Source organism: Peromyscus leucopus, chromosome 2 (assembly GCF_004664715.2).
Source record: "Peromyscus leucopus breed LL Stock chromosome 2, UCI_PerLeu_2.1, whole genome shotgun sequence".
NCBI lineage: Eukaryota > Metazoa > Chordata > Mammalia > Rodentia > Cricetidae > Peromyscus > Peromyscus leucopus.
The window spans coordinates 67,700,000-67,766,218 of NC_051064.1; the positions used below are offsets into that span (position 1 = coordinate 67,700,000).

The window sequence follows — 66,219 nt, forward strand, 5'->3', positions numbered from 1 at the left end:
CTATAATTCATTTTAACTGGTTTTTCTAAAACTTTTATCTTAGCACTTAAATTGATAAACTTTTTTAATAGTAAAATAAGGATAATTAAACTAATATGTATAATTGATGCTACGTATATCCTATCAACATTAATTATCCTCTTATTGTTCCATTTTCAGACTGCCTAATGTTTTATCAAACAAAGACCAAGTTCCTTCTATTGTAAAGATATTTCCCATTTTTTTAATGTGGGAAAATATTTTTGTCTTTTAACTAGTTTTTCTCTTTAAGATATCTGATATCTTAATTGACTTACCAAGTCTGCATAGAACAGCAGAAGTCTGAGGGAATTTCAAAGCAGCTACCTAGCGTGGTTGCAGTCTGAGATGGGAATTCAGAAGAGAGAGAGAGAGAGAGAGAGAGAGAGAGAGAGAGAGAGAGAGAGAGAGAGACTACCACCTACCAGGAGAAGAAAAGAAGCTAAAAGCTGAAGTCTAGCCATGTGCTCCAGCCTGAGCCATTTTGGGCCTGAGCCAGGGGTCTGTAAACCCACAGCAGTCTTGCCACTTATAGCTCTAGCCCCTTTAAGCTCCGGCCATGTGAGTTGGAGATCTGGCCACAAGTAGCTCCAGGTGTGTGTAGCTGGACTGCTTGTAGCTATGGTGGTCAAGTACTGTTCTGGCTGCATGTAGTCTGGATCCCTTGTAGCTCCATCTGGGCCTGGGGCCTGTGAACTCTGGCCTGTAAGGCCACCAATGGTTTTTAATGAATTCTTGCCACGTGGGCACTAACTGTAGATGAATTTCTAAACAGTCTTATTAAATAATAAATGCAGAGCCAAAATACAGGGGTGCAAGCCATAGAGATCAGAGCAATAGCTACCAACTAACCTTAGCTCATCACATCGCTGTAGCTTCCCAAAAGATTCTCTTCCTGTCTAACCTGTGCCTTTATTGCCTTGCTGTTCTGCTCTCTCATTGGCTCTAAACCCAGCCACATCACTTCTTTGTCACTGCCTGTCTATACAGACCTCCAAGTCTCTATGGTTGGTACTAGGATTAAAGGCGTGTGTCACCACACTTGGCTGTGTCCTTGAACACAGAGACTCTGCCTGTCATGTGATCGGATTAAGGGCATGTGCTACCACCATCTGACTTCTACTTATGGCTGGCTATGACCTCTGATCTCCAGGAAAACTTTATTTATTAACAAATAAACAAATAAAATATCACATTTCAGCACAAATAAAATATCACCACAAGAAGCCAATCAACCAGAACAACCACTGACAAAGTTTTTAAAAGTAGTAAAGATCTCTCAATAATAACCAAAAGTGTAAATGGCCTCAACTTCACCAATGAAGACATAATTACTAAATTGGATTTAAAAGCTAGATACAACCACCTATGTTCTGAAACACACCTCACTGGTAAACTCGACTCACTGTACATATTACCTATATCTACAAAATAGCTGCACAGCAACATGCATATTAACATTTGATTAAATAAGTGAATAATCAAGTCTAACCAAGTTAACACATAGGATTGGTCATTGTCACAGCTGAGTTGTGTGAATCCTGAGTTTGAGGATCACTGAACATGTAGTTACTATTACTTAATATAGAACTGAAAGTTTTTGGGGTTTTCTCCCCCTGGTATGGTAAAACAAAAATCCATAAGAAAACAAGGCACACCCCAAGGCCCATCTCCCATGTGATCTAAATTGTATCAGGTTGGCAATTAACACTAACCATCCACTAACCATCTCAATCCAATTCATGTATATAAGGTTTTAAAATTAACAGCTAAGAAAAGGGCTCATGTTTGAACCTGGAACATAAGAGAAAAGTCTGTGAAATGGCTATTACCTCTCATTGTTAGGGAATTACAAATTAAAACAAGTTATCAATACACACCTGTTGGAATGACCTTCATCCAAAACCAGATGATACCAATTGCTACTGAGGATGAAGAGCATCAAGAACCTTCATGTATTGCTGATGTGTTATTTGAATCTATGAGAGTCTGTCAAAGGATCTCAAGAATTTATTAAGATATAAAATGGGGATAATACACTCACAATACAGAATGAAATAAACACCGCCGCTTACCCAGCTGTTGTGGTCCTCTGTTCCGCCCAAGGGTGATAGAACCAACTGCAAGCTGCTCCACACTGCCTGACCCTGTTGTCATGACCCAAGAGAGAGTGAGAGTGACCCCTCCTCAGTTTTTTTTTTTTTAAGATTTTTATTTATTATTTATACAATGTTCTGCCTGCGTGTATGCCTGCAGGCCAGAAGAGGACAGCAGATCTCATTACAGATAGTTGTGAGCCACCATGTGGTTGCTGGGAATTCAACTTAGGACCTCTGGAAGGGCAGTCAGTGCTCTTAATCTCTGAGCCATCTCTCCAGCCCCCCTCCTCAGTTTTAACCAGTCACGTACCTAGAAAGGGCCATGCCCATTGGGCCAGATAGCCCAAAGGTCATTGAGTGAACAGAATAAATTCCCACAACACTGATGGTTTATAAAAATAGTTAAGGGCACTTTAGAAGACTGCTTGGCAGTTTCTCACATTAATCTTGTCATATATTACAGCAGTTAGCAGGTATTCACCCAATGGACCTGGAAATGTGCACCCAATATAAAAACCTACACATAAACATCTATGGCAGTTGTATTCATGATCAACCAAAATGTCTTTCAAGAGGTGAATGGGTATACCAGCTGTGGTATATCTAAACAGTACAACAGTATTGAGAGATAAAATAAGACATTACAACCACAAAAAGGCACAGATTAATGTGAAACAAGTATTGCCTACATGAAAGAAGCCAGCCAAGAAAAGCTACGTATGACAGTTCCAACCACAGGAAAAGCCAAAATCCTAGCAAGGATATAAGAAGGGCCTAGAGGACATCAGGAATTCAGGGTCAAAGGGAGTTGAATAAGTGAAGCTCAGAAGTTTGGGAAGGAGGTGCGATAGAAAAACTATTTTGTAGGATATTGTAATGGCAGACACACAACATTACACATTTGTTAAATCTATGCAACCTCACAGCACAAAGAGTGAAAATGTAAGCAAATTGTATAAAACATAATTGAGGTCAGCAGATCCTGGAGACACTGTCACAAAGATAAAACATTTCGGTAGGAGAGATAAGTGAACCTGGAATTACCATGATTCCTAAAGTTACCCAATGAAAAATATCACCCAAGAAGTTTATGAAAATATGAATCTCTTCGCTCCTCTAAACACACTGATTTCCTAAAACGGGCAAGTATGGAGAAACAACGACATAAAACAGTGAGTTCTGCAGTCTCCGATGATGGAGACATCATCACAGTGGATTTTCTGAAGTTTTGCAGAAAATGCGCACACAGGAGAGAGTGCTTCCAGGAGAGACTGGCTGGCCTAGTTCCCAGTGGGCCTCACAGGTGGTGTTAGGATGATTAATTTATCATGGTCCTAAGCATGCCTCTCAGCCTTACAGGCCTATAAATCTGACTGAATCCATTTACAGTCAGCCTCACACAAACCGAGATGCTTGATAAAACCAGTCAGCAAGTTTACCAATTAAAAATTTAAATTATGATGATTACAATTGACACTATGCAAATTGGCTCGACTAGTTCGCTTTCTTCCTTGAGGCATCTGTATAGAAGGAATAAATTGCTATTCAAAGTTTACTTGGCAAACAATAAATTAAAGAAGATAGCAAGCAAGAAATTAAAGAAGAGTTAACTGGATGACATTTACAAGTTCACTTTGTGTAATATTCCTCAGGGCATTCTTACCCGCCATGGTCACTGCCCAGCCAAAAAACAACAGCATTCAAACTAAGGTGAAACAGCTATCATTCACAACTTACACTCAGATTCTCACTAGAGGTTCTGGTCTACTCTGCTTCAGTGAGTCAAGACAAATATATGAAGCACATAAAAAGGAAGAGACGAAGCTTTACTTGTAAACAATGTAATTATAAATCAGAACATTCTAAAACTCCATTCCTAACCTTCCTTCATGGTGCAGTAAGACGTAACTCAGTGTATCAAACGCTGAAATACAGGAGCTAGAACTGTGACACTCTTCTTCAGAAGGAGGTAGAAGTGAAAGAGCTCATGATTTGGGGTTAAAGAAAGTTGCTCAACAAAATACCCAAAATACACACAATCTAAGGAAAAATAAACTGAGCCTCACCACAATTTTAAAAACTTTGTTCTACAAGTGATATGAAGGGGAGAGATAATGGGAAGGAAGGGCGTTTACATGGGGAGAGGAATGGGAGGGTGAAGCAAGGAAGGGGGCTTGGGGGGGTTAATCAACCCTAGAGGTGTTTGAGACTCATACACATATAGATGAGTTTAATCGGAATTACACTAACAAGAATTATGCTCATCCCAGAAGATATAAATTGACAATAAAACACCCAGCATGGGATACCTCCCCACCTAGCAGTTGGCCAGAGTTGTGCCAGAGACTCCCCAAAACAATACAGGCTAGTGCCATTGCTCTTGCTTTCCCACCAGACTTTGATGGCCAGACCCTCTTGCTGAAGCCACAACACACTTTGGTCCTGGGACATGAAATCAAGTTGGTAGTGACCAGGGAGCTTCCTTCCTGCTGGCTAGCCTTCATACTACTATAGTTAAGCCATCCAAGATGACCACCAAGCCATCTCCCTATCCTGGAAAGACTTCTTAAATAAAACCAAAACATTTTAATCATAAAAGGAATACTGCTACATTAACTACTGTAGGATGCTGGAGGGGAAAGTTTCCAACAGTTTAACCAGCTCGGAAGCCTGTGACTACAGTAACAACCAGTGTGTCTTTGGCAAGACGTGCCCACTGGTCAATCAGGACTTGATACAAATGTTCTGGGAGTAAAACCAACCACATTCTGATTCCAGCACCTACGTAAAAGGCCAGGAATGGCTACACATGCCTGTCACACCAGTGCTGTAAGGGGTTGGGGGTGGTGACAGACTGTCACTGGAGCTTGCTGCTTCCTGCCTAGCTTCAGATACAATGAGTGACTCATTCTCAAGCTGGAGGGATACGGCAGCCAGGCATCCTCCTTCGGCCTCCATGAATGCTCCCATCATGTATACCTCCCAGCATGAACCTAGAAACGCTCGTGTGTACACACACACACACACACACACACACACACACACACACACACACACACCCTTATCTTTATCTGAATGCTGTGATGATATTTGCAAGAGCTCGTATTCACCAAGCCATCTCCCTATCCTGGAAAGACTTCTTAATTAAGACCAAAAATTTTTAATCATAAAAGGAATACTGCTACATTAACTACCTTAAAATGAAGTGTACAAGTTCATAAACACTTGTGCATGGAAACACAAGCCAGTAGACTAGATTATATTTGTGCAACCAAAGTTGCTGACAAATCTACTGAAGCATTCCAGTTCCACTAGTCACCAGGAAAATATAGACAGTATTTTTATGTGTATGTGAGATTTCTAGAAAAATGAGAACTGGAGGAGAAACAAGAGATTAAGAAAAAGTGAGAAAACTCCCACAAGTGGGAGGGATTTCTAAGACAGAGCCCTTGAATTCCCCGTCTTGTGATCCACAGCACAAACAGGAGCAGTGGCAACTTACAAGAAGTGTGCAGAGGCAACAGTGAGAACCAGGGACTTCCTGAGGAACAGAATCCCTGCCACACATAGCAACATAAAGTGCTTATCGTTACTGTTTCTCTAGAACAGTGGTTCTCAATCTTCCCAACACCGCGAACTTTAATACAGTTCCTCACATTGTGGTGACCCCCAGTCATAAAATTATTTCATTGCTACCTCATAACTGTAATTTTGTTACTGTTATGAATTGTAATGTAAACATCTGATGTGCAGGATAATTGACATATGAACCGCACAGGGGTCATGACCCACAAGTTGAGAACCACTGCTCTAGAGACTGTTATTTGGGGTTCTTCAGATTGGCATGTGGCTTCATGACATGAGTCAGAAAGAGCAATTACAATGAAAAGAAAATGCTAAGAAATTAGTTGTCTTTAAAAATATAAAATCTGGCCGGGCGGTGGTGGCGCATGCCTTTAATCCCAGCACTCGGGAGGCAGAGCCAGGTGGATCTCTGTGAGTTCGAGGCCAGCCTGGACTACCGAGTGAGTCCCAGGAAAGGCGCAAAGCTACACAAGAGAAACCCTGTCTCGAAAAACAAAAAAACAACAACAACAACATATATATATATATATATCTATCTATATATATATATATATAGATATATATATAGATATAAAATCTGGATCTGGGCACACACCTTTAATCCCAGCACACAGGAGGCAGAGGCAGGAGGATCTCTGAGTTTGAGGCCAGCCTGCTCTACAGAGTGAGTTCCAGGACAGCCAGAGCTACACAAAGAAACCCTATCAGAAAGAGAGAGGGAGGGAGGGAGGGAGGGAGGGAGGAAGGGAGGGAAAGTGTGGTGATATTTTATTTGTGCTTTAATAAAGTTTGCCTGGAGATCAGAGGAAATAGCAAGCCATTTTAAGTAAACAAGAAGTCAGGCAGCACAGGCCCTTAGTCAGATCACTTAGCAGGCAGGGTCTCTGTGTGTTCAAGGCCACAACAGAGCCAAGCGTGGTGACACAATGCCTTTAATCCTAGTATCAACCATAGAGACCTGGAGGTCTGTACAGACAGACAGAGAGTGACAGAGCTATGTAGGAAGAGGAAGTGAGGTAGCTGGGCTAAGATCACCAATGAGAGGGCAGAAACAGCAAGGCAATAAAGGTGTGGGTAGACAGGAAGTAATGCGCTTTTGGAAACTGCAGAGTTGGTGAGGTAAGGTTGGCCAGTGGCTTTCCCTATTTCCCTGATCTAAGGCGTTCACCCCTATATTTGGCTCTGTGTTTTTTATTTAATAAGACCATTTAGAAATTCATCTACAGGAGAGAGAGGGAGGGAGGGAGGAGGGAGGAAGGAAGGAAGGAGGGAGAAAGACAGAAAGAGAGAAAAAAGACAAAAAGAAAGAAAGGAAGGAAGAAAGGAAGAAAGAAAGATCTGTTCATGAACATATGTAAATATAAATAGGTTAGGTCACAGACCAGAAAGACAGTATATACAGGATTAACCTGAGATATAGAATGAATTTCTACAAGTTAATAGGAAGAAAGTTCTGATTTATATGGGCAGTGATCTGAACAGATAACTGGGAGGAAGGCAGTCAGGGGGTCAACACACACTAAGTGTCCCACAACATTCATCATCGGGGCAAGGAAAGCCCCAAACCCCGACAAGCATCCACTGAAAATGGATAACATTAAGATGTTGACAACACCGATCCTTGCTAAGGGCACAAATCAACTAGAACACCCAGACACTGTTGTGGAGCATTCAATGGTGCAAACACTTTGGAAAAACATGCAGCAAGTTGTTTTAATAAAACCAAACATGACCCACCAAACCTCCTCCTAATTATTTACTAAAAAGAAAATAATATTTAACAAGAGTTATGCAAAAATGTTCATAATTATTTAAAGCATCCTGTTAGAAACAGCCCCAATGTACATCAGTAGGATGACTGTACCACCATACAGAACACTATGAAACTAAAAAGGAATGAACTACTGAAAGACACAAGGTACAAGTATCCAAAAAAAACACACATTGTTTCTAAGAAATCTACATGAAAGGGAACCTAGCACATTTTATTCATGTTATGTCCGGTGGAGGGTGGCATTAACCAGATATTAATTCTCTGGGGTCCTTGTAATATTCATTTTCTGATTAGGAGTACATAGCCATCGGCATTTTTCTAAACTCAGTTTATGAGGCTGGGGAGATGGCTCAGCTGGTACAGTGTTTGCTGCAAGAACCCAAGTTTGGATCCCCAACACCTATGTAAAGAGCTGCAATGTCTGTATAGGGGTCACAGAAGCCCTGGAGCTTACTGGACAGTGTAGTCCCATCATGAGGTCCAGGTTAAGTGAGAGACTCGATCACTAGGGCAGTGGGTCAGCTCAGGGGTAAAGGCACTTACTGCCAAGGCTGAACCTGAGTTAACTCCTGGTCACAGACATGGTAGGAGAGAACAGAGTCCTGGAAGTTGTGCTCTGAGCTCTCTACTCATGCCATGGCACTCACACTGAAAAAAATGTAGCTTAAAATTAGTAAGGTAGAACACAACCGAGGAAGACACCCAACACTGACCTACCCTCCACATGAACACATGCACAACTCAGGGAGAAACCCCACCGTGTATGGGCACCCAATGCTGACTTCTACCCTCCACATGAACACATGCACAATTCAAGGAGAAACGCCACTGTGTATGGGCACTTACATGATATGGAAATATAGGATATAGATATGATAGGATAAAAGGGTGGATTGTTGAAACTACTTTTAAAGAGCAAGTTGTTTTAAATTGCTATAGATTTTGATTTATTGATACAAATTTAAAGTTAATTTTGTTATACTGTATGTATATTTCTACTCTTGTTTAAAGTATTTTGTTTGTGCAACTCATTTAAGATTGTAGTGTATAGTTGAGAAATACAGATTAATAGTTAATCATCTATGATAATCAAACTTGTAGTCATGTTAAGTTTTCTAGGTATACATAGATATAATTCAGCTATGTAGGTAATCTTCAAACACTTCAAAGACCTACAGAATATGGCATTTAAAATGTTTTAAAAACTTAGACTTTCTGGACAATGAGACACATCTGCTCCTGGCAGCACTGATTTACTTCAGAAATATGGGTGTTGAAGACACTCCATATGGAGTTTATCTTTTTCTTGGCAAAAATAGCCATTTGGTCAAGAAACCGTTCTTGCTTGGACTACTTGACAAAATGTTATATCAAATGGACATGCAAGACCCATAGGAAGGCAACCACTGAACTTTGCAAGGAGAGATGGTCCTTTAGGTTCCTGCTTCACAGAAGAAACTGCCAGACATTCTACAGGACACAGAGAGAAGTGACTGCCCCAACATTGCAGAGCTGTCTCTGTCATTCTAGATTTTTGGAAGTTGCTTACAATGTTCTTCCTGTTTACTTAGGTAATATTATATACTTCTGAGGTCTTTGATGTAGTTGAAGACTAGATAGTTATAATCTTCCTTGGATATGATAAAAGATAAATTAGATATGAATAGACTCACAAATATAGGGTAGATGATAAAATATTTTAATTTTGCCAAATACAAATAGACTAGGTAGTGTAACTGTAATTCTTGCTTGATAACTGTTTGGCTCTATGTAATTTTACTATGTTAAAGTTAAAACCTTCCTTTTTGATTAGACTGAAAAGAGGAAATGCTGTGGATAATGCCCTTGTATACTGGTTTAAAAAAAACGCTGATTGACCAGTAGCCAGGCAGGAAGTATAGGCAGGGTGAGCAGATGAGGAGAATTCTGGGAAGAGAAAGGCTGAGTCAGGAGTCACCAGCCAGACACAGAGGAAGCAAGATGTGAAGGCAAAACTGAAAAAAGGTACCAAACCACATGGCTAAACATATATAAGAATTATGGGTTAATTTAAGTGAAAGAGCTAGTCAGTAATAAGCTTGATCTAATGGCCATACAGTTCATAAATAATATAAGCCTCTGTGTGTTTATTTGGGTCCAAGTAGCTGTAGGGGCTGGCAGGTGAGAGAGATTCTGCAGGACTGGACAAAACTTATGGCTACACTTACAAATTGTGCATTTTATTGTATGCAAACTTGGTTTTAAAAATGGACAGTAAGAATAAAGTATATTAGCTGAGCACAGTTGCACATGCCTGCAACTGCAGTGCACTGGAGACAAGGACGGGAAGATCTGGAGTTACGGACAGGCTGCATTACATCCCAATTTCCGGGCCAGCCTGGACTAGTAAATATTTACTTTTTTTTTAAAAAAAAAAAGCATCAGTTATTTTAAATGGCACAGTGGAATTGTCTTATTAAGAAAAATAAATTCAGTAAATCAAGTTACTGAAGAAACAGTATGACTGCTTGCCCTGCTCTGTGGTACCCTCAGATCTGTTATAAAGCAGTTCTAACAATTTTATTTTTAACAGACACTGTCGCTTTCTAAATCCTGCTTAATATCCATTCATTATCTTTTCCCCACGGAAACACACGTTTCCTTCCTCTAGGTGTTTTCCTTGTGCTCTGTATCTTCAGAATCTAGGAGTCTTATCCTAACCTGGCAATTCATATTTGCTAAATGAGCAAACAAACATGCCCAAAATGTGACTTATACCTGGGGCAAACACTGTACAGGGCTTTGTGTTGGGGGAAGGAGAGCATTTTTATTTTTTATTGAAAGTAAGTTTTTTCACATAATAAATTCTGATCAGTTTCCCTTCCCTTCCTATATTACAAAATTCTTCCAACCTGTCTTCTGTCTCTAGAAAACAAATAGGCATAAAAAAGGGAAAAAAGGGAAAAAAGAAAAAGCACAAGAAACACTCACACACACACACACACACACACACACACACACACACCCCTTAAAAACACAAAATCAGAAACCATAATCAACAAGCAAAATACCAGTAAGGTAAGAAAATGACCAAACAAGGCAATATGAGACAAATCTCCCAAAATACCATTGAGTTTGTGTTGGCCATCTACCCTTGGCCTGGGGCCTGCCCTTAATGTGATTTCTATATCCGGTGAGACTCCATGGGCAAACACTAAGTTTTCTTTTGCAAGTGGTTGCCAAACGGAGATAGCCTGAGGTAGTGATGGAGTCTTGTGTCTATTCCCCCCCCCCCCCCCCAAGCGCTAGAGCGTGGCTTAGACCCGTGCAGGCCCCCTGCATGCAAGCTCCCAGTCTCTGGATTCCTATGTGCTTCTGTCCTGTTCTGTCTGGAAGACAGTTTCCTTGGTGTCGTCCATCACCTCCGGCTCTTACACTTCTGCCTCCTCTTCCCCAAACGTTTTTAAATACATGATTCAGTTTCCAACATTCCTCTCAATTGCAATCAACTTGTGACTTGAAGTGGATTATTTTTCCTTTATTTTTTCATAAAGTATAATTTAATTAAAAAGGTGGCTGTGCTGAAACAGACAAAAACTACACACACAAGTGTCTCTCCGCTTCATTTCTCTCACCTCTTTTCAGGTTATGCCCACTGGAAAGACACTGGTCAGAGCTCCACTGAAATCCATCTACCCCACGAACCTGGTCTCTCCCTTACTGGAAACTCTGTCAGCAAGGATGAATAAAGAATCCGGCGGCTCAGTTTGGAACGATTTAGGCACATTCTGCTAGCGGCTGGATCACAGCATTGTAACACGAATTTTAAAAGGTCTTATTAATAAAACAAAAAACAAACCAACAAAACAACCTGGAGCCAGCCATGTTCTTATCTCTACAAAATCCTCAGCCTCCTGAGAGAGACGTCCTGTTTCCTCACGCCTTGTATACCTTTCCGTGCCCTGCCATCTTCCTTCCTTCCTAGTGCTGGGATTAAAGGTGTGTGCCGCCATGCCTGAGTAAGAATGTGGCCAGCTTGTTCTGTTTCTCTGATCTTTAATCTTTCACCCCAATACCTGGCCCAGGTTTTTTGTTTTGTTTTTTTGTTTTGTTTTTTGTTTTTTGTTTTTTTTTTTTAATTAATAAGACCTTTTAAAATTCGTGTTACACAGCAGTCTGGAGCCCATGTTCTTGACTTTCCTATCTCCTCTCTACTTTTTATTTTTTAAGGCCTACCAGGTCCTGCCATCATTTGGGGTCACCTCTGACTGGGCTGTGTGATGTGGGCCTATGAACCACAGCCATGCTTCTTGGTAGTTAAGGAGTAAGGAGCTGGTCTCCAATAGTCACCTGAGCAGATTCCAGGTGGGAAGTTTCAAGCCTAATCCACATTGTCCAGTACAGCTAAGAATTGAGGGATCTAGGATATTTGCATAGCCTGATGAAGTTGGCAGGAAGGTCCCCTTCAGACTGTGGTCACTAAGTGTATCATAGAGTCAAAGCAACACAGGACTCTGAACTCCTTCCTCAAAACAATACAAAAGAAAAACAAGGAATACTCCTCTAGTGCGAAAGTACTATTTTAATGAATTTGTTTTTTTAACACAAATGTAAAACAAGATTCTTACTGTTTAACTACAGCTAAATTTAAACTTCAGAACCGACCAATAATAACATGTTCATTTTGCAAAGTTCCTGACTACAGATTATCAAATATATAATGCAGAATTCAATTCCATGCTTTCTGTCACAATATTAAAAATAAACATTTTCTAATACCAAGGTTATCAAAAGTGCCCCACCCAAAATCTTTTTCTTAAGCAAGTAAAAGTATAGAGCCTGCTAATGTGCATATTTGTTAAAAATTAAAAAGGAAAACTTTACATCTTGAATATCATTTAAGTGTTTCTTAGCCAATCAGAAATACCGAATATAGGTGACAGGTTCCTATTCTTGGTATAAAAAGTCAGACCACAGAACTGTAATGTTATAACAGGACTTTAACACCAAATAAAGCAAATAAATCTATCATATAATACATTTTCTTGTTTTCTTTTTATTTTGTCGATGAGAAACCAGATTTCATGTTGTATTACTTCATTCAAGTAGTCTAGCATGTGAGGTTAGGTTCTGTGGTTGAAATCAAATGTGCACAGGCAGTTCTCATGGGAGCTGAGCATGTTCACATGAAAGTGGCTTTCACTGAAGATAAAACTAGCAATACGTGTCCATGTCGATTCAACAAAAACACCATGTGCAAACCCACAACAGACAGTCAAGTGAACACCCGAAGCAGTGGTCACAGAAGAGAGGGGCAGGAGACATTGTCAGCCATGACAATACTTTTTGTTGAAGTCACTGAGACATGCATATTCAGACCAACTGAGTCAGGAGGAACATACGACATTTGACACCCTGGCCTGGCATGGTGGCCTGTGTTCATAATCCCAGCACTTGGGGGGCCGAGGTAGGAGGAGATTGAGGCCAGTCTAGGCTACAGAGTGAGACTGTTGTTGCAAAAAGAAAAAGATATACACAAATTGTAACCCTGCTTTCCTGAGGAGAAAGTAGTTCTTAAAACAAGAGTATGAAAAAACTTCAAACTGAGACTCAAATTAACAGTGTGGTCTCACTGAAAAATAATACTTTAAAATAAATTAAATTTCAGGTATTTTTAATGTGAGTAAGATATATAAAAACAAATGTATACACCAAATATACACTATCGATTTATTTTCAGTTAAAAATTAGTTAGGAAAAGTTCTCCATGTTCAAATTTAAATAGGAACTGTCCTCTATATACAGGAATTGTACTGGAAATATAAAGTAAAAGTTTAATTCTACAGAATTAAAACACAATTAGAATCATTCAAAAAGTGAAAAAAATACTGAATTTTATAAGTGTGAAAGCCTTAGAATTTTGTAGTAACAAGTGAACAAAAGTTTTCTACCATTTAAAAAAGTATCGTTTTATCTATATAAAACTATTCAAATAATTATGAGAATCTCTTACACCAGAAAAATAAATTCACATGATACACTCGTGACCCCAAGAGTTACTATCGACAGAGCGGTGTACCTGAAGCAAAGCATCTCTTCCTTCCTGTCTCCCCATCCTCCCAGATAAGCCTACATCACGTCATTTACGTAGAAACACGACCACACTCTAACTCAGATAAGTAACTCTTCCCCTTTTGCCTCCTAAGCTCAGGCAAAATCGTCAGTCTTCTTTCTTGGCAAGCCTCTTAGCATCATCCAGATCCTCTATGGTGGGCTTGGATGCTGATGAGGTAGTACCATTGGAAGACGGTTTTGATTCCATTTGCTTTTCACTCATTGAAAACTGCTGCTGCCAGCCAAACAGCATCCGGCTCAAGGTATCCTCAAAGGGAGCAAGAGTCACAGTGGAATCCTTTGTCACCATCATAGTTACCTAGGAAAAAATTTTGAATTTCAGTACAAACACGTTCTGTTTCTCAAAACTGAGACAGAAAAATTAATAATGGGCAAAGGGAGTCAAAAGTAATACCAGGTACATTTTGATGTACCTTGTACATCAAATGAAGTATGGCATTGCTATAAAAAGAAAGAAAGGGAGGAAGGAGGGAGGGAGAGAGGAAGAGAGGAATGGAAGGAGGGAGGGAGAGAGGAAGAGAGGAATGGAGGGAGGAGGAGAGAGGAAGAGAGGAATGAGGAGAGGAGAGAGGAGAGAGGGAGGGAGGGAGGGAGGTGAATGGGTAGATAGACAGACAGAAAAAGAAGTCAAAAGAAATGAGATATAATATACAGTCTATATCAGCAGCCAATACAGCTGTCATTACTATACATCTGGCTTGGGTCAGAACTGTGGTAAATACTTTATACTCATCTCCACTTTCAGTTTAATGCAACAATTACTGCTGCCTTCACCACAGAGAGGAGCAGAGTCACGCACAGCTCTGACAGGTAGTTAATTTGTCCCAAATTAAAAGGATAGTTAAGTGGTAAACAGGGTGCAATACAGATTTTGGGTTCAGTCACTACTTAACCACACACTATTGTCCATGGTTGCAGACTATTTCCCTAACAGAAACTGCAGATGGCTTCTCCCCACCCATCTTTTCCGTTGGAATTAATTGTATGCAGAATGAAGACATCAGAATGTGGACCAAAGAGTGCTTTCAATTCTTTACCTAGCAAATCACACAGCCCAGAAATGCCCAGATGTGACTGAGAAATTAGACTGGCCCCAAAATGTATCTACTGGGAGAACTCTCTGGTATCCAACATAGTTTTAAAGCCCTAAGACTAACAGTCAGTTCTTCCAGATCACAGAAAGGAATCAAACTAGAAACTTTTGGAATTGCATTCCTAAAATAGTCCCCTACACAATCCACTTTCTTGGGATAAATGACACAAAGAATAAAGTCTCATATGTGACATAATCTAGCGGCTGGGAAGTTACAAAAAGAGTTTATGTGCATCTCAAGAACAGACAGGTGAGGACTCCTCCCTGCTCAGGTGCAGGCCACACCAATGAGAACAACAGGCGTGGGTGGCCTGCCTGCCCCCTTGACTGCCCCACTCCCTAGATTCTGCTCCCCAAAACTCATTCCACTCTCTGTCCCTCCCTCCTCACTGCCATTGTCAAGGCCAGGCCTTGCCCAAACCCAGGTGACTCCTGCTGTAGGCCACACCTGTCAGAAGAACAGAGACCCCTCTGCTGCACCAAAGGCCAAGCTAACCTCCAGAAGGCCAATTCCCACCTTGTACAGAGACTCCCTACTAGATCAGAGGTCACACAGGCCACCAGATCCAGGCCACAACGACTAGAAGACCAAAGAGGAAACAGAAACCAAGGAACAAAACACCCATCCAACAAAAACAAATTCAGAAATCAGGACCTACACCTAATCACCCGAAACCCAGAAGCCTAAACTCCAGTGTAAGAATAGAATCAGCAATAGCCAGGGCAATACGGCACCACCAGAGCCTAGCTATCTTACAAAAGCAAGACCTGAATATTCCAATGCAGCACAAGCACAAGATGATAGCAGTCCTGAGGAAATGAAAAAGTCCCTTAAAGAAATCAAGGAAAAGAAAACTAAAAAATTGAAGGAAATCAATAAATCCCTTAAAGAATGCCAAGAAAGCCAAGAAAAAAACAAACATGTGAAAGAAACTATCCAAGACCTGAAAACAGAAATAGAAGCAATAAAGAAAACACAAACTGGGAAAATTTTGGAAAAGGAAAATCTGGGTAAGGGAATAGGAACTACAGACACAAGCATCACCAGAAGAACACAAAATATGGAAGAGAATCTAAGAAACTCCTCACACAAAATATCCAGAAAATCTGGGACACTATGAAAAGATCAAACCCAAGAATAACAGGAATAGAAGAAGAATCCCAGCTTTAAAACACATAAAATATATTCAACAAAATCATAGAAGAAAATTTCCCTAACCTAAAGAAGGACATGCCTATAAAGATAAAAGAAGCTTACAGAACACCAAACACATTGTCTCAGAAAAGCAAATCCCCACATCACATAATAATCAAAACTAAACATACAGAACAAAGGAAGAATATTAAAGGCTGCAAAGGAAAAAGATCAAGTATCATATAAAGGCAGACCTATTAAAATTATATTCAACTTCTTAACTGAGACTCTAAAAGCTGGAAGAACTTGGATAGATGTCTTACAAACTCTAAGAGACCATGGATGCCTGCCCACACAGCTAGCTGTACTACAAAATATAGATAAAAGATTATAAACTTCCAATCACATTAAGATGGAGAAAACACGATATTTCATGACAAAGTCAACTTTAAAATGATATCCTTATCATGGGCCCACAAATCCAGTCCTACAGAAGGTACTAGAAGGAAAATGCCAACCCAAGGAAGTTAACTACAGCTATAAAAACACAGACAATAGATAATCTCATACCAGCAAAATCCCAAGAAGGGAAACACACACACACACACACACACACACACACACACACACACACAAAAACCACCACCACAACAAAATAGCAGAATTAATAATCACTGGTCATTAATATCTCTCAATATCAATGGACTCAATTCACCAATAAAAAAAAAAAGACACAGGCTAACAGAATGGATGTAAAAACAGGATCCATCCTTCTGCTGCATACTAGAAACACACCTCAACATCAAAGACAAACATAACCTGAGAGTAAAGGGTAGGAAAAAGATTTTCCAATCAAATGGACCTAAGAAGCATGCTGGTATAGCTATCCTAATATCTAACAAAATAGACTTCAAACAAAAATTAATCAAAAGAGATGGGAAGGACATTTCAAATGCATTAAAGGAAAAATCCACCAAGATGACATCTCAATTCTGAACATCTATGCCTCATATGCAAGGGCATTTGTAAAAGAAACACCATTATAGATTAAATCACACATTAAACTCCACACATTAATAGTGGGAGACTTCAACACCCCACTCTCACCAATAGACAGGTCACCCAGACACAAACTTAACAGAGAAATAAGGGAACTAACAGATGTTAAGACTCAAATGGACCTAGCAGATGTCTACAGAACATTTCACCTAAACACAACAGAATATATTTTCTTCTTAGCACCTCATGGAACCTTCTCCAAAACTCACAATATACTTGGTCACAAAGCAAGTCTTAACAGACACAAGAGAATTGGAATAACCCCCTGTATCCTATCAGACCACCATCGATTAACGCTAGATTTCAACAACAACAGAAAGCCTACAAACTCATGGAAACTGAACAACTCTCTACTGAGTTGCCACTGGGTCAAGGAAGAAATAAAGAAATTAAAGTTTCTAGGAATTCAATGAAAATGAATGCACAACAAACCCAAACTTATGGGACACTATGAAAATGGTGCTAAAGGAATGTTCATAGCACTTGATGCCTTCATAAAAAAATTTGGAAAGATCTCATGCTAGGGACTTAACAGTACAACTGAAAACTCTAAAAAAAATAGAAGCAAACTCACCTAGGAGGAATAGAAGGAAGGAAATAATCAAACTCAGGGCTGAAATCAATAAAATAGAAACACAGAGAACATTACAAAACATCAGTGAGACAAAGAGTAGATTCTTTCAGGAAATCAGCAAGTAGACAAACCTTTATCCAAACTAACTAAAAGGCAGAGAGAGAATATCCAAATTAACAAAATCAGAAACAAAAAGGGGGACATAACAACAGACACTAAGAAAATCCAAAGACTCATTAGGTCATACTTCAAAAACTTGTACTTCACAAAATTGGAAAATATAAAAGAAATGAACAATTTTCTCAATAGATACCACTTACCATAGCTAAATCAAGACCAAATAAACAATTTAAATAGACCTATAACTCCCAAGGAAATAGAAGCAGTCATTAAAAGTCTCCCAACCAAAAAAAGCCCAGGGCCAGATGGTTTTAGTACAGAAATCTACCAGACTTTGAAAGAAGAGATAACACCAATACTCCCCAAATTATTCCCACAAAATAGAAATAGAAGGAACATTACCAAATTCATTTCATGAGGCCAGTCACCCTAATACCTAAAACCACACAAAGACTCAACAAAGAAAGAGAATTACAGACCAATTTCTCTCATAAACATTGACAGAAGAAGAAAAAAAAACTTGCAAACTGAATTCAAGAACACATCAAAAATATCATCCACCATGACCAAGTGGGCTTCATCCCAGAGATGCAGGGATGGTTCAACATACAAAAATCTGTCAATGTAATCCATAATATAAAGAAACTAAAAGAAAGAAAAAAAAAACACATGATCATCTCATTAGATGCTGAAAAAGCCTTTGACAAAATCCAACACCCCTTCATGATAAAAGTATTGGAGAAATCAGGAATACAAGGGACATAGTTAACATAATAAAGGCAATTTACAGCAAACCAATAGCCATCATCAAATTAAATGTAGAGAAACTTAAAGCAATTCCACTAAAATCAGGGACAAGACAAGGCTGTCCACTCTCTCCTTATCTATTCAATATAGTACTCAAAGTTCTAGCTAGAGCAATAAGACAACTGAAGGGGATCAAAAGAATACAAATTGGAAAGGAAGAAGTCAAAATATCTTTATTTGCAGATGATATGATAGTATACATAAATGACCCCAAAAATTCTGCCAGGAAATCCTACAGCTGAAAAACACCTTCAGCAAAGTGTCTGGATATAAAATTAACTCAAAAAGCATCAGTAGCCCTCCTATATACAAACAATAAATGAGCTGAGAAAGAAATCACGGAAACAACATCCTTCACAATAGCCACAGATAATATAAAATACTTTGGTGTAACTCTAACCAAGCAAATGAAATACCTATATGATAAGAACTTCATTAGCCGTTCGCACCTTTAATACATCAAGAGACGATCTCTTGAGTCAAGCACGTCTACAAGGAAGTCAAGAGCTTTTAAAGAAAGAAATTGGAGAAGATATCAGAAGATGGAATGATCTCCCATGCTCATGGACAGATAGGATTGACATAGTAAAAATGGCAGTCTTACTAAAAGCAATCTACAGATTCACTGCAAATACACAACTTCATATGGAAAAAAACAGCATAGCAAAAACAATCCTGTACAATAAAAAAAAATTCCAGAGATATCATTGTCCTTGATTTTAAGCACTACTACAGGGCTAAAGTAATAAAAGCCACATGGTATTAGCATAAACACAGACAAGTGGATCAATGGAATCAAATTGAAGACCCAGAAGTAAATCCACACACTAATGGACACTTGATTTTTTATAAAGAAGCCAAAATTATACAATGGAAAAAAGAAAGCAGCTTCAACAAATGGTGCTAGCATAACTGGATATCAACATATAGAAGACTGCAAATAGATCCAAGTCTATCACCCTGCACAAAACACAAGTCCAAGTAGATCAAAGACCTCAACATAAAACCAGATACACTGAACCTGACAGAAGAGAAAGTGGGGAATAGCTTGAATAACTTCCTGAACAGATCACCAATCATGCAGGCACTAAGATCAACAACTAATAAGTGGTATCTCCTGAAACTGAAAAGCTTCTGTAAGGCAAAGGACACTGTCAATAAGACAAAATGGCAGCCTACAAAATGGGAAAAGATCTTCACCAACTCCACATCTGACAGGGACTGATATCCAAAATATATAAAGAACTCAAAAAAAAATAGACATCAACAAACCAAATAATCCAATTAAAAATGGGGTATATATCTAAACAGAAAATTCTCAATAGAGGAAACATAAATGGCTGAGAATCATTAAATAAATGTTCAACATCGTTAGCCATCAAAGAAATGCAAATTAGCGGCGGTGGCGCACCTTAATCCAGCATCGGAGCAGAGGCAGCGGATCTCTGTGAGTTCGAGGCAGCTGGGCTACTGAGTTCAGGAAAGCTACAAGAGAAAGCCTGTCTCGAAAAAAAAAAAAAAAAAAAAAAAAAAAATGCAAATCTAAAATGATTCTAAGATTTCATCTTACACCTTTCAAAATGGCTAAGAGCAAAAACACAAGTGACAGCCTATGTTGGAGAGGATGTGGAGCAAGGGGAACACCTTCCATTGCTGGTGGGAGTGCAAACTTGTACAGCCACTTTGGAAATCATTACGGCAGTTTCTCAGAAAAATGGGAATTGATCTATTTCAAGACCCAGCTATACCACTCTTGGGCACATTACTCAAGGAATGCCCAATCATACCACAATGACACTTACTCAACTATGTTCCTAGCAGCTTTATTCATAATAACAAGAATGTGGAAACAACCTAGATGTCCCTCAACTGAAAAATGGATAAAGAAAATGTGATACTTTTATGCAATGGAGTATTACACAGCTGTTAAAAAAAAATAACATCAGGAAATTTGCAGGCAAATGGATGGAACTAGAAAAGATCATCCTGAGTAAAGTAACCAAGACTCAGAAAGACAAACATGGTATGTACTCACTTATAGGTGGATACTAGCTGTAAAGTAAAAAGATAACCATGCTATGGTCCACCCAGAGAAGCTAAGTAACAAGGAGAGCTCATGAACATCACTGTGAAGAGGAAATAGAATAGATATCACAGGCAGACAGGGAGAGAGGTATGGATGGGGTTGGGGTATGGGGATGGAAACAGGAAGGATCGGGTCAGAGGAGGATGGAGGGAGAGAGTACTGGGAGAGACAACTAGAATCAGGGGCATCTCTGGGATGAGCTAGAAACCTAATGCAACAGAAACTCCCAGGAATCTGTGAGTGTGACTCTAGCGAAGACTCCTAGCAATGAGAGATATAGAGCCTGAACCTGGCTGTCTCCTGTAACCAGGCAAGACTTCTAGTGGAATGACTGGGACACCAGCCCAGCCACAAAATCTTTGACCTACAATCTGTCCTGACAAGATGTTCTGGGGTAAAGGTGACCCAAAATTGTGGGAGTGTCAAACCACTGACTGGTCCAGTTTGAGGCCCATACCATGAGAGGGAGCTCATCCCTGACACTGCCTGGAGGGCCAGAACCCAGAGGTGGAATAGCCCAGAGACCTAGGAAAGAGCCAAACACAAATGGCAAAAAAAAAAAAAAAAAAAAAAAAGTCAGTGAAATGATTAATGATTCCTAATGGTATTCTGCTATACTCATAAATTGGTGCCTAGTCCAATCACCATTAGAGAGGCTTCACCCAGCAGCTGATGGAAACAGATGCAGAGGCCCACAGACAAACATTAGGAAGAGTTCAGGGAATTCTGCAGAAGAAGGGAGAAAGGAATGTAGGAGCCAGAGGGGTCAAGGGCACCACAAGAAAACCCAGGGAATCAACTAACCTGGGCTCACAGGAGCTCATAGAGACTGAACCAACAACCTGATGAGGATTTATATGAAAGTAATGGGTGCTGGAGAGGGAGGGCCATGTACTCCAGTGTGCAGCCACTGGTCAGGCACCCATAACCTTTTCTAAAAATTGAATGTATTTATTTTAGTTTATTTGCACATGCAGGTGTTCTGTCTGCATGCATGTCTGTGCACCATGTGTGTGCTTGGTGCCTGCAGAGGCTGACAGAGGGCACAGGTCACCTGGGACTGGAACTGCAGACCACTGGGAGCAGTACTCCCTGAACTAAATAGACCTTATTACACATAAATTATACTACTATAAAGGTGATTTCTAAAAAATCTAGAAGTACTCATTCCTAAGTATTTTTAAATACACATTAATTAGTCCTTTGTTACATGGACTTTTAAGTGACCTGGACAAAGCTGGTGTCTGCACACCTGGGACATGGCTGCTGGCCGTACCTACAGTGGAGTTAACTGCCACAGGACAGGTGTGTCTGCAAGGGTCTGCTGTTACCAAACTGCTCCCCCAGGATGCTGTTTACACACCCCCAAGTTCCTTTAAAACCTTTATACTCCTCATCTTCACTTCCTTTTATTTATCTCAATTAATAAAAATCATTTTACAGTTCTACCAACCTTTGAAACTGCTCTTACCAAGGTCATCACACATGGCTTAATGTAAAAACTCTGAGCTTCTTTACAGTTTTAATCATTATTGGTCAGTTCTTTATTCTATTTCACAGTGACTATTTTATTGTAACTTCTTCTAGAAAGCAGCCAAGAAGTAATACGTTTCTCAAAGTTCTTTCAAGTATTCTCTGATGGAGTCGGGGATACAAATTTGACATGGCTCAAAACAGACAAAAGTCTTAACAACTTTCTTACATCAGAGGGCTGGAGAGATGGCTCAGAAGTTAAGAGCACTGGCTGCTCTCCTAAAGGACCTGGGTTTAATTCCCAGCCCCACATGGCAGCTCACAAATGTCTAACATCCTTTTATGGTCTCACCGGACACCAGACACATGCATGGTACACAAATATATATATATGCAGGCAAAACACCCTTACACATAAACAATTATAAAAAAAATGTAAGCCTATGTGAATTTTAACCAATGATACATTTCCATTTAACATGTTTAAAATTAATTATCATTGAGATCAATTAATGGTAGAAAATACATCACACTTATAATATGACTTTATATAGACAATGCCGGAAGCCACGTATCCCTTGGGACATATGTAATCTACTTAGTTCAAGAAACACAGACTTGTTCAAAATTGCAGAGCCTCCATTTCAACATAAGTCTGTGTATCTACAATGCTCAAGAGCTTTCCTCTGATGATAATCTTTCCCAATTATTTTGTTTCTCTGTGGCTTGGACTTTATCAATCATAAAGTATTTGAGAGAATTATGAAAGTATGTGATTTCTCCTTTAATGAAACTGGCTGAACATGAATGAGTTCTGGGCAAAAAGAAGAAAAGGAAATTGCAGAGGAGAGATGAAGGAAGGAAAGGAGGAAAAGGAAGATATTTCACAGATTTCTCTCAAGAAAGAAGAGAACCATAGGTAGAGGTGGGAAAAAATTAGCTCTTCTATGTTTAACCAGAATGAGCAAGCATAACTGTAATTACATGAGACTTCCTCCACCTCCAAACTTAAGAACATACTGACTTTTCACAAAAACAAAAAGTGCTATCAACTTAAACTGGACCCCAATTTTGCAAACAAGGCAGGCCTGTCTATACAGCCCCTGATTTCCTCCCTCCCTCCACTCCTCTCTAGCTCCCAACAAAGCGCCTGCCTATTCTGTCCATCCGTAAACATCTCCAAACAACAAATGAAGAACCACAGAAGGGCTCCTAAAAATTCTGATGCATGGAGCAAACTCTCCTAAATTCATCTTTTTATATTCAATAATTAAAAAAAAAGCAAGTGTTGTTGGTACTAGCTTATCTGAAGGACCCCATCCAAGGGAAAGGCTTACACCGAATTTGTAATGCTGACTGGTGGACACCTGGAACCCTCTTACCTTTATGGTCACGAGAAAGAAGGTGTAAAGGAACATGAGATCATGCTTTGACACTGCCAGATGCTTGGTCTGCTGGAAAGTGAAGATGATTGACCCCAACAGCGTCACCTTGGAGGGGCTGAAAGGAAATAACATTTTCAGTCAGTGACAAATGTACTCTGTCTACAATTTTTTCAGAGTGCTCTGTAAACATTAACTGAAAGAATGGACTATTAACAGATTAACACAAAATGAGCTGTGTAAATACATTTTTAAAGTCTCAGAAATGCTTTTATATAAACTTTAAAACCTTTTCTCATAACACAAAGAATTAAGAGGTTGTTTTTACCAATTCTGTGTGTGTGTGTGTGTGTGTGTGTGTGTGTGTGTGTGTGTGTGTGAGCGCACTGTGCTGGCTAGCTCTATGTCAACAACACAAGCTAGAGCTATCTGAAAGGAGGGAAACTCAGCTGAGAAAATGTCTCCTTAAGATCCAGCTAGAGGGCATTTTCTCAATTAGTGATTGATAGGGGAGGGCCCAGCCCAATGTGGGTGGTGCCATTCAGGGGCTGGTGGTCCTGGGTTCTATAAGAAACCAAGCTGAACAAGCCAGGAGGAAGCAAGCCAGTAAGCAGCTCACCTCCATGGCCTCTGCATCAGCTTCTGCCTTCACATTCCTGTCCTATTTGAGGCCTGTTCTGACTTCCTTTGATGATGTATAGTATTGTGGAAGTGTAAGCCAAATAAACTCTTTCCTCCCCAAGTTTCTTTGGTCACGGTGTTTGATCAGCAATAAGACAAGTACTAAGAGTTCTTCACCACTGAGCTAACCGTTCAGGCCCAAGCCTTTTCAGAATGTCCATTATGTTTCCATAGTGCAGTATTTCAGAAACGTATTTGTCCATCTAACATTTTTTTTTAAAGAACTTGAAGGTTTCATGCCCCACCATGCAAATCTAGAATTAGTCCTGAAAAACCAGCCATGATAAACAACCCCCAAGACAGATGAAAGAAGTGGGAGAAAGCCTTTCCTGTTCCATGGCATAAATGCTACCACTGGACAATTTCAGGCTGCTGTAGAGAATGGCGAGTAAGATGTACACAGTCGTTCTCAGAAAGCAGTATAAGCTAGGCATGGTGGCACACCTTTAATCCCAGTTCTTGGGAGGCAAGGCAGGTGGATATCTGTGAGTTCAAGGCTGGCCTAGGCTACATAGTGAGACCCTGTGAGCCAGCTCTAGTTTATCACCTTGAACACAGCAGGTCACTCTTTGCTAATACCTTAAGTATTAATGCCGAAATTATGAAACTGCTATACTGCTACCCTACCAAATCAACAGCAGTATTTTTATCTTACACACTTATCATGTACTTATGTATCTCAGTAAAGACCTCGGATAAACTATAAACTATGAGAATGCTACACTGCAACCATGAAAACATATTTTTATAAGCCAGTTTATTATTTAAAGGTTACTAAAGTATTATAAACTAAGGACTGGGTTCTAAACAGTATAAGATCCAGACTTCATACAATAATATGAATAACAATCACGTTTTAGAATAGTGATTCCTCAACTTTTATTGTATATTCCTATAGTTTTTAGTATTTTAAGACAATTATTAATATTAATGTACTTGTTAGTTTATATATGTATAACTATGTTATACAATGTACACAAGACTGAACATTTAAAAGTATAAAAGACAAATGAGGGGTTGTGAAGATGGCAGTGGGTAAGGAGGCCCTTGCTGTACAGTGTGAAGGCCACACTGGATCCCTAGAACCCACAAAGGCCACCAGCAATCCCAGTGCGCAGGAGGCAGACAGGGAAATCCCTGGGGCAGGCTGGCTAGCCAGAATGCCTGAAACAGTGAGCTCCATGTTCATGAAAGACCTCACTTCAACACACAAGGTGGAGACATATCACTAAAAACATCTGAATTCCACATACTAAACATACACTAGTATGCATATGCACCCACACATGTGAACACATGTGGTGATATTTTATTTGTACTAAAATGTGGTGATATTTTATTTGTATATTAATAAATAAAGTTTGCCCAGAGATCAGAGGACATAGATAGTCATCCATACACAAAAGTCAGGGGGTGATAGCACACACCCTTAATCTGATCACATGGCAGGCAGAGCTCTGTGTGTTCAAGGACACACACAACCAAGCGTGGTGACACACGCCTTTAATCCCAGTACCAACCATAGAGACCTGGAGGTCTGTACAGACCGGCAGTGACGAGGAAGTGAGGTGGCTGAGCTAAGAGCCAATGAGAAGGCAGAACAACAGGGCAATAAAGGCGCAGGTTAGACAGGAAGAGGTTCTCTTGGGGAGCTACAGTGACATGATGAGCCTTGGCTGGTGACTATCACTTTCTCTGATCTCTACGGCTTTCACCCCTGTATTTGGCTCTGTGTTTCTTACTTAATAAGATTGTTTAGAAATTTGTCTACAAAACACACACACATATACATACACATGAGGCCCACCCCCTCCCCACCCCTGTGGAATCTGATTTATCTTGTTGTTCTTTTGGTGTTCTAACCACTTGGTTCCTACACTAAAGCAGCTCACTAAGAAAAAGGCTTTGACATACACACTGACTGACCATTTTGGATTATGTTTTCTTAAAGAATAACTCTAAAAAAATAAGCAGTTTGTAGATAATTGGGAAAGGACACTGGAGAGGATTTAAGGGAGATTTAAATCAAAGTAGTAGATTTGTTATGAAGATTGAGACGCCCTGGAAAATTATATCATGTCTCCTTCCAAAGCACAGTGGTGGAACAGAGGCTGGCTACAGTCACAGACATTCCCTTCCAAAGGGAAAGGAGAGATCCCTGGCACCAAGACATCTCAAACATCCAGCAAATGGAGTTCCACTGGATCCAGGGCGACAGCTGCAGGCTCCATGCTCTAATTTTACACAGCATGGCTCTGTCCTCTGGACTTCAACTGTAGCCTATGAGACCGGCCTGTCAAGCTCCCCACTCCTTCCTCAAACCTACTTGGGCCTCTTCCTTGTTTCAGGACTTACTCTCTGCTCATACCTACACATCATACATACAGAAAGCTAGGATCTGCATATGAGGAGAACAAGTTCATGTTGCACATTAAGTAGGTTTTGTCATTGTTGTTATGTATATGGGTGCTTTGCATGCATGTATATACTGTGTACCTGGTGCTCACAGGGGCCAGAAGAAGCCATCAGATCCATTGGAACTGAGTCACAAAAAGTTTGAGACATCACCTGGGTGCCAGGAGCTGAACCTGGGTCCTCTGTAAGAGCAGCAAGTGATCTTAACCACAGAGCCAGCTCTCCAGCCTCCCAGCTGTTTTATAAAGGAGGGGAATCCACAGAAAACTGATGTTGACTTTAGGAGTTCACCTGGGAAAGTAAACTCTTAGAATGAATCTGCTGGTTTTCTTCCCATTTCGACTGCCGTTTATTCCTCGGGTACATTTCAGCCACCTACACAGTTCCAAAACTGTTCTTTTCAAAGAAGCTGGGTAGTAGCCACTACTGTAGGCCCAGCTCTCAGTATGATATATACCACTTACAAGGACATCTTCAGCCACTCATCACCTTTTGGTTTCCAATCTCCTTTTAGCAACTGTTCACAAGATGTGACAATAACACCCCCTGCACCTAAAAAGGAGAAGAAGAGAAAGAAATAAAAATATTTAGCCAGTTTTATTAAGAAAATACATGGCAGGGGAAGTCAGACTTTCCCCTCTTGCTTTAAAATCCAAGATTACCAAAACAGAATTCTTGAGAGGAAGAAAAAGTAGTCTTCTGTGTATCGAGATCTGAGACAACTGCATTCTCTCTCCCCAGCTTGACAACTGCCTGTCTTACTGTGATCTGCAGTTAAAGCTGAGATCTCAAGCACAGAGATGCATATATAGAATTGTTTTGTGAAAAGTAAGATCCTCTCTTAATATTTCTTTCCTTGATATGGTTAGTTTTAGGTGCAGCATACTGTAACAGAGGTTCCAGAAATATGTTCGATGCTTACATATACAACACCAGGGTTAGTGACATAGCCCCGTTGGTAAAAACACTTGCCTAGCATGTATCAATCCCCGACAATGCATGAACCAGGCATGGCAGCACTTTCCTCTGATCCCAGCACTCAGGAGGTAGAGGCAGTATGGTCACAAGTTCAAGGTCATCCTCAACTATATAGTCTACCTAGTCTCAAAAAGAAAGAATATAAAATAATTATATTAGCAATTAGAACAATGTGAATATGAATATTTGCTACTTCTAACAACTCACAAGAAAGGAATATAAAGCAATTTGTTTTCATTTTTAGACAGGGTCTTTCTATGTAGCCTAGGATGGCCTAGAAATCACGGTGTAGCTCGACCTGATTTCAAACTTGTGACCTCCTGCTTCAGCCTCCCAAGTACTCAGATTACAGGTGTGCACCACCACGCTCAACCTCAGCAATGCTAGTTAATTAACATGACCCACAAAAGTTCTCATTAAACTGTTTCATTTGTGGCAAAATAACTAATTATGATTGCATATGGTTCAAGAAAACCTAAAGCAATTATTTATAAGGAACTTTACAAGGCATCAAGCTCAAAATTAGGGGTGATCACTAATTCTCATGTAAGTAACTTTTAAATTAACTTTAGTAGCTAAAAAAGACAAAGTTTTCACTTTCCAAAAAGAGTTATTAAGGTATGTGATCCCCACTCCTGCAAGCAGAGAAGTATTCAGAGTTACAGTACATCAATAACAGAATACGTATGAACACATAGTATTAATATTACCTCGGGCCCATCCAATAGCTATCATGACTATCCAGCCATTTTTGTAATAGCTATTAGCATGTGTGACTCCACCTACTATTTTCCAAGTTCTGGTCACTTCCTTCATTCCCGCAGCCAGGAGCTGAATAGGTAGATATGAATAGCCCTGGGAAACTAGGTCACGTGGGCAAAAAAATACAATATACCTGAAATTAAAATTTAAATATTTTAATGTGTAAATAATATCAGAAGACTAGAAGTGAACATCTAAATCATCATCACTAGCGACACGGCATAACACAAAGAGTGCGAATATCCATAAAGCTTGGAACATTATTTCAAAAAAAGTAGACTGGACACCAGGTTGTTTTTTAACTCACACAAAACATATATAATCTGTCTGTGTCATGAGGGGAAGGAGTCACACTGCAATACTCCATAGAGTTTTTAACTTATTCATACAGTTTTAGAACAAACAGGTACATAATTTATTACCAAAGGAAGCAAGTGCACCATCAGTTCCAGCAGGTACAGGCCACGGACACTTAGTGTCTTTGTTCTTAGGGAAAAGGAATCAAACAAAGGAGCCTTTTGGTAAATGAACAGAGGTTGCATTTCAACTCCTGTTAACATCTTGACCTGTGTCCCTTAGCTTAGGGCATAAGTTAAAATCTGTGCAAAGACAGAGACAGCTCATAGGGAAATGGGCCTATGTTATGGAAAATGTATTTTCATGCAGCGGAAAGAATATGAAGCTCAGTCTTTAATTTGGTGAATACGCTTAGTTTTAGCCAATGAAGTTGTTGCTAGTTTAAGAATAACTCACCCGTTCTCTGGAGAATCGCAGTTTTAAACTTCATTTGGTTTTCAGCATCCCCTCAAATACTACCAGTGGTATTTACTAGAAACTACATTGTTTCTTCCTTCCATTCCTAAGAGACAGTTTCCGTGCATAAAGCACAGCAGATCTTCTTCTATGGGGTGATGTAGAACACTCAGCAGGGAAAAGTGTTGGGGCTCTTTTGAAAGCAAGAGTTAATTTTACTCCAATTCATGAGCCATAAACTCACAAACCTCCAGGGTATTCACGGAATATGAAATATTTGCCAACACACTGCTTCAGAAACCTAACATGGGAAGCAACAGTTTGGTCAGCCTCCACATCCCTTCTTCATCTTACTCGCTAATTCATTATTATTATTATTATTATTATTATTATTATTATTCAAAGTCCCACTCCAACACCACTATACTCATGGCCCTGGAAGGTCTGTTCCATTTCATCTCAGCTCAGACAAGCAGCAGCTCTAGGCAACTGAAGCAGCTGGCTGTCATGCCTAAAAACGCTCTTTAGACATTGTTCTCTACAATATAAAATAAAGGCTAGAGTGCTCCTAAGTAGATTACACTGGTCGCTGGATGACAGGAATCCTGCAACTTATCAGCTGTGCTCTAACCAAAAACTCAGCACAATGAAAAATAGCTCTGAATCATTCATTAGCATTCAAGCTAGGGGGAAAACACAAAACATAGCAAAGAATCACTGGAAAATTACAGAATCTGGGAGAAAGAAATGAAGTATCTAGAGATGATTTTATGTCATCTGTGATAAGATTTTATAGTTTAAAATTTTTCCATGGACATAGGATCTTTTCAAAGTCTTTATATGTATAAGTGATTTACAGGCAGCTAGACAATGGGCAAAAAAAGCATATATACTTAAGTAATAAATTGTATATACATTCTTAATAAAAGTAAACAATCTAATTGGTATCTATTAGAGATTAGATTAAGAACAGACACTGTGGTTTTGCTTCAGCAGTAATTCATACTAGGAAGAACATACTCAAAAGAAGATGAAAAAACGTATTACAATGACTCTATCTGCATTCCCTAACTCTATCTTTAACATGTGTAAAACCTATTACTAAAACAGCAATTCTGGACTTTACATCCAACTATGTGACACTATAAAATGTAGTCTATAATTTAAAATTACTGCTACTTCTGAGTCCTAAGTTTTATCCTATTTTTCTAAAGTACAGCTACAACGATCTCACATGTTAACGAAACTCTGTGCCCACTTGAGCTGCCATGGAGTAAAGGAACAGCTCTCTGTCATGCTCAACACTTACAAATAAGCACGTCCGACAAATGACCCCACTTGTTCTGTGACACAAGCTAGCTATGCGACATTTCTCTGATGAATTAGTGGACCAACAGTTATTAATTAAACAGCAGGTCTCTTCTGTAAAGAGGATAATTCCACCTTAAGTTTCCAACATCTAAAATACCTTTACCTTAAAAGCAAAAAAAAAAAAAAACCAGCAGAGAAAAGAAGCTAACCATGGAGTTCTCACATGCTCTTAAGCGATGTAGGTCGGATTAACAGAAAGAGAAAAATGACACAGAGTAGAAGTTAGTCTAAAACAGGATACAGCCAACAAATGCAAGCTAAACCAGTCTAGACAGGTTTTAAGATGGGAGCATAACTTAGGTTACAGCCAGAGGCTGGGCAGAGAGGAGGGCTAATCATTAAGAACATTGCTTCATTTACTGTCAGTTGTCCTTTTCTGTCAAAGGCAGCATCGCTTAACTGAGCCAAACCACACACTGCAGCCATGCTGGCCTTATGCAACAGCTCTGCTCTGCTCTGCAGTAAGGACTTTCATTGACAGGTCTTGAAAACACCTATAAAACGATGGCTCTTATATCCCCTCATCTAAATGTAATCTCACTACAGTGTGCTTGGGAGTTTAAGGAAAACATTCTGAGACATAAAATCAATCCATGGAAAAATTATAAAATATGTACTGTCCCCATAAATAGATTTTTAAAAAGAAAACTTGAATGAAACTATATGTTGTGTTGGGTGTTGGGACAGTAGCTAGCTATATACTGACAGAACCAAGGTCTTGTTTGTCTTTACCAGTAGATGGCGCTAACCTCCAAACATGTGCGATGTGCGCACTGAGTAGCTGTGATGTTAAAGATGACCTTGCTAAATGATTCCCCTAATCAATTGATTCTTAAAGTCGGAAGAAGCACAGTCAAAAAACTTTATTCTAAATGTTAAAACTTCTAATATTAAAGTAGCAAAATATACTGCCTGAAAGCCAGCATCATTTTTCATATTTAAGAGACGATAAGGCCAACATTCCTATTTCCAGAATTCAAAGCAATTCTCTTTTTGCTTTGCACCAACTAGAAGATTAAATAGCCAAGGTTTAAACCAGAGCTCCAGTTACCTAAAATCTCTGATACCTTGTATAAGTCATTAACCTCAATGATCTGTTAAGGATAAAACAGTCCTCACCTCACAGGATTTCCCAGAGCTTCAAAGAGCCAAAATAAGAGACAGGGATAAAAACTGGCGATGTTCACCAAGTATATACTGAACAAAAAATAAGACTGAATGAAAACTAAGTAGGGAAGACTGGCGTACTAGCCATGAAACTACAACAGTGTAACACACCCTTGTTTTAAAGATGGATACGACTAAATGTACATGAGCAAAAAACAGAATAAAATTCATTAGCAATGTCAGAATATTCTAATTTTGTTATATCCTTTGCCCAATAAAAAAATGAATTCTTTGTATGTCGGTAAATTAAGTACTACATATGTAACAGAGATAAGATAAATAAAAACTTCATAGTATTGAATTTGAATTAGAAATACACATCAATATGAACTCGAGTCATTTTTTTTCTTTGCCTGAACTCACCTCAGTGGATGCCCTAGCAACACCTTTAATGCTCTGAGTGAGGCTTAGAAAACTATTTCTCACTTAAAAAAAAAAAAAAAACCTAAAACTAAAACTAATTCCAGAAGAAGTGTAAGAGTCTTATAGTACCAGAGGCAAGGATGCTAATCCCAGGGCTGGGGGTTCCTCTGAAGTCTCCCACTGGCCAAAGATGGGACAATTAGCTTCAAATCATGACAAAAACTGAAATCTATAGAATCTCACAAAACATCCTTTTAAAAAACTAATCATCTTTGCAGGAGATCAGCAAGTAAAAGAACCAATCAACCACCCTGCATGAGTCGTACACCGAACTTACCAAAGACCAGGAAGTCAGAAGTGTCTATTACCCCTGTATGTGTGTGCTGAAAAATATGTTCTTTCCACTTCTAACATACATTTTAAATGTAAAGGCATACATTCATAGGCATGAAATTGTATTTCATTTGCTGGATCAACTAATCAAGATCTGTAGTTCCTTGCTACTCAAATCCAGAAATCACGGTACACAGCAATCCACTCTTTCGAAGATATATCTACTGGTCTGAACAGTTCTTAGTGGCACAGTTAACAAAGTGAGGTTTCTGCTCTGATATGATGTTTTCTAGAAGTGAGACAAACCAGCATTGTTAAAAAGCCAACTGGTAACATCTGCGATGTTAATGAATCTGAGAAGGAAACAGAGGAGGAGGAGGATATGACAGTCACAGAAGGTCTGTGACGGAAGGTAACATTAGCAGTCTGGGGTTGGAGGAGACAGAGAAATGAAGGAGGAACAAAGTCCCGGAGGCAGGACACCTTATGCGTTCAAGCAGCAAGTTTGCTGTGCTAGAATGGAGTAGGGGACAGACCGGTTACACATAACAGCAAAGAGAACAAAGGGAGCCTTTGTAGGGATGTATAGGCCATGGTCAAACTCAGGATTTGTTCCTAATTACTGCACACACGAGTGACATAACATATTTTAAGATAATCACTTTATCATTATGTGAAGAATAGATTTAGGGGGGTAATGAAAGAAGCAACTAGCCCATGTAGGAAATTTCTAAAAGTCCAGGCCAGACATGGGAGGCTCAGTATGTAAGATTAGAAACAGGAGAGACAGAAAGTACAGAATCTGGCTATCTTAGTTCTTACATAGTTTCAGCATTTAAACAACATTTAAAAACCCAAAATGTTAGTATCCTTCTAAAATAATATAGAAATGGAAGTCCTTTAGAAGTGTTCTGGAAGACAATACTGTGATATGATTAAGCAAGTCTATGAGATACTGTAGCTGTCACACATGGAGGCTCTAAGGTCACACTTGTTCTGATTCTAGCCCTGCCACCTACTAGATATGACAATTACAGCAGTTGTCCCATGTCTCGGCGTCCTTGCTGTCAAACAGCAGAACAGCAGCTACCTCTGGTAGGACAGTGGGCAGGACACATTTGATACAAAAATGGAAGGCAGAATACTGGGGTCTGAAGGATAATGAAGAGGACCGGGGAGGTCAGGAAGGATCGGGAGAATCAGTCAAGCCTGAGCACGAACTAGAATACCACAAGGAAATTTGATACGTGTAAGCTAGTTTTTTTTAATTTTTAAGGGGCTGAAGAGACATCTCAGGAGTTTAGAACAGTGGCTGCTGTTACAGAGGACCTAGATTCAATTCTCAGCACCCACATGGTGGCTCACAACTCTGTTATTTCAGTTCCAGCGTATCCAATGCCCTTTTGTGGACTCTCAAGGCACCAGGCATACACATGGTGCAATACATACATGCAAACAAAACACCCATCCACATAAAATAAAAATAAACAAATATTTTTAAAAAACTAATTACAATAGCTCATCATTAAGTATGAAAATAATTTACCTAATATATAATATTAATTCAATAGATACTAGCTAGCAAATGAATAACTCCATGCCACCTACTTTCCACAGCTGAAAAACATAAACTAATAAAAAGAGAAAGTGTGTTCTTAATGAAAGCAAGCAGCAGCCTTCAGTAGAATCACTGTAAGCCTTTCCTGTCTGAGTTTAAAGTAGTATATTCTCTTCTCTCTCATTTGATAGTTTGAGTCATGATCTTAGATACCATCTACTTGAGAGTGAAACCCATCTGTAATCACTGTTAGTAAAAAAAAAAAAAAAAAAAAAAAAAAAAAAAAAAAAAAACCTAATTCCACAAACTACATTGCATTTTAAAAAACCAAAAACACAGTAAGACCTGGAATCCTGTTCATATGGAGGAGGGTCATCATGCAGAATAGTTCAATGCACTTGGTCATTCCATACCTGATTAGATAGCTTACGTGTTTATTAGATGTTTCAAATAGTTATAGAATAAGTCATAATTTAGCCACAGATTAGAGAGATGTAACATAGTATTTCATAGTATTTAAGTCATTTTTTTTCTCTTAATGTCACCAAGAACAGGTTTTGTCAGAAAAAAAAATTACAATAGCTACTTCATAGGACTAATGATTAAATATGAAAATGAATTTTAGCTGATATATAATACTAATTCAATAATTACTAGCAAGTGAATAATTCTACCCCACCTACTTTCCACAGCCACAGGTTCCCACCACTACTTCACCACTACTACTATTATTTATAATATCCCTGTTTATATAAGTACTTAAGAATATTTAAACTATTATAATAAAAATGAATTTTAAATATATTTATTATTGTTTGCTCTTGCATGACGGGGGTGCTGCACGCCACAATGGACAAGTGGAAGTCAAGAGGGCAGCTTGTGTGGCTGATTCTCTCCTTCCGCCTTGATGCCAGTGCTGGGGCGACAATTCAGGTGGCCAGGCTCGTGCACCCAGCCCCTTTACCCACTGAGCCATCTCACCAGCCCCAGTAAAAATGAATTCTAAGCTGGGCGGTGGCGCGCACGCCTTTAATCCCAGCACTCGGGAGGCAGAGGCAGGCGGATCTCTTGAGTTCTAGCACAGCCAGGGCTACATAGAGAAACCCTGTCTCAAAAAAAACAAAACAAACAAACAAACAAAAAAATGAATTCTAAATGTTCCTGATATGTATTAAATTGATAGTGTTTTTAATAAAAAGCATAGTTTAGTTTAAATAAAACAAAGCACACTGATTTTATCAATATTCAATATTTTTAACTCAGTCAATCCTATTCCGAATATCCGAATTTGGATGTAGAAGAATCCAAGCCAGTTCCTACCAACATTTTGTCCTTCACTTCAAAAGTATCAAATTAATCTTTAAAGATGTCAGAGGTCTTTAAATAATCCAATAGCTGGACGTGGTGGTGTATACCTTTAGCCCCAGCACTCGGGAGGCAGAGGTAAGTGGATCTCTATGAGTTCAAGGACAGCCTGGTCTACATACTGAGTTTCAGGACAGCCAGGGCTACACAATGAGACATTGAATCAATCTATCTATCTCTCTATCAACAAACAAGCAAATTAAATAAATAAATAAAATCCAACAAAGAGGAAGACAAGAAAACTATACATAAGCCATAATCACTTGGACTTTCTGTTTAGTTGTTCATATTTAAGTTTTTATCATGTCGTAATTCTATGTGTTAGAGTTTGTTTCACAAAATAAAATATTTGGACCAATACTTCATATTCTCTCACATTAAAATGTTCCCACAAAAACCTGTGAGGACAATTATCAAGAGGTAAATTTGCACTTAAAACCTTGGGCACTGCTGTGTTCCTTCACTGCACATGCGTGAACTTAAGGACTTAAAAAACCTTGAAGGAAAAGGAGCTGTGTTACCACCATCTATACAAGAATTTTTAAAACCCCTCACAGTGCAACCTAAGGGCAACTTACCAGATTGAAGAAGCCAGTAAAATGTTCGTGTGGTTTGTAAGGAACTTCACTGGAGGCTCTGCAAGTAGTACACAGGACAAAATTCCTCCGCCAAAGCAGTGGAGCATAGCACTCAACCAGCTGGACACGGGATTGCTCCACGCCACTGCCGCTGCTCCTGAAAGGACAGTAAAAACGTGCTCTGGGATAGTTGTCCATTTACAACAAAGCTTGAGATAATTGTCCATTTACAACAAAGCTTCAAGGACCCATCACACCAGAGAGATAAACCAAATTTGTAATTTCTCATGAGTGTGCTAATCATGATCATTTAAACCAGTATTCTTTTTAAGCCAGTAGCTTTATTGTGTGGGGTGGGGTGGGTGGGTGAATGGGGGCGTGGTGTATATGTGGGTAGGTCTGGCGTTGATGTCAGAACAGCTTTCTTCAATCACGTCTCGGTGTTATTTCTGAAACAGGGACTCTCCTGAACCTGAAGCCTGCTCTTTATTTAGACTGACTGGCCAATGAGCCCCTGGATCTGCCTTCTCCAAGCCCCGTGCTGGGGTTAATTGCTGCTGCTCTGCTTGGCTTTTGTTGGGTATGGAGATCCAGAGTGAGCTCTCCACGCTTGTGCACTCTACCCGCTTAGTCATCTGATCCCAAAACAACCCATTTTTCTTTTTAAAAAAGGCGGGTGGGGAAGAAAAGTGAGAGACAGCACACTGTCTATGTGCATGGCTGACAGTGCACTTGCTTATGTATGCACACGTAGAGGCTGGGGTTGGCTCAGGGTTTCTTCCCATATCACTCTCTGTCTTTTAGGGTTTTTTTTAGGCAGAGCACTCTGTAATTTTGGCTGACCTGGAACTCTCTATGTACACGAGGTTAGTGTCTAGAGATCCACCTGCCTCATCCTCCTGAATGCTGGAATTAAAGGCATACACCACTATGCCTAGGTCCCTCTTATTTTAGAGACAGGGCCACTCAGTGAATCTGGAGCTCACTGTCTTACTATATTGGCTGGTAAGCAAACTCCTAGGACCTACCTGCCTCCATCCTCCCAGCACTTGGGTTATAGGCACGCACAGCCCCATACCCGGCTTTAATCCCCGGGGGCTGGGGATATGAACTCAGGTCCTCATGCTTGCCCAGCAAATACTTTACCCACTAAAGCCATCTCCCGTCCCAGAAGTATTTTTAATGACTGATTTTGACATCCTTAAAATACCATCCAAGTTCTTCTTGCCAGTTTCCTAGTAACAGATGGTTAATTTTAAAAGGTTCCCACTTAGCATTTCCCTTCATCCCAAATCTTACTATAAGCACTCCCAGACAATGTGGCAAAGGAATACAGTATGAAAGGTCGGCACGCAGCAGCGCCCCTGCCGCTGCCACGCGCACACACACACACACACACACACACACACACGTAGTTGGAGGTTTCTCCGGTCCTGCCTGGCCCTGGTACAAATCTCCCCCTCCTGGGTCCTGCGGCTGCTCGATTCCAAGTAAACACACAGAGGCTTATATTACTTGTAAACTATATGGCCTATGGGTCAGGCTTCTTGCTAGATAGCTCTTATATTTTAAATTAACCCATTTCTATTAATCTGTGTTTTGCCATGTATTCTGTGGCTTTACCGGTCTGTGGGCATCTTGCTTCTCCTTTGGCAGAGGCTGGCATCTGTCCTGCCTCTGCCTTTCTTCTTCCTGTCTCTCTCCTTAGATTTGTTACCTGCCTCTAAGCTGCCTTCCCATAGGCCAAAGCAGCTTTATTTATCAACCAATCAGAGCAACACATATTAACAGCATACTGAAAGACATCCCACAGCACACAAATAGAGTGTAATTAATTTTATTTAAAAGAAAAGTTGGGCCAGTCCAATGGCTCCGTGGGTAGAGGAGCTTGTACAAGGCTGACAGCCTGAGTTCAATGCCCAGAGCCCATGTGAAGGTGGAAGGAGAGAATCAGTCCCACAAGCTGCTCTCTGACCTCCACACGTGCTACAGTACCCTACCATCACCACCAACAAAGTCTTTTTGGTTTTGTGGAGAAAGGTTTATGGCCTTAAGTACTTTAGAAAACGTAAGAGGCTACAGCAAACAAACTAAGCTTTCGACATCTCAGGCTGGAAACAGGAACAAACTCCAAGGTCAGATAACGGGGGAGGGCTAGAGAGCTTGCTCAGTGGCTAAAAGCACACATTGCTCCTAATGGCTCGTCTTGGTTGTCGCCCTGACTACAGCTAGAACCAACTAAAACCCAGGCAGGGCCCACCTGTGAGGATTTTCTTGTTTGGATCATTTGAAGTAGGTTGATCCACTCTAAATCTGGGCCACACCTGCTGGTGGCAGCCTACATCTAAGGACAGAGAAGAAGGAAGCTTTTGCTTTTTGCCTGCTTGCCTTCAGTCTCACTAGCAAGTTCATCTACCCTGGTGCTTAGGCATTCCTCCGCTGGCATCAGAATCTTTGGGATTCCAAAGTAAGCTGAAGACAGAAACTCCACAGAATCCTCTGGGACTCCAACACCAGACTGGGACTGCTAAGACATCCAGTTCATGAACTGAACAGCTATATCCTTGGCCTTTCCACTGGGAGACAGTCATTATTGGACTACCTAGACCACAGCCTGTAAGCCAGTCTAATGAATTCATACATATATGAATATATTAGAGAACACTGATTAATACACTGCTTTTGCATGGTTCCCAGCACCTATATCAAGCAGCTCAGAACAGCCTATAACTCCAGGTCCAGGGCATCTGGCATCCTCTTGTGACCTCCGTAGAGACAGCACTCAAGTGCACAAATACACACACACACACACACACTTTAAAAAGAAAATCTTAAAAATGACATTTTTAAATTAATGAGAAATATGTATTTTGCCATCTAAAAATTAGTCCTAACAAATGACGTATGATTTATAGAAGAAAATAACTGAAGGGAGAAACCTAATAGAAACTACTCTGAACACCAAGTGATTCTAGACTCGAAGTTCTGAGAACACACTACCATTTCTGTGGGATTTCTTTCAAAATATATAACAAGAATTAATCTAATCTAATCTGCAAAACCCAAGTAGAAGACTACTCTGAAGAAGAAAAACCTGGCCTTTACCTTTAAAATATCTAGATCAAGGAACAAACACAGTATGCATACACAAGCACATTCGAGCACACACACACACACACACACACACACACACACACACACACACTCTGGCCAATTTGTTTCAAGGTTAATTTCTATTACAGTGACAACTACTGGATATACGAGACCTGATGAAATTTACAGATTGAGGCAGAAAAATGTATTTTTGTCACAGTTAAACTTTCTGATTTTTATAACTGTATTGTGGTCAGAATATACTATCTTAAATGATTAGAAGTGACTAGACAAAATGCCTCTAATTTATACTTACACAGCCCTAAAAATAATATGCACAAGTAGAAAATTTCAGAGTGGAAAAGTAAAAATAGCAAAAAGTAAACACTTGGTAAATATTAAGTAAGTACTATGTAGGAGGTCCTTAACCAATTATTCTGGAATTTGATTTATAAATCTAAAATTATCAAAAAGAAAAATGAACTAAAACATAAAAATAGTCCAAACCAGAAAAACAGAAGCAATTTCGAGAAGTACAAAGTGACTACATGAACAACAAAATTATAGCATGGAACCTTTTGTGAAGGAATACTAAATACTGTGTATGTTGTTAAGATATATAAATAGAGTACACAGAAACCAGTGTGCACTAACAAACGATTAATTGTTAGTATGAGAATCCTGGCCTTTATGGAAGATGATCAAGAAAATTTGAGGTTTTAGTTTTTACTTATGTATTTATTAAGACAGTCTCATACATTCCACACTGGCTTCAAACTCATTATCGAGATGAGGATGACTCCTCACACACAGGTATACCCTGGTTAGCACTAGGGGTGAGTTCTCCAAATGGAAACTCTATCTGAATGAGATTCAAAGTGTGACACCTTGCCATCACTATGAAGATAGTCCTCAAGTAACTGATTATTTCTGCTACATTCACATTTAGAGACACTGGCTCAGTGTTATTCTAACAAATGATTAACCTTTACCCTATACTGAGAATTCACTGGCTAATAAGCGGACCTATATACATCCAGACTTCCCTTTACCCATCAAAACAATACAAATCAAATATATCAAATGCTTATTCGTTTCTGATTATGCCTAACAAATACCATTTCCCACAACTTCAATTTACTCATTGCACTTAAGACATTCCCATATTCTTGAACTTGTGCACAAATTATAGCTGCATTTTAAGATTTAATCTTTGAGATTTTAAAAGAGACCTCAGTAAGGAATGGGCACTCTAAAAATGTTCATATGACAGAAAAACATATGTGAAATATTTCAAACCATTTAAGCATTACAATTATGCTACTGTGAGTTTCCCTGGCCTAGCATTGTCACAATTTAAACAAGGAGTTAGGAGTACCAGTAGCTCTCTAACTTCTGGACAGGGCCTCAATCTCGTTTGCATTAAATTTCATCATTCATAATATGAAAATATTATATACTCTATAAGGATTTAAAATAAGACAACATACTTTTATGCTGAGTACATGGTAGACACTGCTGGCTGATTTACTTGCTGAGTGGATCAATCTGGGAGCAGAGATAAACAGGCTAAAGGAAAGCCTGGGGCTGCTGCTCATTCAATTCTCTATGCCAAAAATGTCATTCCTTTGTTTCTTACTGAAAGGCTGGGGTGGGAATGATGTGCCATGCCAGCGAAAGCAAATCAACAGTCCTTAAATAATGAACTAGGGTGTATTAGACAGAAAAGATTCAGGAAGAGAACAGCTCAGGAGAGGGGAGTACCTCCCTCAGATTGGTCCTTTTTGACCCCATTTTCAAAATGATGTCAGCAAGAAAACCTTCTCTAGTTCAGACTGCAGAGCCATAGATGTATGTGTGGTATGTGTGTGTATATGCATATGTGTGGAAACACAGGTGTGTGTGTGTGTGTGTGTGTGTGTGTGAGTGTGAGAGAGAGAGAGAGAGAGAGAAGAGAGAGAGAGACAGAGAACAGAGACACACAGAGACAGGAGGATCATGAGAGCAGAGAAGAAGCTAGAAAAGTAAAATATGGAGTGTCTCTGGACAGGCCTTGATAACATGGGGTTGACCATTTATCCATTTAGGAGATTATCTGAACCAGGCTGCATCTTCACTTTTAAGCAGCGTTCTCTCTGAACCCATGGACTACTGATTCCAGTTAGTCTTTGCTAGTCAGGTGCCCTGGGATTCCGCTGACTTGCCATGTGCTGGACTTACAGGTGGCCACCACCATCTGGCTTTACATGGTCCTGGAATCAAATCCTTTCTTTTTTTTTTTTTTTTTTTGGTTTTTCGAGACAGGGTTTCTCTGTGTAGCTTTGCGCTTCCTGGAACTCGCTTTGGAGACCAGGCTGGCTCGACTCACTGAGATCCGCCTGCCTCTGCTCCGAGTGCTGGATTAAAGGCATGTGCCACCACCGCCCGGCCCAAATCTTTTCTTTATGCTTTATGTATAGCAAGTGCGCTATGCACTGAGCTATCTCCCTAGCTCCAAATTTCTTGATTTCTAGTATACATTTAGGAGAGAGAGAGAAAATTCTCTATCCTACCTTAAGATATTTTAAATATGCTACCAACAGAATTATTTTCCAAAAAATTCTTTGCAAAAGCAGTCACACTGCAGACTAAACTGAGTTTCAAGTTCAAGATGGCTGAAGTACAAATAATCTCATAGGAACTTTAGTATCAGATACCTCAAGTGAGCTGTGATGGACAGCTGGAGGAAGACGGACAGGCAAATGGTGCAACAGCTGAATGAGGCCTGCTACCTGCACAGCCTCCTGGGACTGGAAAGGCACAAGGAAGTGGCTGTGCTGGAAAGAGCAGTGGTCAGCGACATGATGAGTAGTCCCAGTTATATGTCCTGTGGCTACAATAAGCCCTCTGTGGATCACAGGAAAGCTTGCATTCTCACTCTAACCAACAAAACCAAGAACTGCCAAACTTTATATTGATTAGATGTAAGTATTTTAGACACCATGGGGCTATACAGTGTCTGTTCAATCATCCAACTCCAATTTGGCAAAAAGTAGTCATAGGGGATGTGTAATTGAGTGAATATGCTACATTCCAATGAGACTTACTTTTACTAAGAATGAAAGTTAAACATAAAACCCTAATCACAGCAATGTGGTGGCACATGCTTTAAAGCCAGACAGACGATCTCGTGAGTTCGAGGCCAGCCTGGGCTACAGAGTGCGATCCAGGACAGGCACTAAAACTACACAGAGAAACCTTGTCTTGAAAAACCAACCAAACAAACAACAACAAAAAATCATAATTCACTTCCATAAACTCACTTCAAATCACACCTACAAAATCCCAAATGAATCTTTAGACCCGCCTAAAATGGATTTGCTGACTTGGTCATCACAAAGCCTGAACAGACTCTTCAGTGTAGGTGAACGTGACCTTTCTATCTTTTTTTTTTAAGTTGCCAGTTATATATTTATAGAAAGATAATCCCCAGCTTTAAATAGATATGTACATACAAATATGAACAAACTTAAAAAAATACAAACCCTTGGCTCACAAGGGGGCCTCTGGGAACCCCTCTGTACTTCCCCCTCACCCAAGGGCACAGGGCATAAGTCTGCTTTTAAAAATTAATTAATTTTGACCATCCTTGCAACAACAAGCCTGAAGTTAGGTGGTTTCCCATAAAGTGAAAAGTCAGAGGAAAAATTCAGTTTCCACTCTGAATTCTGTATCTCCAAAATTAGGGCTACATGCTTATTCTTTCAGCTAGTACATCGGGGTAAAGGGGGTTAAAAAATAAGATACACTCATTTAAATGGGGTGTGTTTCACTTGCTCTGAGAGCAAATGATAAGACAAAGGCATACAGACCCCAGAGAAATCCCCAGTTCCCACACCTTAGGAACAGACTGACTAGACTGGGTCCAGACCCTAAGCTCTTTGCTCTAGCCACCTCCTATTTCTTTGGTATTGTCAGAAGACAAGATTCAGTTCCTAGGTGTTGGGGAAGGGGGGATAGGTCATGGACTTCCTCTAAGTACTGAGTGAACAATTTAAATTTTTCCCTTTTTAAAGTATTTAAAAATAAACAAATCAAATTCCATCCTGTGCTGTACACAGCCCTTTTGACTCCCTGACATTGATTTGAGAAAGGAAGAGAAGGATGACAGCATTGGAAGGGCCGCCTCACTTTCTTCCGCCGTTTAGGTGTGGCTTCTCCTTGGGTACTGTACTGCTGGGCTTGGAGGTCGGAGTGGCCCCAGGGCCAGGGTGAGGCGTTGCAAAGAAGTTCCCATTGGACATCTGCCCTGGGGTGCTTGAAAGATCCGGCTCAAGAAATCCTGCAGGTGAGCAGGAGGGGCCTCTGGAGTGGCCCTCTGCCGACCACTGGTGCCAGGAACCCGAGAACCAAATGAGATGTGGTAAGGAACTCTGTGGGTATCTGGAGAGATTCCCACACGCTGGCATCCAGCCCGCTCTGTGATGTCATAGACCTTTCCATCCATCAGTGCAAAGTAGGTGATCTTGAGACCTAACATGCTCGACTCTGCCCAAAAGTCTCCCTCCTCAGCAGGATGCAGCCTGTTACACTCAGCACAGTATCTGGCACTCTTAGGTTCCCGGTCCATTTCAAACCTCCTATGCTTTCCTTGGCATCGGCTACACATCATGGTATTCATTGCCTCCTTGAGGTCATCTTGTAGCTTCGACAGAAACTCATTCACTGACCAGCTCAGCTCATTCTCTGCCATTCGTTTCATCTCATACTCCTTCCGCCTCTCTGAGTTGCTGACAATGTCCCAAGCTGCCCACAAAACTTTGAAGGCCTCCTCAGCCCTGGGATGATGATTTTTATCAGGATGAACCATCACCGTTAGCTGCCTATAGGCCTTCTTCAGTTCAATATCTGATGCTGTAGCTTCAACCCCCAGCACATGAAAAGGGTTGAGTTCATCCTCAGGAACCCCAGCCATGGTCAAAAGGCGGGCGGGCCACTTCCTCTTCTGGCTGGCAGTAGCGCCCACTAGCTGCAGTTGCATTACCTTGCTTATTAGTCCTCTGCTTGACCCAAGGCAACTCCAGCCAGTTCCAATGAACTAATCTTACTAGCTGCTGCCATGCCCTGCTATCTAGAAACAGAGTCAAGCCACGATGCAAGGCTGGAGAATCCAGCCAAGAGAACATCCAAGTGGTCTTATCCCTCCAGCCTAAACGGTCACCCAGGCCCACCAAAACCCTCCAGCCCAACTGTAGACAACCCAAAAAGAGGGCAAGAGCCAGAAGTAGGAAAGCACCCACTAGCCTAAGAAAACAGATGAATAGCCCTGCTGCACAGTAAAAGCTCTGGCTTAGAAACTGGGCCATCACCTGGGCCCAGCCCCCCAATCTCCCTGCCCAGACTCCCACCCAAACTCGAAAAAGGTCCAGATCACTGCCTTCCAGCTGCCTGCATGCATAAATGAGATGGCCACAAGTTTCTACATACTCTCCCACCAATACCAGAAGTTCAATCAGCCACCAGAAGCTTTCCTGTCCAAGCTGACATAGTTCCTCTACTCCCCACAGTCCCAGGCCTCTGCACTTATCCGCCTGATTTCGTTTTCGGCCCAGCCGATGACGACCAGGGGACCTGGTATCTCTGCGTCCACTATCCCGAGTAACCTCCTTGGTCAAAAAACGGTGTCTCTGCCTCCGGGATGGGGGTTTCTTCCCACTGGACACACGTGAGAAATCACTGGGAAACTTAAGAGGTTCCTCATCATCATATTCTTCTTCTAATTCTTCATCTTCCCCCAAGGCTGGAGAGGTGCAATGGTGGCAGAAGTTGCTAGAAGGGCCATCTCCTTCCTCACAGTGAGCCCCTTCAGGGACTCCAGGGCTTCCCTGGCAGTTACAAGCAGATGGAATGGAAAGAAAAGAAGGGCTCCCATCCTCCTGGTACCCAGTCTCATTATCTCTTGAGAGCTCCTGGTCCACTCCGGACTCTTCCGAAGACGCGTCACTCTCGTCAGGGTCACCTCCTTCCCTAGGTGGTCCCGGTCCCCTTGGAGGACCATGGCTTGGATCCGACCAGTGGGCTGGGTTTGGGGGCTGTGTGTACTTAGGACCAGAGTGCTCGGTGGGGCAGCGCGTACCATTAGGAGCCGTCTCCGATGAGTCCGAGTTCTGAGAATGAAAGTTTTTCAGGGTCCACAGAGGGTCCTGAGGTCCTGAGGGAGGCACCACAGCTGTGATGGGCTCCACACAACCCTCCTTCTCCGGGGTGCTTCTGGGCCATGACCCCGGGCTTCCTGAGGACTTTAGGTCACAGCCATCATGGTAAGTTCTCCTGCGGAACAGCGGCGGTAACTCCTCCCCCTCGAGCTGAGGCCAGGGGGAGCTACGGGAGCGGCTGCCCCCACATTTCTATCTTGTACTCAATCTAAACTTAGGTCAGTAGTACGTACCTATTTTTAAGAACCACTGCACTGTAGTTTTCTTTTGTATTTTTAATTTTTTCCAGCAAGTATATATTGTATATTGAGCATATTTCCCTCCATTTTCTTCCTCTCCTCCTCCTGGTAGAACCACTGCACTGTTGATATTTTCACAACAGTTAACATCCAGCTGGCAGGTGGTTGCTATGACACCCAGGAAGGAGCATGGGAATGACCGGCTTTCTTAAAGCTTCCACTTGAGGTGTTAATGAATACTAACATGTTTTTTTGTTTTTGTTTTTTTTTTTTTTTTTTTTTTTTTTGGTCTTTCCCCTACAGTTCCCCTTTTTTAAAATAAGGTGTTGGGGAGATAGCTCAGTCAGCATAGTGCTTGCTATGCAAGGATGAGGACCTGAGTTTGATCCCCAGAATTCACTTAAAATAAAAAAGAAAAAAAAAAAAAAAAAAAAGCACTGGGTAATAGTGACCTGTGTTGCAGACAGGCAGATCCTGGCCAGTCAGTCTTTCAGATCAGTGAGTTCCTAAGCAAAACTGAGACTGTCTCAAAAAAGAGGAAACATCTTGAGAAACCACACCTGATGCTTACCACTGGCTTATACACACACACACACACACACACACACACACACACACACACAGGGCTGGGGCATGAAAAAAAAAGGAAGCTAGAGGAAATGGCTTAGTTTTCAAATACCTGCCTTGCAAGTATCAGCAGCTGAGTTTGATCCCTAGAGAACCATGATAAAAGATAAAATAAAATAGAAATAAAAAAGCCAAGGGTAGTGGTATATAATCCCATCACTGGTGAGATGAAGACAGGTAGATCCATGGGACTCAATGGCTGGACAGCCTACCACACTTGGTGAGTTCCAGGTCACTGCGAGGCTCAGTCTCAAAAAAACGGGGTGGGTGGAATGGATGGAAGGTGTTCATAAAGAACAAACAGCCAAGGTCATCCCGTGGCCTCCACATGCACAAACACGTGCACAACACTGTGGTGGTCTGAACGAGAAGTCCCAAACACCTGATTCTCAGTTGGTGACACTGTGGAAAGGCTGCTGTAGGAAGTACATCACTGAGGCAGACTGGTTTTAAGGCCTCATCCATCCATCCATCCATCCATCCATCCATCCCTCGCTCGCTCGCTCCCTCCCTCCCCCCTCCCTCTCTCTCCTGCTTCTTTTGTGTGGATAAAATGTGACCAGACAGCTTCCTGCCCCTGTCGTCATAGCTTCCCACCATGACTCTCCTCTCTCTTGCTTTTGTCAGGGTAACAGGAGAGTAACTGACGGGGACACACACACACACACACACACACACACACACACACACACATAAATCTCGTGTGCCTCATGCAGTGCCGTGAACGGGAATCTCCCCCACAGCTTCTAGTGTTGGAATAGTTCCTCACCAGTTGTGGGGCTGTTGGGAGGCTGCAGGGGTGGCCTTGATGGAGGGAGGATGGCAGCAGAAGCAGGCTTTGAGAGCTCAACTCCTGCCACTTCTAGGTCCCTCGCTCTGTTCTGTGCTTGTATTTGAGGATAGGAGCTCCTAGCTTCCTGCTCCTGCCACCACGTCGGCCAGGTGCTGCCATACTGCGATGGCCAGTATGGACTCTGGAACTGAAGCCACAATAAATGCCTTCTTCTGTAAGTTACCTTAGTCATGATGTTTTATCACAGCAACAGAGAATAAGTAATACGAGTCACATATGATTTGTCATCAAAATTATTTTTTTAATTTATCAACGTAAGCAACTAAAGCTCACTGAATTTGTGTCTGACACAATTCAAGGAGTTTTCAATCAATTTTTAATTACAGTAGGAAAAGTAGACACACAGAACCACTATGTGGTTATTTTCCCAGTTCCTTAATGTGTAACTACAATAAACATACTTGGCAACCGGCACAATCCCCATATTGATCCATAAATCATTATGGCAGGAAGGATCAAGAACTCATAGAGATTCCTCTCCTCACCAGTGCAGTAGTGTCTATCTACACACACACACACACACACACACACACACACACACACACACACCAAAAATAAATAAATAAAATAAAATAAAAATTGGTACCATCTTGAAAAACAAAAAGATGGTAACCACATGGCTTGATTGTTTATAGTCTTTTTATAAAACAGATGGCTCTTGGTGAAGAGATATGAGTTATCAGAATCTAGAGAGGTAGTAGCTCTAACAGCAGCTATCACCTATGATGCAGTATTTACTGCATCAAAGTAATGCAACTTGCAATCTAGAAGCCAAATGCCTTTTTCCTCTATACTAACTTGGCAGAAGCAGTTTCACTTAGTTAAACTACCCCAGTCTTCAGGTCTATGGTAACTTTCCTACATTTCAATATGTTCCACAGAGACAATATCATACTAGGCATCCACACAACATCACACCAGCTTCCTCTACAGATATTATACTGACTGGATCTGATGATTAAGAAATAGCAGTATATGTCTTAACAAGATACATGTAAGGCATGGGTGGTGATGCAAACCTTTTATCCCAGTTTGTGGAATATTAATTGAAGATATGTTACATTTGTTGATGCTATGGAACATTTGTTTAATAATACAAAGATGTGTTGCATTCTTTTATGTTGCATTTGTTTAACTCTGTGAAGCTGTGTTACTTCATCTATCTAAAACACCTGATTGGTATAATAAAGAGCTGAACAGTTAATAGCTAGGCGGGAAAGGGATAGGCAGGATTGCCAGGCAAAGAGAATAAATAGAAGGAGAAAAAAAGATCAGAGGAGCAAGAAAAGAAGGTGCCAGCCACAGGGTGAGACACAATAGAAGAAGGAAAGAAAAGATATACAGAAATAGAGAAAGGTAAAAGCCCAGAGGCAAAAGGTAGGTGGGGTAATTTAAGAGAAACTGGATAGAAACAAGCCAAGCTAAGGCCAGGCATTCATAAGAAAGAATAAGCCTCCATATGATTATTGGGGAGCTGGGTGGCAGGTCTACCAAAGAGTAAAAGAGAAAGAAAGAAAGAGAGGGAGAGGAAGAAAGAAAGGAAGGAGGGAGAGAGAGAAAGAAAAGAAAAGAAAAACAAAACCTACATCTCAGCACTGAAGAGAAAGAGGACAGCCTGGTGTACATAGGAAGTTCCAGGACAATCAGGGTTACATAAAGACAGCTGTTTTCATTTTTTTCTTTCTTTTCTTTTCTTTTTTTTTTTCTTTTTCTTTTTTTTTTTTTTTTTTTTTTGGTTTTTTGAGACAGGGTTTCTCTGTGTAGTTTTGGTGCCTGTCCTGGAGCTCACTCTGTAGACCAGGCTAGCTTTGAAATCACAGAGATCCACCTGGCTCTGCCTCCAGAGTGCTGGGATTAAAGGCGTGCGCCATCACCACCACCACCACCTGGCTGTTTTCATTTTTGAAAAAAAAAAAATGCTATGGGCACAGCAGAAATATGAAGTAGGAATTCAGCTGATTATGACAATGCTAATACCTGGAAGAATCAAGGAACTCTTCCAGAGGACTGAGCCAAATCTCAGGGAATATTTGGTGTTATTCAGCTTTTAATATACCAGCTGTTTCCTGCTATGAACTTCTTGTGCACTCATAACTTCCCAAGAACTTATAATGGTATGGATGGATCATTTCTTGGGACATTAGATATCTGAATAAATCCACATAGACAAGGTTTACTGCCTTCAGGACCTCAGCTCCTTCCTTAACACTTGAATTGGATGTCTGCCTTCTGCAACTCTCCCTTAGCAAGCATCCATGGACAAGCAAAAATAGCTGGCCAGACCACCCGGGAGGTGCCTGAGGCCCCTGAACTAAGGTAAACACCCTTATGGAGACACCGCCTGGCCCAAGGGGAAGTTAGGCGCATAGCTTTGCTTCTTGTGCAAATCAAGCTCAGATCTCCCCTCCTCACACAGCCCTAGAGCAATTTACTTAGAAAAAGGGTTTTCTGGATACCAGGTGGAATGACATTTCTGGATACCAGGTGGATTAGGCAGGTTTCTTTGCTCCAAGCAGAGTTTTTACAGATTGTAGGTGGATTGCGTTGGGTCAGGAGACTGGGAAAGGAAGGGATGGGGCATGGACGGAGGAGCAGAGAGTGAAGATGAGGTTGAGAGCTGAGTTAGGACTAGGACAATGAGAGGGCAGGAAGAGAAGGAACAGAGTGGAGTTGAGTGTGAGAACAGAACTGAAGCTGTATAGATAGAATTTTGTCTTAGAGGAATAAAGTAGACAGACAAAGAAGCATGGTGTACGTAGATTCATTTCATATGTCTAAGATTAGATTATCAGCTGGTTGTAGATTCTTCCACAGACCTTGGTAGAGGGCTATCAAGGGGCTGGACCCCAATAGTTCCCATTAAAAAACCAACAGACAAACACTGCTAGGTGTAGTGAAGCATGCCTTCAATCCCAGCACTTGGGAGGCAGAGGCAGGTGGATCTCTGAGTTCGAGATCAGCCTGAGCTACATAGTGAGTTCCAGGACAGCAGGCTACACAGAGAAACCCTGACTTGGAAAAAAAAGAAAAATAAACCGCCCCCCCCCAAAAAAAAAAAAACAACACAAGACACTTACAAACCAGAATGTAAAGTTAAACTCTACCTCTGGGTTCTTTTATCAGTTAAGCCTCTTGTCAGATGACTGAAAACAAAGTTACTTTAACAGACAGAATTTAATATAAAGAACTAAATTCATATAGAAGTTCAACTAAACAGTTGAAAAGCGAAAGTAAATACAATATAACAGAGGTATGAGCTTCAGAAAGCAGTTACTATTCTGGGGGAACAAAGGATAAGCTGAAATTATGAAAACCTAGAAGCATAGAGAAAAGCTCCATAGAGCCCAAACTAGGACCCCTGAGGAGAAGCCACTCTAGCTGGTGTTCAGTCCAGCCCTCTCATTATACAAACAGAATGCTGAGTTTAAAGTTCTCACCCCATGCTACCCAACCCATTATTGGTAGAGTTCAGACACTGCTCTACTGTCTTTAGGAGCATGCGCTCTACCATATCACTAACTGGTATCTTATGCCTGGTCAAAGATTCTTCCTGTTCATCTAAATAAATAAATATAAAAATAAAAAAGAAGAAGGATAGAAGAGGAGGAGAAGAAAATATATTCAAGCAATAACTATAACTCTCTAAACTCAGGAGTAAATTAGAGGGGTGTGTGTGTGTGTGTGTGTGTGTGTGTGTGTGTGTGTGTGTGTGTGTATCAATATATAGCTATATAGATGTATGCACATGTGGAGGCAGAGGTAGAAGCTGGGAATCCCCCTCAAGCTTACTTTTTGAGACAGGTCTCTTACTGAACCTAAAACTTACCAATTCAGCTAGACTGGCTAGCCAGAAATCCCACCACTGGGATTACCCGTGAGTGCCACAGCACAGAGCTTCTGACCACAGCTTACGAGGGGTGGAACGCAGATCCTCACGCCTGTGTGGCACAAGCACATTCCAGACTGAGGCCAGCCCCAGCCCGTGAACTGTCCTTTCTAACACATCCTTCCTTACTCCACACTAGACAGAGCCTGTTCTAGCTTTTAAAATCATACAGCAAAAGGTGCTTCTGAAAATCATGGATGCCGTCTTCTTAGCTTACATGGAGAGATACATTTTGAACATTCACAGGCTGTATATTTATGACTGTTGTCCCTCTTGCATGAATATATAGGCATCCACAAAAACTGCAAGATATGCTGCTGTCACTCCACCTGTTTATAACACCAAGATTAACAAGTTCTTAATATATTAACCCTTTCATCTCCCACAAACTAGAGGCAGAAACAATGGCAACCTTTATTTCTGTATTTAATTATAAAAACAATGAAGAAATTGCTTTGTGGTGTGGAAATGACAAAAATCGTGGAGGAGAAAAAAATATAACAAATAACAACGTATTGAGACTTATAAATATTGAGAAACCAAGAACATTAAATACGGCTGCAAAGCGAAAGTGAACAGTGAACAGTAAGAAACTGGAACTAGCAAGATCTGGAGTCAAGAACAAGCTCTATAATTTACTACCCGTGTGCCTTAGGAAGGATGCGACTCGCCCCAACTCCACATCCAAATGAGTGCACTACTACAGGAGTGCGGAGGGATTATAATTATCCAGCTGAAATAGTCTTCATGGAGCTGAACTGAGTAACTATTATTACTGTGTGAGAAGGATGGTGCTGCCTTAGGAGACACTACTGAAAAAGAAAAGAGCTGAGCTTATGTAGGGCTGTAACAGTATCTTTTTTGGGGATCCTCAGTATCTAATATAGTGCCTGAACGAGCACGCTGTTCAGTAACAATTTGGTTTAATGAACAACACATGATTGGAAAGCTAGCAAAAGTGTTGTAGACTTGAGACTGAAATAACAGATGTCATGGATAGAAGAAATAATTGCAGATTAAATTTCCAGAAGGCGGGGGATGTAGCTCAGTTGGTGAAGCGCTTGCTTAGCATGCAGCAGGCCAAACAATTGAGCAGGGCGATGCATGCCTGTGACACCCGGCTCAATTCCAAGGCTATCTTCTAGTTCAAAGCTAGCCTAGGCTACATGAAACCTTGGGCGGGGGCTCTTGGAGAAAAGAACCTGGATGTGAACATAGACTTAAATTAATATGTTCAAGGTGGGTTTTTTGTTTGTTTTTGTTTTTGTTTTGTTTTTGTTTTTGTTTTTTGGGTGGGGGCTGCTGATCGGTTATTTTTTTGTTTTTTGAGAGAGGGTCTCATTATGCAGCCTAGGTTGGCCTGGAACTCATGAACATCCCTTGTCAACCTCCTGAGTACTAGGACTTCAAACTTTCACCATAGCTCGTGCCACCACAGCCAAATTATTTTAATTTAATTAATTTATTAAGATTTAGGGAAAAAACTAGTGGCACACACCCTAATCCCAGCACTCAGGGGAAGCCCTAAGGCGGTGGTTCTCGGCCTTCCTAATGCTGCGACCCTTTAATACAGTTCCTCATGTTGTGGTGACGCCACCATAGAATTGTTTCATTGCTACTTCATAACTGTAATTTTGCTGTTATGAATTGTAATGTAAAGATTTATGGAGACAGAGGTTTGCCTAAGGTGTCGTGGCCCACAAGTTGAAAATCCCAACTGTAAGATGAGTTCAAAGCTACCCTGAGTCACATAAATCTCTTTCTCGAAACAAAACAAAAACTTAAAAACAGAAACAAAAAAGGGTCTAGAGGAGACAAGATTTTAAGTATAAAATAAGAAAATAAGATTAAAATTGATGATATAGCCAAAAATGGTGGCACATGCCTTTAATCCCAGCACTCAGGAGGCAAGAGGTAGGCGGATCTCTGAGTTCTAGACCAGCCTGGTTTACAAAATGAGTTCCAGGACAGCCAGGGCTACACAGAGAAACCCTATCTAGAAAAAAAAATTGTACACTACTAACCCAAGTCAAAAACTACAGAAATTAGATGCCAAGACTTAGGAGGAACTAGATCTATTTATGAGACAAATGGAAGTAATTGGGAAAAGATCCAGTTCACATAAATAGGCTGATGCTTTTGTGTCTTTGGTTATAAAGCAAAAGTAATCTAGAAAGAGAAGGATGCTACTCTCCTTCCTTGGGTTTAAATAACTACAAGTAAGGAGCTGAAGAGATGGCTCAGTGGTTAAGAACACAGTGTTCTTGCAGAGGACCCAAGTTCAATTCCCAGCACCCATGCTGAGTGTCTCACAGTCCAGTTCTAGGGAATCTAGAGTGCCCCCTCAGACCTCTGGCTTCCCATGGAACCTGCACCCATGCACACATACCCCTACAGACAGACACTCATACACATAATTTAAAACATGGTAAAAATGTATCTAAAGAAAAAAAAACTACAACCCCAGACAGACAAATATGAGAGGTAGTTCTCCAACTGTTAGAGAAGAATATTCTTATTGCCACACAAAGAAACAATACAAAATAACCCAGCAAGGCAATTTCTTTTTAGGAGGCAAGAGAGCACACCAAGCAGGAAAACTGAAACGTTTTTATCCTCACCCTGGAGTGTAAGACCTCTCCACACTGGCGGGCTGCATCCTCAGTCTTTTCCAGTTGGCTGGCTGGAAAACAACTTATGCCAAGGTAAGAGAGGGATCTGCCAGCCCGGGCCATCATATTCTGGGAGCACACAGGCCTCCCTTAACGAAAGTTTTATCAGGTGAGAGAGATTACAGGTTTGCATAGACGTTTTTACAATGTAGGGCCAGTAAAAGATTCAGATTCCTTAACAGAAAGTTTAACAAGCTGGGGAAGGTGTAAGTGCTGTTGACAGAAAAGCAGTTTCTCACAAAACCTTTTATTCTCCAACCTACACTGGCATTTCATAAAACCTACCCAGAGGTTTCACAAATGATAGGATACAAATTCCGAGCAGTGATGTGTTGGCAGAGATGAAAAATAAAACCAGGCTCTTAAGGAAATACAGGTTTGAAAGGGGAGGAAAGAAGAACCTGCTAGGGACAGATCTCAGCTGGTGGAGCGTTTGTTCAGCATGCATCGTGAATCCCTGGATTTGATAAATAAAACTAGGTGTGCCGACACAAACCTGTAATTCCAGCACTCACTCAGGAGGTGGAGGCAGGAGAACTAGAAATTTAAGGTCATCCTCAGCTCCATAGCAAGTTCAAAGCTAGCCTGGAGTACACGAGACACCGTGTCAAGAGAAGTGAGCTGGGGGATGGAGCAAAGACGTCTCACTGTGTCTTCTCTGTGAGCAACCCTGGGTCCTACAGGAACCCACACTGGCCAGATCCTACAGGAATCCATGCTGGCCAGATCCTACAGGAACCCACACTGGCCAGATCCTACAGGAACCCACACTGGCCAGATCCTACAGGAACCCACACTGGCCAGATCCTACAGGAACCCACACTGGCCAGATCCTACAGGAACCCACACTGGCCAGATCCTACAGGAATCCACGCTGGCCAGATCCTACAGGAATCCACGCTGGCCAGATTCAGCATACCTTCAGCCTTGAGGGAGTCTGTTGGCTGGTCAGCTTTTGCTTGTTTTTCTCTACTGGCAGCTGAACCCAAGCAGTAGTGAATGCTAGCTAAGAACTCCACTACCAAGCCACATCCTCAGTCCCAGGTTTGTTATTTTAATCACCAGCTAGAAAATCTCCCTATTAGTGTCTTTGGCTCCAGAAACTCTTCTATATTATCCCGAACCAATGGTCTTTTAGTACCTGCTATAATTTAGTAGGCTGATTGTTGTTATTAAAATATGAGCCTAAACTCTGCCTCCCTTAACATCACACTTACTGTTGACACGAGGAGCATGAAGCCTTCTTTGCTTCTCTCCTGGAAATCTTTCCTCATCACCAACTCCCAAACCCCTCTGTTCACAGACATATCTAATGGCTGCCCCAGAGCCATCTCTGAGCAGGCTGGAGGTCTGCCTGCGGTGTGGGCTGCACACAGCCGTCGCGGTGAGTGTGAAACGGAACTTAACATCTGCCAGCCACACACCTGTCACATCCTCCTCTGCTGGGAGATGGCCAAGCTGGAAAGATCTATGGTAACAGAATTAAAACCAGCCACGCTCCCTGCATCACAAAGTCCGTGGTGTGTTTTCCTGCATTTGCTGCCAATGTCCAGATGCAGAGCTCGTTTTTTATAGCACACTGTTAAGGTGGATTTTGTGTGTGTGTGTGTGTGTGTGTGTGTGTGTGTGTGTGCGCGCGCGCGCGCGCGTGCACTCGCTCTACTAAATGTATTCTAATCATGGTAAGTGTCATTTAAAAATTGCCTGAATTATTTTAATAGCTGGAGAAAAAATTACATTGAATAGAAAGTCAATGACTACCCAATAATCTGGTAATGTTACACTGATAAGCTGTTTCAGAGTTTGGAGGTGGGGGATGAGACAGGACCTCTTGTTGCCCAGGCTGGCTTTGAACTCATTGTATAGTTCCGGCTAGCCTTAAATTCTTAGGGCCCTGTTGTGGATAGGGGAAGAACTCTGTGCTATCTGCACATACATGAATTATAGGCTTTACTGTACTATGGGTTCTAGAGCTCTGGAGAACTGTTCATTGAGGGCTTGAAAGTGTTATATAGAGTTTGAAACCACCCAGAAAAGACAACCAGATTCAATTCAGATTATAATTGGCCAAATTTATTGAAACTGCTAGCAAGGCCGCAGACTCTAACCCAAATCAGAGATGCACCACCCAGAAGCAGGTGAAGGAAGGGCTTCTAAAGGTGAAAACCACAGCACTTCCCTCCTGTGGAATTCACAGCTGCGTGAGGAACTGCCTTACTCCCCTTGCACACAGTAGTAAGTGACGTTACAGAAGTCAGAGCAAGCAGCTAATCACTTCACAACAGTTACACAATTCTAGGGAGGGCTGCTGGGAACTTATCCTTCAGGAATTTAGGTCAGAGACAAGTGGCTAGTAACATGGGTGCCTAGCACAAAATGGAGTTTTCTGCAGCCATCACAACAGCACCGTCAACTCGTAAAGCATGAATCTACTAAGTGATAATGGAGTTGAACTTCGGATGAGACGCGCACACATCAGGGCTTCAGTTCTAGATTAAGACAAAGAAATGCTGATCATACAGGCAGAGTACACAAGCTAATCCCCGTATCTACAGACAAAAGTCTGGACAAATGTATTTTAACAAAATGAAAAGAGAAAAGATACATGAGAACCTATAAAAGTATCATAAGGCATAAGATCCACAAAATTCAAAGAAACGCTTCAGAGTAAACTACAGGGTGGAGTGGGGAGATGGTGCCATTGGTAAAGTGCTTGCCACGTAAGCATGAGGACCTGAGTTCAGATTCTCTAATGCCCACATAAAGCTGGGGACAGCAATGCACACATCCATAACCTAGCACTTGGTGAGCAGAGAAAGCTCTGCATTCCAGACAACCAGTGAGCTCAAGGTTCAGTGAGAAAAGCTGTCTCTACTAGCATGAACAGGGGAGATACCCATCATCAACTTTCGCCTGCTCATGCATTGGCACCTATATGCATGAATACATACATACTTCATACACACCCCAAAAATAAAGGCTAAACTAGTAAAGGATCTAGAGACATACAGATCTACTCTGAGAGACTTAAAAACCTAAAGGAGACAGGTGACTCCTGAGAAAAATGTAAATTACCAAGCAACTTACTTAAAAAGTCATCTTGATCTAAACCTATTTTTAAAAACAGCAGAACCTTGGGGTAGTGGTGGGGCACGCCTTTGATCCCAGCACTCTGGAGGCAGAAGCATGCAGATCTCTGTAAGTTCAAGGCCAGCCCAGTTTACAGAGCTAGTTCCAGGACAGCCAGGGCTACAGAAAAAACCTTGTCTCAAAAAAAAATTGAATATGCAAACACCCATAATAAACATGAATGTAAAAGTTTAGATCACATATTAACAATTCAACTCCAAAATACACTAAAATAATACACAAAGCAAGTAAAGTTTATTCCAAGAATATAATGATTCATAATTTTTCAAATTACATTCATGTGCAGCCTGGTGGCGGTGGTAGCGCACACCTATAATCCCAGCACTTGGGAGGCAGAGGCAGGTGGATTTCTGTGAGTTCGAGGCCAGCCTGGACTACAGAGTGAGTTCCAGGAAAGGCTCAAAGTTATACAGAGAAACCCTGTCTCGAAAAAAAAAAAAAAAAAAAAAAAATACATTCATGTAATCGATATTACATTTCCATGTGAAAAACAATATATATAATTATTTACCTCAATAGATTTCTTTCGGGTGTTTTATTTTGTTTTGTTTTGAGACAAGGTCTTGCTATGTAGCCCAAGCTCACCTTCAGTCCAGTCCTCCTGTATGTACCTCCCAAGTACTAGGATTACAGACATTTACCAATCCTGAATCGATTGATTTTTAATTAAAAAAAAAAAGATAAAATTTGTCACCTTCTCTGTTTGGGTGGCAAAGAGGAGCAACCTAGAGACTTAACAAATACAATAAAACTGTCTTACAAGATGCCTCCCAAAAGCCCACGGAAAACATCACATTTCATTAAACATTAGGATCATCCTCACTAAAAGCAGGAGGAAGGTGGGAACTACAATCAGCATTACTGCTGGTAACTCTGTACCAGGACTGATGTTTCTCATAAGGAGGCTAGAAAAAGAAATGTGGGTTCTTGGCTACAAGCAATATGGCAAACTTAAGCTAAAGAGAATTTACTGAAAGAATTTCAGTAACTGCCAAAAGAAATGCAAGGCTGAAGAAAGCAAGTAAATACTAGGGACCTGCAAAGGGCCATGCAGAATGGTCTCTGTAAGAGGGCAAGCCCTTCAGTTAGTCACTCTGCCGCCATCACTGAGTTCCAAGGGCCCTTTGCAATAATTCATCACTGCGATTCAAAGACTTGTGAAGAAATACCATCTACCACCAAATGGTTGCAGAGCGATTAAGGTGTGTGGGGGTGGGGGGGAGGGTGCAGTGGAGCGTAGTGTTCATGGAAAGCAGAGGACATCATCAGTGTCCTACTCTATCACTTTCCACCTTACTCCTTCCCGACATGGCCTCTCTCTGTACCCGAAGCTAAGCTCCAACAATCCTCCTGCCTCTCCCAACCCCCACAGAGCCGAGTTTACAAGCACATGTAGCTATGCACAACTTTTCACATAGGGACTAGGGATTCGATCTCAAGTCCTCAGGCCTGAGCAGCAAGCTTTCTTACCCGCTAAGCCATCTCTCCAGCCCCAAATGCTCCCTTTGTAACTAAAAACCTTAATAAGGGGCTGGAAATGTGGTTCAATGGTTAGGAACACTTACTACTCTCACAGAGGACCTGATTCAGTTTCTAGCACCCTCAATGGATGGCTCAGAAATAGCTGTAAAGCTAGCATAACTCCAGCTCCAGGGAACTCTGACCCAGTGGCCTCTGCGGGCACCTGTACTCATGTGCACATACACACACACAATTAAAAATAAAAATAAATATATTTTTAAGAGAGCATAAATCAGCACTTCTATAATCCTCAGCAGAGACCAACCTTCCTGAAACAATATATAAAGCCTAAAAGTCATAAAGGAGATCTGTCTATAAAAGTATGTCTGTCTATTAAAAAAAAGAAACCAGATTTAACCATGAAATTTTTAAAACTTCTGCACTAAAAGCTAAAATTTAACGAGGGAAAAAAATAAAACAAAAAGCTTTAGCACTTCCAATAGAATGTCCATGATGCATGAAGAAAATCAACAAAGTAAAACAACAAGCTACATCTCAACAGAACAGGCAAAAGATATTAGACATGTACAGGAATTAAACACAAATGACCAATAAACCAAGGGAGCACACACATTAATAATCGGGAAAAATGCAAATGAAAACTATTTTCTGACTATGAAAATAACAAGAGGTTGAGGACTGACAGTAAGGACTACTGTTAACATTAAAGGGCACTGCTTACGTAGGCGTTCTCCTGTGAACGCAGTCATTTACTAGTATTAGGAGAAAAGCATGTTTCCCTCCATGTCTATTGGCATTCAATTATCCAAGTGATTCTCAAAATCTGGAGTCTCAAATTTTGGATTTCTATACACCCTGAAATTTAGAGAAGGCATGCATGGGGTGCCACAGTTTGGAGGAAGGGACTACCAAGGGGAAAAGGGGATTTGGAGAAGGTGAGAAAAATACATTATATTTTAATCATGACCATGGTTAATCATGTAACTTTATGATTAAAAAAATAGTGAATATACTTATGTAAATAATATCCTTTAAAAAATGACATTAGAAATGGCTCGGCCTGGGGCTACACTGAGTGGGAGGGCATTTCCCTAACATCACCTCCAGTAACAACAACAAAAGGCCTAGAGTGTTAGTTTACATTTAGCACTTAAAAATGTCAACAGTTTTTAAAGTTTTTACATACTAATTTTAAAATAACGCATTAAATGTTAAAATAATGTGTTCTTTACTAAAATAAGTGTATTTCCCAAAGCCAAAACTATTTCGTGAGAAAAGGCACACTGTTGTGTATTTGGGCAATCTCCTGAGTGTCCAGCTTCAAACAGGCACAGCTGGCTGACCCCATCATGTTTCCATCTTTTACGACACTATAAGCCACAGAGCTGCTGGGAAACTTCACTGTACAGTCCTAAAGGCAATGAAGACGTGAAGAACTTCTGACTATCATGAAAATAATGAATTTTTACACCGTGTGACAGGAAAGCACGTGAAAAAAGTGAACCACACTTCGAGAACATCTGATTTAGTCAATACAAGATACTATCAGATTTCGGATGTGTGGAAGTAGTATAAAAAAAAAAAAAAAGTAGTTCTTTTTTAATCGGAGAAGCATTAGCCCTTGCAGATGCTCTGTTCTTCAAACAATGAGTGGGACTTAGAAACTCTCGAAAAACGTAAAGGAGTCAAGGACTTAGGAAGTCAGTAGTCCATAAGAGGTAAGACAGTCATCCTCAAGCCTTCACACTTCACCTGCTGCACAAGGCAAGGCAGCAGGTAGCAGGAAGGCGGTGAAATGCCTGACCCGCAAAGACAGAAACTCAGAAAAATAATAGAAACGTGGGGTAACTTTAAAAATAAAGCCAGTGAGAGACAGGAAATCAAACATTGCCCTCTGGTCACATGGTTCGTGAAACTCAAGGTTGTGAAAACCCCATCACATCCACACACGGTTCACAGAGATGCTGAACTACGTATGCCAAGAGACTGTTAACCTGTACCACGTCTCTAGTGACTGAGAAAACGCAAAGCCACCCACTCGTGTGGTTTAACACGCTAGCACGGTGCTGGGTGCTCCCTGAGGCGTTCTGTTCAGGGGTCTGCATCATTTCCCTAAGACGAGGTCAGAGTCGGGTGGTCCGGACCGGGAGGTGGGCCGCCCGGGGTTCAGGAGTCCCAGTCCTGGCCACCCCGGCACTGACTGCGCGGAACCGGAGCGCGTCGGGCCCCTTCAACTCACCTGGCCGCTGCCTCAGCGCCATCACCGACACCAGGTAGTGGGCGACGTCAAAAAAGGGGAACATGGACGTGCGGGAGAAGGCCAGGGTCAGATCATCCCACGGGTATTCCATGACGACGACCGACCCTGTCGGCCCCAGCAGCCACGGCTGCCGGTTCCCCTCCCGCGGCAGGTTGGGGGAGGGGACGGCGCGCCAGCTCCAGCCCTGCGCGTTGCGCTCTGGCGCCCAGGGGAGGCCGAGGGTGGGCCTGTACGGGGGCGTGGCCGGAGCCGGAAACGAGAGGCGGGGCCAGCGAATTTCGGGCCTTGGCTGGGGGCTTGGCCCTGGTTCTCCTAATAAAGATTTGGCATCTTCTCTGTGTGAGTCGGAGCCACTGACCCAAGGGGCCACTCTCAGAGTCAAATTTCTTTACATAAACGGATTGCCATTCGCCTTTCATTAAACAACTACAATGTAATCACTTTGTTGCCTCCTGAAGATATGAAAAAGAAAACAATAAAGTTTTATCCATAGTCTCATGAAACTTGCACTTTCCCAAGGGGGCCTTTTTCTTTTTTCTTTCTTTTTTTTTTTTTTTTTTTTTTTTTTTTGAGGATGCACAAAATTTCACAAATCGTAAAAAGTATGGATGCCATGCCAAGCAGTTGGTTAGGGAAGCCATTGCAGGGAGATGGTCTGCAAATACTAGAGGTATTTTGGCTAGACTACAAACTGAGAATGAAGTTAGAAAAGAAGTTAAAAAAGAAAAGAAGTAAAAGCCTCTCACAATAAAGCCAAGGTGTTTTAAAGTCTTGATCAATCGCTACATTGTATTCAATCTTGCTTACCAAAATCCATACCATTGTGCTAAATTGGGTCATTCTGGTGAAGATGGGCAAGGCGCTGAAGTTGCAATCCAGCTCCAAAGATTAGTGGAAAGAGCTGAGGGAAATCAGAGTGTACTCACAGGTTCAAGACAAAAAGTAGTAGATGTGAGTCTTAAGGGCAGAGACCCAGATAGAGAAAGACTGTCCAAGATGAATGCAAACTCCACTTGTAAAGGTAGCAAACAGAGGCAAGTTTGAAGAAACAAGGAAAGGAGCAATCTGGGGAAAATATTTATAAAAAGAACTAGAAATAAAGGAAAAGAAGTAAGTCTGGGTAAGAAAAAAGAGTGAGTTTGGCACTTTTTTATTTGACAAGCCAACAGACAGTGCTGTTACCGGCAATATGTAACACACAAACTACTGAAGGAAGAGGTAGATGACTGCTCTAAGTATTTACTGCTAAGGGCATTTCACCTTTTTCCTTTTGAATTTAACCTTTGGTTTAACTCAGTTAGCAATTTGTTACCTACACACATGCTTTGTACCAAACAGTAGATACTAGAGGCACTGTCCTGAACACTAGGTGCTTAAAATGTAAAAAAAAGAAAAAAAAAGGTAATAACTATGTTTCATAACCTACTATGAAACAATAGCCTTACTAAAATAGTTTTTACTTGCTTTTCAAAGCAAACACCTTTCTAAACAAAAACTTTTTTTTTAACCTCTGCCACACGTTGGTTTTGTTTTGTTTTTTGGTTTTTTCGAGACAGGGTTTCTCTATGTAGCTTTGCACCTCCCTGAAACTCACTCTGTAGCCCAGGCTGGCCTCGAACTCACAGAGATCCTCCTGCCTCTGCCTCCCAAGTGCTGGGATTAAAGGTGTGCGCCACCACCGCCCGCATACTTTGTTATAAAAATAAATAAGAAACACTCAAGGTTTTATTAATTCTTTTCATATGTTTTAGAGGTTCCCTGACATTTGTTTCACCACACAAGTGTAAAAGTAAATAGCCACATCCACCTAGTACCTAAAGACAGTGTTAAGATCTAAAGGAAAAGACTAGTAATATCACACACAGAAAAGTTCTATCCAGATTTTGTCTGTGCCTATTGTAATTGGCGTCTGGTCACTACATAGATTATTCAGTCTAATGGAATGCTGCATAGTTGGGGGAAACAGGGAATGAAAGAGGAAGACTTGGAATAGAAGAAAGGCAAGATATAGAAAGTTTGTCACCAGGAGGTGTGGGCACACGCCTTTAATCCAGCACTCGGGAGGCAGGCAGGCGGATCTTGTGAGTTCAAGCCAGCCTGGTCTACAGAGTGAGTTCCAGGAAAGGCACCAAAACTACATGGAGAAATCCTGTCCCAAAAAACAAACAAAAAAAAAAAAAAGAAAGAGCCGGGCGCTGGTGGCGCACGCCTTTAATCCCAGCACTCGGGAGGCAGAGACAGGCGGATCTCTGTGAGTTCGAGGCCAGCCTGGGCTACCAAGTGAGCTCCAGGAAAGGCGCAAAGCTACACAGAGAAACCCTGTCTCGAAAAACCAAAAAAAAAAAAAAGAAAGAAAGAAAAAGAAAGAAAGAAAGTTTGTTTGTCTGGGAGCATCCAGACCTTTTCTGATAGTCTGAAAGTGATTCACAAAAGTTGCTGATAAAATAAATCCAAACAAGTATACACCTTAGAAAACAAAGCTGGTCTATTCAGACTAGCATCTAAGGGATTTTGACTCAAGCTCTTCAAAGCATTTTTTAGTTCAGAAATATGTGAAACTAGTATTTTCCTAAACCAGGTTTCTCAACAGTAGCACCATTGGCATTTGAACTGAGAATTCTTTTTCATTTGGGACTGCCCTAGGCATTATAGGATATTTAGTAGTAATTTTGGTACAAGCACGCGCGCGCGCGCGCGCGCACGCACACACACACACACACACACACACACACACCAGTTGTGATGATCAAAAATATCTCCAGACATTTCGAAATGTTCCCAGGGTAGGGAGGATTATAAAATCATGCACAGTCCAGAACTACACCGGTAAATGAATAAAGTCTGTTGCAGAATGTGCTTCTATTAATACAAACATTGTAGTCATGCTGTAAAATTAACCAGCAGGTTAATTCTAGAGCTACTCTCATAACCCATTTTAGTCCCAGCGTGTTCGTGTTTCTTTGTGGTTCAATGTCTGTACTCAGCATCACAAATGGCAATGGCATTTCCTTTCTCTCCTGCAATACTGCTCCTAGCCACTGGGTGGCATGCCGTTCACTTGAGGAATCCAGAGAGAGAGAGAGAGAAGAAGAGAGAAGAGAGAGAGAGAGAGAGAGAGAGAGAGAGAAACCATAAATAGTGTAAGAAAAGAAACTCTCATATTGAAGGACTGATTGCACTTCTAAACTTTAGTATGCTAGACAGGCATTTTTGTCTAAAGTTATGCTTTTAATTTAGGTACACTTATTTATTATGTGTGTGGAGATATATGTGTGTAGAAGATATATGCCTCAGCATGTATATGGAAAGTCAGTTCTCACCTTCCACCATGTGGTCCCAGGTATGAAACTTGGGTCCTCAGGATTGGTGGCAGATGCCTTTACCCACCTGAGTCATCTCAGCACCTCATCTAAAGTTATTCTAATAGCCATTTTAGTAACTACCTGCATTAATTATAAGACAGGACATAAGCACATGTACTTTGAATTTAACCTTTTTAATGTTCAGAATTATAAAGGACAGTTAACTAGAGAATGCTGCGTCACACTCAACATACCTACCACTTCAATCAGCACCATGATGTTTCAGTGATTAAGTTGGTCTGAGAATCCACTTAATTCTACTCTATATGTATTTTGGTAATACTTTTGATGTTATGTCTGGGAAAATATGACCTTGCCCCTTATTTCTCACACTTGAAATGAAAATCTTTTTCTCTAAGTATCAGTATCATTCATACTTCCAGTAAAATATAAACTACTAGACTAAAAATAGTCTCAAGTGCTAACTTTCCTAAGAAAAACCTGAGGTCACCAAAGGGAAGGATCTCATTTCATCAAAGCTGAACTACCAGTCAGTCACCAGTGCGTTAGCTGCCAGTTCTCCATGGTTCACCACACTCTTAGCAATCTACCTCTGCTCAAGAGTAATAGGGACCATTAAATTCATAGGTCTTTCAAATTGGAACACGAACCTAGGCACTTGAAGAAAATAAAAGTCTTTGGGGGCCCAAAAGATGGCTGAATGAGTAACAGTTCTGGATACACAAACTGATGACCTGAGTTCAGTCCCCAGAACCCACGGGGATAGAAAAGCATCAACTCTTACAAGAAGTTGTCCTCCAACCTCCACATGGCTGCCTTATCAAGCAGGTGCCTGTGTGTGAATGCTCCCCCCACATATAACAACAATAATAATGTGTGGTTTGAATAAAAATGGCCCCTTATAGGCTCATAGAAAGTGACACTTGGGGGTGTGGCCTAGGTAGAGTAGATGTGGCCTTGTTGGAGGAAGTATGTCACTGGAGTTGGGCTTTGAGGTCTCAGATGCTCAAGCCAGGCCCAGAGTCACTCTCTCTTCCTGCTGTGCGCTGATCCAGTTGTAGAACTCTCAGCTACCTCTCCAGCACTATGTTTGCCTGTGTGCCACCATGCTTCCTGATATGACAACAATGGCATACACCTCTGATCTGTAAGCAGACCCCAATTAAATGTTTTCCTTTATAGGAGCTGCTGTGGTCATGGTGTCTCTTTGCAGCAATACCGCTTTGTCTAAGACAACTAATCATGATGATGATGATGATAAGTAAAATAAAAACTTTATGAAATTTCCAGGACAGACAATAAGTCATTCTGAGAAGGCTAAGCAAAGTAAAGAAGCTACTGAACCCCATGAAACTGAGACAAGTTGAAATCAGATCCAAGAAGGAAAAAAGCAGGACAGTTCTTAGTCCAATAACAGAGAGGATCAGGGCCTTCTTTCAGCGACTGACCATACTCGGTGCCAACATCCCTCATCCTGTGCTCCTCCCCCATTCAACATTTCCAGGAGACATAGCCTGCCTGCCATGAAAAGAAAGATGTCCTTTCCTGGTTAATATGCTCTTGGGCAGAGGCTGGATCACATGGTTAAGATACAAGACACTGCTATGTATCTGAGGCAATCTCTGAGACAGAGAGAAAGAGAGAGAGAGAGAGCCCCAAAGGTTTCTCTTTCTCTCTCTCCCGCCCTCTTTGTCTTTCTCTCCTTTCTTTCTTTTTGTGATACAGAATCTGACATAGCCAAAACTGGCCTTGAAAACTCACTGTGTATTATTATTATTATTATTAAACTTCTAATCTTGATATCTTCTAATCTGGTTTTCTGTGGTGTTGGGGATCAAGCCCAGGGCTTCAGTGCATGTTAGCATGCCCTCTACTAACTAACCTACAACCCCAGCATACATTATCATTTTTTTAACCCATTTATTTTAAACTAGTGCTAAAGAGAGAATGCAAAGACAGACAGTAACGAACTAGACTTATTTATTCTGTTACCACCAGTTCCTCTTAAGGACGCTGTTAGTACAGTTATTTTCTCATGTTGGACAAAGCTCAAACACTACTAAGGTTTTCCTTTCCTGATGGATGCTTCAGCAGTGAAAAGGCCAGGTGAGAACCAAGAAGACCTTTGAAGAGGCGTTAGTAACTCATCGTATCCTTTAACGTTACCCAGAAGATCCCATCCCATTCTCCTCATTTGGGATACTAAAGAAAAAGTCCACAACAGTTAAAAACATCAATGTTCCCTCCCAAATGAGGAGAATGGTACAGAGGTACCTGTCCAAGTCAATCGATGAGGGAAGGAAATAAGATGATTCCATTGTCTCCCAGCTTCTCTTCTCCCCTTCCATCTTCTATTTCTCTATAGTCAGGATGCTCAGTGGGCAGATGGAGGGCACAATTAGAGAAGAGGAATAAGACTTCCATGGTAGTTAGAATGTATTTGGCCCCCATAATCTCATAAGGGGTGGCACTATTAGGAGGCGTGACCTTGTTGGAGTGGGTGTGGCCTTGTTGGAGGAAGTGTGTCACTGTGGGGACGGGTTTTGAGGTTTCATATTTTCAGGATACTGCCCAATTGATTTCCTGTTGCCTGCAAAATGCAGCAGTCTCAGCTCCAGCACCGCCTCTGCCTGCAAGCTGCCATGCTCCTCACCATGTTGATAATTGACTGAACATCTGAAACCGTAAGTGAGCCCCTCAAATAAGTATTTTCTTTATAAGAGTTGCTGTGGTCATGGTGTCTTTTCACAGCATAAGAAACCCTAACTAAGACAACTTCCCATGTGGTAAGTGTTGT

At 41.1% G+C, this 66,219-nt stretch overlaps 2 protein-coding genes across 2 annotated transcripts; both read right to left on the reverse strand.

Annotated features, from left to right (window-relative positions):
* Window positions 1-12,019: 12,019 nt before the first annotated feature.
* Tmem38b (transmembrane protein 38B) lies at window positions 12,020-60,245 on the reverse strand. The gene is made up of 6 exons (XM_028873120.2): window positions 60,079-60,245; window positions 35,644-35,800; window positions 28,104-28,288; window positions 26,880-26,967; window positions 23,320-23,437; window positions 12,020-13,888 (listed from the first exon to the last, which is right to left on the reverse strand). Exons 1-6 carry the CDS (start codon window positions 60,188-60,190, stop codon window positions 13,676-13,678), a joined length of 873 nt encoding a protein of 290 aa, XP_028728953.1. The 5' UTR covers window positions 60,191-60,245; the 3' UTR covers window positions 12,020-13,675.
* Window positions 42,920-43,825, reverse strand: LOC114695692 (dnaJ homolog subfamily C member 14-like). Its single transcript, XM_037202641.1, has one exon. The coding sequence runs from the start codon at window positions 43,754-43,756 to the stop codon at window positions 42,920-42,922; it is 837 nt and encodes a 278-aa protein (XP_037058536.1). The 5' UTR covers window positions 43,757-43,825.
* Window positions 60,246-66,219: the final 5,974 nt, after the last annotated feature.

Excerpts from the sequence above, each read along its gene's own strand:
- LOC114695692 (XM_037202641.1), bottom strand. The coding sequence starts at position 43,756 with ATGCAACTGCAGCTAGTGGGCGCTACTGCCAGCCAGAAGAGGAAGTGG.
- Tmem38b (XM_028873120.2), bottom strand. The coding sequence starts at position 60,190 with ATGGAATACCCGTGGGATGATCTGACCCTGGCCTTCTCCCGCACGTCC. Across the intron at positions 35,801-60,078 it reads GGCGCTGAGGCAGCGGCCAG|GAGCAGCGGCAGTGGCGTGG; the intron begins GTGAGTTGAAGG and ends CTGTCCTTTCAG. Across the intron at positions 28,289-35,643 it reads TTACTGGCTTCTTCAATCTG|GTATATTGTATTTTTTTGCC; the intron begins GTAAGTTGCCCT and ends TTTTAATTTCAG.